The sequence below is a fragment of the Carica papaya genome, chromosome 9, assembly GCF_054855325.1.
Source record: "Carica papaya isolate Zhongbai chromosome 9, ASM5485532v1, whole genome shotgun sequence".
NCBI classification, from domain to species: Eukaryota; Viridiplantae; Streptophyta; class Magnoliopsida; order Brassicales; family Caricaceae; genus Carica; species Carica papaya.
Genome location: NC_142317.1, coordinates 24,029,922 through 24,093,786, shown reverse-complemented (window position 1 = coordinate 24,093,786; position 63,865 = coordinate 24,029,922). Strand labels below are relative to the sequence as shown.

General features: G+C 34.0%; 1 protein-coding gene and 1 non-coding gene across 3 annotated transcripts; both read left to right on the top strand.

Moving 5' to 3' along the window:
* Positions 1 to 11,845: 11,845 nt before the first annotated feature.
* LOC110816834 (AP-1 complex subunit mu-2-like) lies at positions 11,846 to 28,027 on the top strand. 2 transcript variants are annotated; one of them, XM_088210734.1, is made up of 11 exons: positions 11,846 to 12,229; positions 12,680 to 12,826; positions 12,951 to 13,013; positions 18,473 to 18,649; positions 18,722 to 18,825; positions 19,638 to 19,745; positions 20,577 to 20,673; positions 20,814 to 20,911; positions 22,257 to 22,398; positions 22,524 to 22,646; positions 27,736 to 28,027. In XM_088210734.1, exons 1-11 carry the CDS (start codon positions 12,101 to 12,103, stop codon positions 27,832 to 27,834), a joined length of 1,287 nt encoding a protein of 428 aa, XP_088066860.1. In that variant the 5' UTR covers positions 11,846 to 12,100; the 3' UTR covers positions 27,835 to 28,027. The 2 variants fall into 2 exon arrangements, with proteins under 2 accessions (XP_088066860.1, XP_088066861.1); XM_088210735.1 differs by lacking the exon at positions 12,951 to 13,013.
* A 23,304-nt stretch (positions 28,028 to 51,331) lies between these two features.
* On the top strand, positions 51,332 to 51,437 carry LOC148240208 (small nucleolar RNA R71). The gene has a single exon (XR_015816632.1). It is a non-coding gene; the product is annotated as a small nucleolar RNA R71 (small nucleolar RNA).
* Positions 51,438 to 63,865: the final 12,428 nt, after the last annotated feature.

The window sequence follows — 63,865 nt, the reverse complement described above, 5'->3', positions numbered from 1 at the left end:
CTATATTTAAAAACTGGTAATAGACTTAAAGATGTATTTGGTCCTATGTGTCTGTGTGAGTTATGTAAATCTATTGAATATGGTATTCAACATCATTGACAATTGAATGAGTTAATGTAAACACATTGAATATGGCATTAAGTGCCTAGTGACAGTTGCGTTGTTATTGTAAATATTGTATAGTATGGACTTATGGTTTTATTAATTTAATTTTACATTAAGGAAATGTTTTCAAACATATTTGTGTGGCTTTAATATTACTTATCTTAATGAGTATTGAAACTCACCAAAATCTAACCCCTCACAAATGTATATTCTAATGAGTACATTGATGAGCCTTGCTTAAATTCCTTTCAGGAGGATTAGTTATGGGAGTAGACTATGTATTTTATTGAACTTTTGGAGGCTAGTATATTTTTGTACAGGTTATCTCTTTATTTGTATATAAGTGTATATAATCTAATGCCTCAGTATACAACTTTTATATTTTGTATTGGAATGTACAGTTCTGCTGCTATGTATATATTTTTCTTTATGTCTGCTTTATTGGATATTGATGTTGTGACACCCCACACCTTTGTGTTTCATGTGGTATTAAGGCTCCATTTTATTAAGGTATTTTGTCATTAAATTTTTGTGATGTAATATTTTTTTTAGTTTTATTTTATTTTGAATTTCTGCTTTTTTTTTTTTCTAATTTATCAAATTTTATTTTATTATTATTATAATATTTTATAAATTTTTTGAGGATTTCAATTAAAAGAGGGAAGAAAAGAAAATTTGAAAAAAAAAACTGCCACGGGAAAAGCCCAGCCTGTGCGCGGTGCGCAGCTCCACGTGCGCCTATGTGACACGACCATGCAGGATGAGCTGTGCGTGCATGGGCCTAGCCTACCGAGCGAGTCAGTGTACCATCCGAGTTAATAGACAACTGCGCGAGCGCACCAGGCCTAGCATGCTGCGTGCAGTAGAGTTGGACAATGAGCAACGCCTTGAGCCCCGCACCACTGTCACCACCACCTCACGCTGCCGTCGCTACCTCTTTATGCCGTAGTCGCTGCTACTCTATGCCACTACCGCCTTGAGCCCTGCATTGCCACCGCCGCCTTAGGAGCCGTGCCTTCCCTTGACCTATTGACACCGATGACGTCATGATAACGTCATTATTTTCTCTCTCCTCACGAATTTGTGACACTTGTCAATAATCTGATGGTTCTTTTCCTTTATAAATAAGACCACTTACACCACTTTTCCTCACTCATTTCCATCCTCAGAGATTGAAATTCTAGAGAGAGGAAGTTAGAGAGAGAAATGAGGAAAAATTTAAAGTGAAATGGGGAGTAGTTTATAAAGAGTCATTAGTATCAACAAGGGATTTAATATTTTCTTGCACATTTTAATATGCATTTTTAGAAAAATAAAGAAATGAACATTGATTTTATTGCATGATTGTGACATGATTTTTAAAGAAAAGAATGTTGATTTTATTGCATGAAGCATGATTTTAAGGGTGTGATGAGTTATTAATTATGACGATTGTTTTAATTATACATGCATCATGTAAAGTCTTGTTTGTTATTTCATGAATGAAGTTGAAATGCAATTGATAAGAGAAGAAATTACATGAAATTGTTGACATAGCATGAAAGATATGAATAGATATATAAAACATGAATTAATCTATTAGACTATTTTATTTACTTTTGTTGTCTCCAGCATATCTGGAAAGATGTAAGATGATCGTTCCCTGTGGATGACGACGTGAAAGCATGTAGAATGTCCTAGGAAAACTGTGGCAAAGTACGGTTGTGGTCATAGCCTTTAGGACCACAGTGGTTGGCACGACCGTAGTCATAAGTCGTGTTATAGTTTGGCGAGCTGCAAACTAGTCATGGTGTAGTAAGCCACAAATTTGCTATAATTGAGCAAACCGTAAATTTTCGTTAGTGTCACCATAATGGTAGTTAGGAGTTCGTATTAGACAGTAGATAAAAATTTATAACAGGTTCCATGCGAAGTATGGTAAAGGACTTAATAACAGTTATTGTATGATTTATTTGATTTTCTCACTTAATGAATTATCTTTATGTTATTTGATGATCATGATATTAAACGTTTTTTTTTACATCAATGAATTGTTGAAAATAGTACACAGAAAAAGTATTTTTTAAACACTTTTAATTTTATAAAATTTCTTAATTATCTCAATTTAATATTGTATGTCTTACTCAGTTTATAGAACTCACATTTTATATGTTGGGCCCTCCTAAATGACCTCGAAGAGAATGTTTACGATGAAATTTCTGTCGAATTACCCCTTGAAGCTTGCCAGGATCTCGTGGATTCATGATCGTTGATGAGTGCATATCTTGTTTCACACTCTGATGAGTCCATTTATATAATGATAGAAGTGGTCATCTTTTGTATTTTGTCACCAGTTCTGGCATCAATTGTATATGTAATTAGGAATTCATATATTTTATAAGGAATTTTGTATTTAAAAATTTTCGTTACATATATTCTATTTAATGCACTCGTATTCTGTATTAGTGTCTAGCACCCTTATGTTATAATTAGTAATGGAGATGTCACAAGTGGTTTAGAGCAGAATCCGCAGAAAAATCCCTTACATTGAGGCCAATCTAGAGTTAGGAAAAAAAACTAAGCGTATAAGAAACTTCTTCTAAGAAACTTTATTTAGAAACTTCTTTAAAATCCTTATTGATTGTCTCCCTTTTCATTTTATAGGAAATGACATGAGGGATACCATTGGTAGAAAGAACCAAAGTCCAGGACATACCGATTAGGGCCGAATTTATCGAGCTATTTTGAGCCATTCGGGGCTTGATAGCAGTTGTCATGCATGATCAGACTAATAATTATCAACCTCCTCCACCTCTTGAGTGTCATCCTCTTCACCGTCTTATCTCCCAACACATAACAGAATTTAAAAGACTGAACCCTCATCACTTCGACGGCAGTCCGAATCCCATGGTGACTGAAGTTTGGACCCAAGAAATGGATAAGTTCTTCAAAGTATTAGATGTGATTAAAGAGTAGAAGGTTTCCTTGGCTACTTTTATGTTTACTGGAGAAGTGGGTCATTGGTGGCGAGTGAAAAAGGATTTACTATTGACTCCCACCACATGGGAAATATTTATCGACGTCTTCTCTGAGAACTTCTTCCCAACTTATGTGCAAGATAAGAAGAAAGAAGATTTTATAGAACTCTAACAAGGAAATTTGATAGTTAATCAGTATGAGGCTAAGTTTATTCAATTGTCAAGATTCGTTCCACTTTTGGTGTCCACCGAAGCTCGCAAGACCCGGAAGTTCGCCTAGATATCTTTGATCGAGTCGCCATGTCTAAACACAGTTCTTACAGTGAGGTGTTGAAGAATGCTCAGTTGGCCGAAGACCTTATCTTGGCCTATAACCAACGCATCACCCATTTCTACAGTCAGCACCAACAACACTAGAAGAGAAAATTTCTTGACTCTGGCCTTGATTACTCAGATAAGAGACCCCATGTTATCCCAGCCCCTACTGCTTTGCTCCTGCAACATTTATGGACATAATGAATAGAGTTTTTCGGCATGCACTAGATTAATATATTATCGTCTTTATTGATGACATTCTAGTGTACTCAAATAGTCTGGAGGAATATGCCGATCACTTGACCTGTATCATGATCACCCTTCGTGAACACCACCTTTATACCAAGTTTAATAAGTGTTTTTTTATTGAACCAAGTATCTTTTCTTGGCCATGATATTTTCAGTGCTTGAGTTTCCATCGACCCCTCTAAAGTCGATGCAGTTGTGACCTGGAACCAGCCAACCAATGTCGTTGAGAGCTGTAATTTCTTTGGTCTGGCCGACTATGACCAACGTTTTATTAAAGGCTTTTATAAGATTACAGCCCTTTTGACTGTCTCACCAAGAATGGAGTAGTCTTCTATTACGATGAGGAATGTAAAGAATATTTTATGAATTGAAGCGTTGACTCTGCACTGCTCCAGTGTTGATCCTCCCCAATAACACAAGAAGATTTTAGATATTATGTGATGCCTTTCATGTTGGTTTGGGTTGTGTCCTTATGCAACATGGACAGATAGTTGCATATGGTTCTAAACATCTCAAAATTCACGAGCACAACTACTCCACTCATGACCTTGAGTTAGCGACCATTGTGCATATCTTGAAGATTTGACGTCTTTACATCTATGGTCAAACCTTCAAGATCTACACTGACCACAAGAGTCTAAATATGAGGACAATGCGCTGGATTGATGTGTTGAAGGATTATGACAGCAAAATCTTTTATTATTACAGTAAATGCTGATACTCTGAGTTGGAAGGAATTAACCATGTTAGCTTAGATAATGATATCCAGTAGGAAGTTAATAGACTTAACGTAGTCACTCTGTCTAAATCACTATGGTAATGGTACTTACCTTACCAAGATCTAAGCCTACGAGATCTTTTCATGAAGATTTGGGAAGCCCAGTCTACTAATTCCGAACTAGTGCAAAACCTCAGTAAATTCATCTCGGATGATTTCCTTAATTACAGGATGTCTGACGATGGCCTATATCGGTTCCAAAATCGTGTTTGGGTTCCTTCTATTTTCAGGGATGATGTTCTTCAAACAGCTCATGCATCTAAGCTATCTATCCATCTAGGAAGCACTAAAATATACCATGATTTAAAGCGTTAATACTGGTGGCCAGAAATGAAGAGGGATATTGTGAATTACGTCTCTCCGTGCCTCACTTGTCAGAGAGATAAAGTTAAACATCAGGGTTGTTGCATAACCTTCCCATTCTGGAATGAAAGTAGGAACATGTGACCATGAACTTCATCACTAGTCTACTAAGGACCACTAATGGTTGCGATGTAATTTGGGTCATTATGGACAGATTAACCAAGACAGTCAATTTCTATGCCATCAAAACCATTGATCCTATGAGTAAGTTAACCTATATGTATATTGACCAAATTGTTTGACTTCATGGTGTACCCTCCTCTATTGTGTTGAATAGAGATCCCTAATTTACTTCTCGTTTCTGGAGTAGTTTTCAGAAGGCGCTAGGAACTAACTTGCATTTCAGCACTGCCTATCATCCCCAAACCAATGGATAATCAGAACGCACCATTCAAATACTAAAATATATGTTACGTACCTGTATTCTGGATTTTGAGAGTAATTAGAGTAAAAACTTCCCTCTTTACGAGTTTGCCTACAACAACGGTTATCCTTCAGCATCTGTATGGCTTTATTTGAAGCTCTTTATGGTAGGTCATGCCAATCCCCTATATGCTGGAATGAGATTGGAAACCGATAGTATACAGAAACAGATTCATCCAAGAGACCATTAACCAAGTGGATCTTATCCTAATGGACCTCCTCACTACCCAAAGTCGCCAGAAGAGTTATACTGACAACTGTAGGAGGCCTTTGGAATTTGTTGTTGGCAACTAGATACTCGTTAAGGTCTTCTCCTTCAAAGGAGTGATGAAGTTTAAGAAGAAAATGAAGCCGAGTCCTTGATATATTGGCCCTATAGAGATTTTGGAATGTGTTAGCCCTATGACATACAGTTTTGCTCTACCCGAGAGTTCGCCGGTGTACATGACGTCTTATATGTGTCCATGTCGAAAAAGTACCACCCTAACCCTTATTAAATTGTCCCAATTCAGGAGACTCCCATCAGTTCTAACCTGGCGTATGCGGAGTACCCGATAGAGATATTAGGATGGACTGATAAGGTACTACGCAACAAGAGGATCCCAACGATGAAGGTTCAATGGCAGCATCACACCCCGGAGGAGGCTACGTGGGAATTGGAAGATGAAATGTATAAGAAATTTTCGTACCTATTCATAACAATTTTGGAGGACCAAAATTTTTAAAGGTTGAGGGAATGTGATATCCCGTACTTTTGTGCTTCATGTGGTATTAAGACCCTATTTTATTCGGACCTTTGACCATTAAATTTTTGCGACATAATATTTTTTATTTCATTTTATTTTATTTTATATTTATATTGTATTTTTCTAATTTATCAAAAAAAAATTTTATTATTATGATATTTTATATTGTTTTGTTTTAAATTTTTTTGAGGATTTCAATTAAAAGAGGGAAGAAAAGAAAATTTAAAAAAAAATTGTCATGGGAAAATTTATTTCTGTTGTGTTATGGTGTGGTAAGTTGCAAATCAACAGTGGTGTGGCGAGCTGTAAATCAGTTATGGTATAGCGAGCCGCAAATCTGTTGTGGTTGAACAAGCCGTAAATTGTTGTTAGTGTCACTACAATGGTAGTTGAGGATCCATATTAGCCAGTAGATAAAGAGTCATAACGAGTTTTGCGCAAAGTATGGGAAAAGACTTAATAACAATTATTATATGATTTGTTTGATTTTCTCACTTGATGAATTATCTTTATGTTATTTAATGATCTTGATATTAAACTTTTTTCTTACATCAATGGATCATTGGAAATGGTAAGCAGAAAAATATATTTTTTTAAACGCTTTTAATTTTATAAAATTTCTTAGTTATGTCAATTTAATATTGTATGTCTTACTGAGTTTCATAGAACTTACCATTTCAATGCTGAATCCACCTAGGTGACGTCAAAAAAGATGTTTATGATAAGTTGTCTATCGAGTTACCCTTGAAGCTTGCCTGGATCCCATGGATCCATGATTGTTGACGAGTTCATGTCTTGCTCTACACTCTGATGAGTCCATTTACATAATGATAGAGTGGTCCTCTTTTATATTTTGTTATTTTATTTTTTATCACCACTTTTGGCTTCAGTTGTATGTATAATTGAGTACTCATTTATTTTGTAAGAGATTTTGTATTAAAAAATTTTCATTGCATATATTATATTTAATGCACTCATATTCTGTATTGGTATCTAACACCTTTATGCTATAATTAGTAATGGGGATCTTACAGATGCTCTTATTGGCATTAGGACGTCACGTTTTTCTCTCTTAAAGACAAATTTTTTTTAACTTTTTTCTTTTCTTTTCTCATGAATTTCTCTTTTTTTTTTGTTTGCTGATGGCTTCTCCTCTCAATCCCATCCTATTTATAGGAACAAAGATCGATAAACCTCATGCCAAGTGGTAGGCAAGGTGGTGAAATGTCCATCACGAATTTTCTTTTTTAATTGGCAATCTCTTCTTTCTCTTCATTATTCTTCTTCCAACTTTTTTCCTTATGAATCGTCTCTCATTATCTCCTCTACTATAACCACACAATGGCACCTTGAATCCCACTCAATCCACTTGCATTTCATGACCACAAAAGTGCCATAATTTTGGGCCTTTAACCGCCATTTCACAATTCCAGTTTCTTACTTACTTCGCTAAGCTCTTTTCTTTTTAATTTTACTCTAATTCCATTCAATTTCATGCAACATATATATATACTTTATAGATGGAGGTGTATGTATACATGTATAAGCGACCACAAAATCCCCCACGTGTGACACCTAGTATTCCACCTTCTCTCCTTATTTCATGGCCATGGCTCCTCTTTTAATTTTTTTATAATGACTTTTGTGTCCAAATTTATGCAGTTTACATATTTATTTTTATGTATACGTGTGTATATATATATATAGACACGTATAAAATGACCACAATCTTTCAAACTTTTGTCCCATTATCCATGGTTAGATACCACTATGACTTCCACTTCATATTTTTCATACTCGAAGCCACTCTTCATCTTTCTTTTATTATTGTTATTTTTTATTTATTTTTCTCTTTTTTGTTACTAATTAATTATTAATTAAGGTCCCAATAGATTTAGAACACATAGCAAGGGAGTAAAATAGAAGGGAAAAACAAAATTGAGGGGTTGGGATTTCTTTCCCTTGCTCGGTGGATTTTTCTCTCTAAAGCTAATTTCTCCTTCATTTTCTTCGCTAAATTTCTAATTTTATAAAATTTGTACATACAATCTTCGTATTATATACAAATAGGGAAATTAGGGAATTTAGGGATATTACAACTTTCTTGTATGCAATCAATCAATGGCGTCGGTAATTAAAAGGAATTCCTTTTGTCATTCTGACAAATCAGCGTCGCCTTAAGTACTTATTAGATTAAACGATCTTATGTGGTCTTATAAAAGAGAATTTTAAAATTATTAGGGTTAAATTATCTCATCTAACATAAGTAAGGGATCATAAATATAATTGCATACCTCATCTAAAAGGGAACACGAGGGTAATTCAACATCCTTTACACTATCGTCATTACCACCCTTGCTTGGGTATGTGAGGTATCCAAAAGTTATGAAGGGGACTCAAACATACAATAACTTATCATAGAACTTTTAATTTCTCCACAAGGCAAGCCACCTTTCCACATCTCTAATGGACTCATATGATACAAAAAAAGGCTAGTCATTGGCAGCAGTGAAGGTCTATGATATCAGCTCTTTCATCAATGCCACAATTCTACCATGGGAGGACATTCGAGGATCAAGGCCATATATGAACGAGTTAAATAACACTTTTATAACCATTACTTGTACCATCCCAAGCTTGGACTCACATATCGAAGGAGTTCATTGAACAACTGCCCAAGTCCGAAAATAAAGATACAATTTTGCTAATAGTAGATTGGTTCAAAAAGTATAGTCACTTTATTTTTTTATGACATGTTTTTTCGGCCCAAGGGGTAGCCTGATCTTTTATAAAGACTGAGTCACATGGAGTGTCACCAATCATAATATCAGACCAAGATCCCTTATTCACAAGTCTCTTTTAGAAGGGAATTATGAAAGTAGTTAGAACTAGTCTTCTTCATTTTGAAATTGCATACCATCCTAAAATATATGGTTATAACGAATAACTTAATCAATGTTTGAATATATATTTGAGCTTTATGGCTCATGATCAAGCAAAAATATGGGCAAAATGGTTATCTACTGCTGAGTGGTGGTATAAGACAACCTACCACATAAGTCTTAGTATGTCCCCTCCCCCTCGAAGCTCTCTATGGGTACACACCTCCTCATTTTTTAGATACTACTAACTTTTCATTAGTTCCACTATCAAGAGAAGAGTTATTGACAAAAAAAAAGAAGATGTTAAGTAAAGAATTAGACAAAAATTCTTGAAGGTTCAATCCCAAAGAAAGTAAATAGAGATGAAAATCGTTATGAAAAAAGTTTTAAAGAATAAAACTAGGTGTTGTTCAAACTACAACCATATAATTAAGTATTGTAAGGTAAGTAAAAAGATCTAAGTTATCATCGCGCTTCTAAAAACTATTTCAAATAATATAAAAGATTGTATTAGTAGCTTACAAGCTTAAGCTACCCCTTGACTTTCGAATCCATCCAGTGTTTCACGTATCACAACTAAAAAATTTATTGAATGAGGAAACAAGGTGATAAAGAAATTTACCAGTTAATATAAGAGATGATGAACTTAGTTTTTAACCGAAATTAATGTTACAACATCAAGTCATCATGTGAGAACCTCTATTTGTGAAAAAGTGTTGATATAATGGGAAGATGCTATAATATAAGAATTTATTTCGGAAGACTATGAATATATATAACAACAATTTTCCACATCTCAACCTTGATGACAAGGTTGATGCTCAATGGTAGGGTATTGTTAAGAAGTTGCCTCTTATGGTTTACTACAAAAGGAAGAGTATAAAAGAAAATTCACATGAACGGATTAGGGATAGGTCTGATTGACCAAATCAACTAAAGAGGATGACATCAAAATCCCTTTCTCATCGTGGTCACCTCAATATCTAGGCAACTCCTGTATCTCTTTATTGCTATTTTCCTCGTCTTATAGCTTATAAATAGGTTTCTCCTCTATGAATGTAAATTACAAAAAAATAAAGTAAATTACCTCAATAAAATGTCTCTTTTTTCTATGTTCTTTCTCTCTGTCTTTCTCTTAAACCCAAAGCCATGAGTAAGGCTTCTGACAAAAGACTAGTACATGGGTGGTTGTTGTGACCATCTTTAGTCACATACACTTGCATTTAGACACAAAAAAGGTTGAGAAAAATCCAATAGAATTGGTATAGGATGATTGTTGTGGTTATTTTTAGTTTCTTAAAAGTTATTTTTGACTCCTCATTCTAATGAAACATATTCTTCTTTAAAAGATCTATGAAGAATCAATTAATAGACTAATAATAACTTATTAGTTTGATAAAACCTCTTTTGGCTTTAACATCATTAATAGATTGTGGCCACATTATCATTGCCTCTATCTTGACAAGGTCTGCGTACGCCTCTTTTTCCATAATAAGGTGCCACAAACACTCAACCCTTTTTTAAACTAAAACAACATTTGGACATCTTTGCAAATAATTGATGTTGATGCAAAATTTTAAACATTGTTTCTAAATGCTCTAGGAGAAGGTCAAGCGTGGTTGTATATGCTAGAATATCATGAAAAAAAGATACTAATATAAATTGTTTTAAAACAAAACTTAAAAATATAATTTATAAAAGATTAAAATGTAGTTGAAATATTTGTGAGACTAAAGAACATCACTTTGAATTCAATATGTTCATATTATATTTTAAAACGGTCTTATAGATGTATTTTGGTTTTACTAAAAAAAAAGAATTGTTGCCCCATATTGCTCATTCAACAAATCATCAACTATAGGTATTGAAAATTTCTTTTTGATGGTGATGACATTTATGTATTAGTAGTAATCATATATTTACTCTTGCTAATAATTTAACATATTCTTTCTTATTATTATGGAATCCTAAAGTAAGAAGAATTTTACTTATTGGTGTAAATTAGTTAGTTTGTGAATTATCATTGCTCTGCATTGTGCTTTCTAATTAATCCACACAAAACTCCAATTTTTGTCATTGTTCTTGATGAAGTTACCTACAATGCAACCTTAAATTCTAACGAATTTAATTTTTGAACATTTTTTAAAACTCTAAATAGAATAATTATATGTCTGTCATAAAAATTTTCTAAACTAAATTATTAATTTATTATTAATGCAAACTTAATTTATTATTGAACATTTTAATTTGTTAGTTCTCGGCTTCTTGATTAAAAAAATATATGTTTTTAAACTAATCTAATTTAAAAATTTAATTAAACTTTTATTAGAAGATGAAAAAGATATTATGATATGTCTTCAAAACTAGACAATGATATGGACCATGTATAAAATGCAAATAGTATTAGTATAATTTATCGTACATAATTAATTAAACAATTAAATGATTTCATGAGAGAAGTTTTTTCTTTTTTTAAGAAAAAAAATTAAAAAAATTTATATCGATAACATTTTGGATTTAAATTTGCTTAATCGAATATAATGAAATATGACTTTTTTTTTATAGTTAAAGTATTGATTTAGGTTAGAAAAAAATTGGATTAGATTAGGTCATGTTTGATATTTGAAAATGTGTTCAAATCCGATCCATTATGTATACATATTTAATTTTTTTTTTATTATAAATATGTTTATATTTATATAAATAAATAAAATATATTATAATAATAAATGTAATAATATTTATGTTGATAGATATAATTAGTAAACATTATTTTTATTAATAAATATATATTTAATTTTATTATAATTATATTTATATTAATATAATAGGATTATCAGATTGATTTGGAATCAAATAACTAGTAAATGGGGCCTAAAAAAATAAACAAAATAAAACTTACTCTAGCATCCGAACCTGTCCCATGAAATATCCGAAAAATTTCATATATTTTTATTTTATATTTTTATATTTTGTATAGATATTACAGAATATAAATTATAAATTATAAATTATAGAGAGAGCTCGTAGATTTTTTCCATTGTGAAAAGGAAAATTTCCATGAAAGCCCCTCAAGTGATTCTAATTTTATAATCCTTACTCCTTGAAGCTACCGGTTACAAAAGTATAACAAAACAGTGAAAAAGATGATCCGTTTACTGGCTTCTAAGAATCAATTAGATCGCCGTGTTTGATCGTAAGAGCTGAGCAGGATTCATTTATATGGAATTTGGATTGGATCTGTTTGTTGTCGGTTTTTGATCATCGTGCAAATCTAACAAAATGGCCGGCTCCGCCTCGGCTCTATTCCTTCTCGACATCAAGGGTCACGTCTTGATTTGGCGCGATTACCGGGGCGACGTCTCCTCTGCCCAAGCCGAGCGATTCTTTACGAAGCTCATCGAGAAAGAGGTCTCGAGTTCTCTTTATATCTCTCTGTAATCCGTATGGTTATGAAGTATACGCATATATAAATGTGTCGTCTATAGATTTATAAGTTTATATAGACGAAGCCAAAGGCAAATCTCTGTTGCTTTGGATGAGCTATTGATTTGTCATGGTTTTAAATGTTAATTAGCTGTTTGCTTGTTTGTTATCTGTATAAGCTAAATACTAGAACATTTATCATAAAGTTACAGCTCCTTAATTTTTTTTTTTTTTTGATCATTTTTATGGTTATAGTTAATTTTTTACGAGTCAGTGTTAATCTGTAATAGTTATTTAGAGTTCGCAGTAGAGAGTTTAACTCAGTGACCTTTAGTTGGTTTATTTGTCTTTCTCTCCTTTTTTTGGTGTATACGAATAAATGATTCTTTGTTGAATTTAAATTGTGGGACTAAATTTCATTTGATTTTGATTCAGATGGATCCACAGTCTCAAAATCCAGTCATCTGTGATGATGGTGTAACTTACCTGTTTATACAACACAACAATATTTACTTGATGACTGCGTGTAGGCAGAACTGTAATGCTGCCAGTCTGTTGCTTTTTCTTCACCGTGTAGTTGATGTAAGTGCATTCCTTTATTTACATAACTCTGTTTTGGTTTAGTTCTAATAAAGTTAAGCTTGCTCTTAAATTATGAGGGTTTTCAGTACTTGGACCTTTATTTTCATGAATGCTGGCAATGCAGGTATTTAAGCATTATTTTGAAGAATTAGAAGAGGAATCACTGAGAGACAATTTTGTTGTTGTGGTAAGAGATTGTTGGATCTTACATGAATAGGAATATTTGTCAATTAATAAATTCTCAATTGAGTTGGATGTATATGTGTGTGTATATATAAGATAACTCGTAGTCTCTCCTGTTATTTTAAACTGAACTCCTCACGTTAGAGAGAGAAAAGCGGCTTCGTGCTAAGGCTTGGCCTTGTGCCTTGCGGCTCGCGGCCGCCCCTGGGGCCTTAATGGCTCCCTAGAATGGCCAAAAATATTTGTACGTCGAGAATAAATTTTTCGACTTGATTAGTGAGAGGAGGGGGATGGATGGAATGAGGGTTTATGAGAATGGGAGAGGGTTTCGAACGTCGATCTATTTCGAAAAAGCGGAAGTCGACTGGCTCCTCAATGCCCTGGGGGACTTCTACTAGAATAAGAACGGTTTGAGTTGGGCAAGACACCATGTGGGGCATAAAAGAGATCTATGGATTTTGTTCGGGCGAAACAGGAGAGGTCCTTACTTAGTCTTGTCGGAAGTGGGGGAAAAGAATGCGAGAAGAATCTTTATCCCAGCCGATGTGGAGGGACAAAGATGGTGGTTGTTTATGGTGGCGGCTTTTGAGTTGGCTGACAGGAAGGTTGTTAATCCAAGCTCCTTAAACAGGAAGACAAAGAAGGAAGGAGAGGTTGAAAAAGGTAGAATGAATCAGAAGGGTTCCTGGTGGCCATGTATTAATTGCCCACACTGTGCGATGGCGATTCATTTCTCAGAGGATGGTGGGGTGAACCGTAACTACGCGGTGGCGCTCAATGCCTCTGAATATCAGTACAGTCGGGTAGGGCAGAAGGATCCAGTGAACTGTGTGGGTTGGGGGAGGCAGGCGACCTGACTCGCTCAAAAGCTGTTTAGGCCTGGTGGGTTAATGAAAAATCAAGGCCTATCTAGGTTGAACTTGTCCAGACCCAATGGGGAGCGTAGATTCACACGTGAAGAGAAAGCTAAATGGGTGGTGGACCTAGATGGTTTTAGAAGCAGATCGAATGGAAGAGGCCCACGCAGGAAATATGATTGGAGGCCCGTTGGGAGTATATTCCTACTTATGGTTAGCCTTCGGGTGTGAAAGTGATTAGCTGCTCTCCACCTAAGTGTGGTCCAGAAGAGAGTGAAAATATTGATGTGAGGGTGGTGGCCGATGAGGATGCGGGAAGAGAAGAGGATAGCAGCAACGGGAAGGAACTGATTCCTGCTGGAACGTTCGACGAAAACGCAACTGAGATGAGAGATGACCTTTACGGAGGAGAGAAGGAAGTGGAAGCAAATGGGTATACAGATAGTGAGGCAGGCGGGTTTTCTCTACTGTTAGCTCCCAAACTTTGGTTCAGATTGAGGAGGACGTCCAAACTTTAGATGCGGTGATGTTAACTGAGTAGGGAGAGCAGGTTCGTTCCATACCCAGGGAGAGGAAGTGGACTATGATGTGGATGATGGATGTACTTTGTGGGTTCTTCAAAATATTAAAAAATTCAGTAAGATGATGGGAGTGTCCCTAGATGGTATGGAAAACCAAATACTCCTTTTCTTTATTGAAAGAAGGCGAACGACGAAGAAAAAGAAGGGAGAGAATGTCCCTAAAGGGAGGAAGTCTGGTGGGTCAGTTATGTCGAGAGAACTGAAAAGACTGGAGTCGTTGATCAACTATGAGGGAAGGAAGAAATTGAAGGAAGGAGGGGGAGATAAGGAGATGAATACTGTGTAATGATAGACAAGATTATTTCGTGGAATGTGAGGGGGGTTAATGACCGGAATAAGAGGACTGTCATCAAGGGATGCTTGGGGAGATGGAAGGCGGATCTCGTGTGTCTTCAGGAATCCAAAGTGGATGCATGTGATATGTCATTGGTGAAAAGTCTGTGGAAAACGCAGAATATTGGGTACCACTTCTTGCCTGCTAGAATTACTGCTGGGGGAATTGTAAAGATGTGGAATGAGGATCGATTGCAGTGCATGGACGTGTAGTATGGGGAAACTTGTATTTCGGGGAAGTTCAAGTGCACTAGGGGAGGGGAAGAGTGGGTTTTTTCTGGGGTGTACTGCAGGGGAAATAATGGTGAGAGGGATTTACTATGGAATGAGTCTTAGCTTGTAAAATGAAGTGGAGTGGGAATTGGATTGGGGGGGGGGACTTTAACATGGTTATGGGGAGGGATGAAAGAAATGGAGGAAACTTTAATACGGTGGTAGCTGAGGAATTCAGAGAGGCTATGGAGGAGTTAGAGCTTGCCGATCTCCCATTGATTGGGGGCTCTTGGACATGGACAAACCAGAGGATTAATCCATCGCGTTCTAGGATTGATCATTTTCTCATCTCACCTGATTTCTTGTTACAGCTTGCAGGGGTGACTCAATGTTTACTTCAGCGCCCCATCTCTGATCATTTTCCCATCAGTTTGACCTTCGGTGGAATCCATTGGGGGCCGGTTCCTTTCCGACTGGATAATAGGTGGTTGAAGGAGTTGAAGTTCAAACAATTGGTTGAGGAAAAATGGTTCTCTTCCAGCTTCGATGGGACAGCTTCTTTCAGAGTTGCAAGCAAACTAAAATTGCTAAAAAATGAAATTAAAGCTTGGACCAAGGAGGAAATCAGAAAGGAGGGTGAAGAGATGGATTGTTGGGTTAGTGAATTGGTGTTGCTGGATGATATGGAGGGCAGAGAGGAGTTGGGGTTGCTGATCAGCTTCGAAGGGATGAGATCAAGTTGTTGATGGCCAGAAAATCGAAGATGGAGGAAGTGAATTAGAAACAGAGGTCAAGAAAGAAGTGGCTATTGGAGGGTGATAGAAATACTAAGTATTTTCATGCTTTAGCAAGTCACAAGAGGAGATGTAATTATATTGAAGAGTTGGGGGTGAATGGAGTGATTTATAGAGGCAATGACCGGATGAGGGAAGCTGCCAGGAGTTATTTTAAGGATGTGTACATAGAGGAATTTAGGCTGAGACCGAAACTGGATGGCTTAGACTTTAGAAGAATCAGCAGAATAAGCAGACAGAATTTGGTAGCGGTGTTTACTGAGGGGGAAGTGCATGCTGTGTTGATGTCCTGTAATGGAGATAAAGCCCTGAACCGGACGGTTTCAATATGAGATTCCTCCAAGACTTTTGGTATGTGATCAAAGATGATGTGATGGAGTTATTTCATGATTTGCATAATAATGGTAAGTTTGCGCGGGAACTTAATTCTACTTTCATCATATTGATTGCAAAGAAGAATGGTGCAAAGAACATACAAGACTTCCGACCTATTAGCTTAGTTGGGTGCATATACAAACTTATTGCAAAGGTGATGACAACGAGATTTACTAGAGTTTTGGGAAGGAGGGCGAATGTCAACATGCTTTTGTGGAGGGAAAACAAATCCAAGATGCTATACTTGTGGTTAATGAGGTTGTGGATGATTTGGTGCACAATGGAAATGGAGGATTGATTTATAAACTTGACACGGAAAAGGCTTATGATCATGTTAGTTGGGATTTTGTGGATTACATATTATATAGAATGGGTTTTGGGATGAAATGGAGATTATGGATGAAAGTGTGTTTGATTACTACTTCTTTCGCTGTTCTAGTCAATGGCCTTCTACATTTTTCAAGGGATCTAGGGGGCTGAGACAAGAGGATCAATTTTCCCCGTTATTGTTTATTGTTGTGATGGAAACTTTGAATGGCTTGATGGAGAGGGCTAAAGAACTGCAGCTGGTTGGCGGGGTGTAGGTGGGCAGATGTGATAATTCCGTTGAGGTATCTCACTTATTCTTTGCGGATGACACGTTATTTTTGCAGCCAAAAAAACAATACTTACTGCATCTTAAGTCATCCTTCTTTGCTTCCAAGGCATTTCGGGACTCAACGTTAACTTATCTAAATCGGAATTAGTAAGGATGGGAAGTGTGGGTGATGATAGCAGTTTGGCTAAGATACTTGGTTGTAGAACTTCGCAGCTCCCCATAAAATATTTGGGGATGCCGTTAGGGGCGAGATACAAAAATAAACAAACATGGGAACCGGTGGTTGAAATGTTTGAAAACCGGCTTGCTACTTGGAAGAGGAATTTCTTATCAAAAGGTAGAAGATACACTCTAATCAAAGTACACTTGCTAATCTGCCAATATACTATCTTATTACCCTAACTATACCGGTTAGCATTGCAAAAAGATTGGAATCAATTCAATGTCGCTTCTTATGGGGGAACGGTATTGAGAAAAAGAAAGTATCACTTGGTGAGATGGTCGGAAGTTAAAAAACCTCATATCATGGGCAGTTTGAATATTAGATCTTTGGTTCATACGAATAGGGCTCTTCAAGGCAAGTGGCTGTGGATATTTTTTAAGGAAGAGGGTAGATTTTGGAGAAAGGTTATTGTTGCTAAATGGGGCAGGCTTGATTTTGCTGAGGAGGGTTTCCATGACTGCAGGGGCCATGGCCTGGCTTTATGGAAGCATATCAAACAGGACTGGCCGAGATTTAAAGAGTGCATCAATTGGAAACTGGGTAGGGGAAACTGTATTAGGTTTTGGCATGATGAGTGGCTGGATGGGGGTTGCTTGAAAACCAGATTCCCTAGAATATATGCCATTGCACAATCTAAAAACATGAGAGTTGAGGAGGCGTATGCAACGGAAAATGGAGGTTTGTCTTGGACAGTGAACGTCTCTAGAAATTTAAATGATTGGGAGGTTTTTGATTATGAAGAGGTCTTGAGATTGGTCTCACAATGTCAAATTAGTGGTGAAGCAGACTTGATTCTTTGGAAACCATCCAAAAAAAGTGAATTCACGGTTGATTCGCTTTATCGGCAGCTGGTGGGGACTGAGCAGGAAAACATTCCCCTTTTCACTTCAAGACAGATTTGGAATTCCAGGGGCCCGCCTAGAATTGCTCTTTTGGCGTGGGAGGCTTGTAGAGGAAGTATTTTGACACTTGATAAGCTGAAGACTAGAGGCCAGATTGTGATTAATGGGTGTTTTATGTGCAAGAAGGCTGAGGAATCCTGCTGCCACTTAGTTCTTCACTGCGAGGTGGTTCACGAGTTATGGTGCCAGATTTATAGACTGATTGGAATCAATTGGGTCATCTCTGGTTCGGTTTTTGATGAGATGTGGGCTTGGAGTGGGATTGACCTGAAAAAGAATATTGTTAAAATTATCCCTTTAACCTTTTTTGAGTCATTTGGAAAGAAAGAAATAAGAGGGCGTTTGATGGTATTGAGAGGAATATTAGTAGACTAAGAGAAGTATGGTTTAATTATTTTGGTAACATTGTGTTGGGTTCTGAGATCATTAGAGATGAAGATTTTGAAGATGTTATTGACACTCTAACAACTTTGTAAATTTGTATATGGGTGGTACCCCATTGGTACCCTATTTATATATATTTACACTTTTTATATGTGTGTATATATATAATGCTTCTAACACCTAGAGCCTTTTCTTTTTGCCAGTACGAGTTACTTGATGAAATTATGGACTTTGGTTTCCCTCAGTACACTGAAGCAAAGATCCTTAGCGAGTTTATAAAGACTGATGCATATAGGATGGAAGTTGCTCAACGTCCTCCCATGGCTGTTACAAATGCAGTGTCATGGCGTAGTGAAGGCATACGCTATAAAAAGAATGAGGTAGGTTGTTATGCGTCTTATCTTTATAGTTTATAAGCTAAATGTTATGAAGCTTTCTTTATGTTTAATCAGGTTTTTTTGGATGTGGTGGAAAGTGTCAATATTCTTGTCAACAGCAATGGGCAAATAATTCGTTCAGATGTTGTTGGAGCTCTAAAGATGAGAACATATTTGAGGTGCATGGCTTATTTCCTGTTGGTAACTTTATCTTGTTAACAATCTTTGGAAATGGCATTTGGAAAAATTAGTTGCTCTTGATGCAATTATGCCATATCTGTTTCGACATAACAGCTATACCGTTTTGTTCTTAGGTGTATAAATTTAGCTGCCAAATAAAAGCCCATTGAGCTCTTAGGTGCTAATTGGTAGAATCTGTTACATACTGAAAATGTTATAGCTTACTTAATGGAATAAATTGGCTGATAATTTGAAATAACTCAAATCTTTTATTGATTTCTATAGTGATCCTCATATGCTTTGAAGTGGCATTCTTAATAGGGTATCTTGAGTTGAGCCTTTTTTACTTTCCATTCACTATGAATGGAGAATGGCTCTGATCTCTGCGTTCTGCCTGAAAAACTCTGTTCACTTCATCGTTTGTGAAAAAGAAACAGTGAAACACATCAATAATCATATAAAACCTATTTAACTTATATACTCTTTCAAGTAGAAGCTTCGTAAGTATCCAGTCAGGATGAGGAATGAAATTTTTGGTGGAGTGAGGGCATAGAACAAGAGAAAATAGACTTTTTAAAAAATTGTATACTCCTGAGATATCAGTTCCTTTGGTATTAGTTATTGGTTGGTAACATTATTGATAAGTAGTAGCAATTGGCTTGCATAAAGAGTTCTTTCCTTAGTGAAAATTTTGCATGTGGTTGTTCTTCTTATGATTTACACTTCTTATAACAGTTTGTTTTCATGTTTGTTCTTCATACACTTATACATCTTATAATAGATCCTACTAACCATACTTCATTTCTTACAGTGGTATGCCTGAGTGTAAGCTTGGCCTAAATGATAGACTACTATTGGAAGCCCAAGGTCGGGCAACAAAGGGGAAAGCCATTGACTTAGATGATATCAAGTTTCACCAGTAAGCTGCTTTCTTTTTGCTAATCTCCGAATCTTTGCTTCACTGTGCTTTATCTTTTAGGAGTTGTGTATTTCATGGATTTGACAATGCCCTACTGGCATCACTTATTTGGGTATCTCTTTCTTGGTAAGAGATTCTCACCACAGGGATAAGTGAATTTATTCTGAGCATAAAGGCTCGGTATCCAAATACCTAACTTTAGTTCGGATGTAATTATTCATGGGTGTTCTAACAATTAACTTTATTGCCTACTATAAATCTTTGAATGGTTATGCTTCAAATAAATTCAATATTATGCTACTAAAAAGCTTTTATACAATTGTAGTTTACTAGATAGTTACTTTACTATCTATCTTCACAAATAAAACATAAAGAAAAAAAAATATTTTCATCCCAAAAGAGAACAGAAATGGGGATTCTTTTGCTTTGTTAATATAAAAAAAGTTTCTACTTTTTTGCAATTACTCAAAACAGTAAGGTGTTCATCTCTTTTAGTATAAAAAAGTAAGGATATTTTGAGGTAAAAAATTTGAAGATACTTCGGAATGCAAGATTGCCACCTCTTATGGTGGGTTTGAGATTCTCCAGGCATTTGGTAATCTAATATTTGATAATCAAGGAATCTTAGGCATCTTTGAAGTAGATATTGATTTTTTGTGCTTCCACAGGCATGAGATATTCTCTGAAATATCCATGGAAGTAAACAAAGTAGACACACCGTTAATTATTCTTCTTCTATTTCATGAATGTGGTAATTTCTTTTTTGGTTAATATTGAAATATGGTTCTGCTGCTTGATATTCTTGTACCAAATGTTATTTTTTTGTTCCAGGTGTGTACGGCTGGCTCGTTTTGAAAATGATAGGACAATCTCTTTCATACCTCCTGATGGATCATTTGATCTTATGACATACAGACTCACTGCTCAGGTTGAAAAACATTTTATCATTTTGCAGTTCTTTCTTTTCTCCAATGATGTATAAGATCTTTTTAAATGCAACTTGTAACTTACCTTATCTTAGACTTCCTTATATACAATTTAAGTGAGCTTGATTTTGTGAAATTTTAGGTGAAACCACTAATATGGGTGGAAGCTCAGGTTGAAAAGCATTCTAGAAGTCGTATTGAAATCATGGTAAAAGCTCGTAGTCAATTTAAAGAACGCAGGTAACAATCTTTTCATTTTCATTCAAGAATTTCAAGTCTTCTTTTTTCCTTGGGTTCTTTTCTGGGGCTGGGGGATTGGGATTGTCACAATCGAATTATCCTTGAGAATAAAATATATAATTTACAACTAAAGATTTTTAAGGTTCTAGTTGCTACATGAAAACATTTTCCAGTTTTCATTTCCTAAATTTGTGTTTATTTGTGAAAACCCATATGGTAATGTGTTTGGAGTAATCAAATATAGATAAAAAAGCTTTGTCCTAGAAAAAGTAACAAACAGTTTTTTAACTTGCATGTTTGCTTTTTTATGCAAGCATATATGAATTTAGAAAGTAGAAACTAAAAAATATTTTCATGAAGTAAATGAACCCCAAGTTTCTTCTTTTTCTCACGTCTCTTCCAATTAAGGGATAAAAAAATTGTTTTTAAGAAAAAGTGAGAGGTGCTAACCATTCCTTTTTTTTTTTGCTTTACTAGTTTTTTATTTTTTATCAAAACAAGTGAAAGAATGGTGAACATTCCATCCTTTCCTTTTTCTCTTTTTCCCAAACCGAAGATGGTATAAATGATTAATGAAATGACAAGTTTGAATAATTGGCAACTGAAACCTACACTGAATTTTGGGAGAGGTTTACTTTTTGGCTACCCTATGGGCCAAATCACATGGTCATTTCCATTTCATTAGCATCTCATTCTTCAAAGAACTTAGGATGTTTTCATTGAAAGCACATAATGTTGTTATCTGTTTGTCTTTCTTTCTCGTTTCCTGTCTCGCTTTGGGTTTGGGTTTCCTCTGTATCTTTTGGAAGATGTCTTATTCTCCTATACTGTAATTTTCTCTCTCTTTCTCAATACAATCTTCTTCTATTATCAAAAATAAGAAAAAGAAAAATAACACCGATATTTCTGAGAGATAACAATTTCTGATCCCAACTGTAATTGGGAGACTATCATCTTTTCTCATTATGTTGTGTTAATGTTTTATATGGGTTGACACCCCCTTAGTGCTTGTATTTTGATGGCATATACCATATTTTTATCTTTAAAAAATGTTGTCTTAATGTTTTCTCTTTTTTCTCATTGATATCCTTAGGAGGACGTCTAATTCTTTTTCTATCAAAAGCCCTAGAAAGCTTGAAGCAAGGACTTGCATTTTTTTTTTTTTAAAAAAAAAACTCTGAAACTAGAATGTTGGGTCAAAAAGCTATATCCATAGTGTTTATTCCACTGATTTTGGTTGCACATTTTTCAAGTGCTGACCTAATTATCCTAGCATCTTTGGTTTGATTCATCTAGGAGGACTATTTTACAAATTTCTTATGCCCTTAACTGCTTTCTGGTTCAGCACTGCGACAAATGTTGAAATTGAGTTGCCTGTGCCATCTGACGCTACAAATCCCAATATCCGTTCATCCATGGGATCTGCTACATATGCTCCCGAAAATGATGCTTTGGTCTGGAAAATTAAATCGTTTCCTGGTAATAAGGTAAGATTTCATCTAAATTCTTGTAGAATGACAAGCTTGAAAATTGGTTGTGCAGATCGAAGTTTTTGTTACTCATAGCGAAAAGAATCAACTGTGGTCCTTGACAATTGTAATTAACTATACAGGAGTACATGTTGAGGGCAGAGTTTAGACTTCCAAGTATAACTGCTGAAGAAGCAGTTCCTGAGAGAAAGGCTCCTATCCGTGTGAAGTTTGAAATACCATATTTTACTGTCTCAGGGATACAGGTATGGCTCTCTCTGTTGCTAGCTCCTCTATACGTTCTTTAAAATTCATTGATACTTCTGCATTTCTGCTGATGTAACAGATCATGACTCCTTTTTTCTTTCTAATATATTTGACCTGATTGTTGTTTAAGGTCTAGCCTATTCCAGATACTATTTCTTGGGAAAAAAGGAACAGTTGATATTGGGTCCACATTTTCCACAAATCTGGATTTGTCTTTATGCAAAAGCATGACATGCATGGCAATCTTTTGTTTTTCCAAGTTCTTTTACTGTTGGGCTATGTGCATGGTGTGGTTTGGGTTTCTTTTTCCTTTTTACTCTTGGAAAAGAAAAAAGGAATAACTTTAATGAGGACCAACGGGGTGCCACTTAGAAACAAAAAAGTACAAAGTGTATAAATCTTAAACTAGTCAAGATGTCAACGAAGTTCCTTAATTCTTCTGATCAACTACTGTTTAGTTGAATGGTTGATGTATTTTTTTATTTATAAAAAATTGTGAATTCGAATTGATAGTGTTTCTGTATATGTCATTATTTTTTTTTAAAAAAGAAAAAGAATTCCCTAATTCTTCTGCTGAATTGAGCCGTTGACTCTTGAACAAATGAAAGAAAAACAAGTGCAGTAAGGCTCTTATTCTTTTTTCATTCCAAATGATGCACAAAGTAGCCAAAGGGATAAATGAAATAAGCTTCTTATTCCTCTTTTCCCACGGGTACCTTGCCAAGGCCACAACTCGTCAACACGAAAGTCAGCCAGCTCATTGGACTTTGAGAAAGTCCAAAACCGGAGACGAGACTAAGAGAAAGGACATCATAACAAATGATGATCTGAGGTCTTAGCATCATTGTTGCAAGTAACAACCATTCACCGTGATTTTGCCTTTCTTGATAAGGTAGTAAATACTCAGGATCTGCCAACAGGAAGCTTTGTGGGAAAAAAGAGCTTTTCAAAGCATTTTTCCCGAGTCTACTTCCAAGAGAACAAAGAAGTTCCAGTGGAGGGATGGGTTATGTGAAGATAAAACCATTTTATTGAAACAGTCCCTTTAGAAGAAAATCTCAGGTAGGCATATCCTAACTTTAACTTACAGACCTGTGTGGATTCAAGTCTCTGGAGCAGCTGAATGTACTCTCCCCCTTTTCATTCACTTAAATTCCTATCAACCTCCATCTCCTACACTGTTTAGCCATTAAATACTGGAAAATAGTCTTCCAGTAGAGCATGTTTCCTTCTTGCCAAGGAAAACAAAGACAGAATTGGTTATAAAAAGAGGAATATCCACATCAGATTTCTTCCCAGAAACAATGCAATGAAAAATTATCTTAGTTGGTAAGTTAAATACAGGTCTTTGAATTTTGGATATATTTACAGCTAGATTTGCAGTAAGAGTCTAACCGAACAAAGAGTGTGTACAGGAAGTTTGGTTCCACAGTTGGTTGATTTGGGTAAAACTGAAATCATGAGTGGCTTTAACGATGGAGGATAAGGTTCTGTTTCAGATTCCTTGATTTTTTCTTTTAGTTGGCCGGTTTTATTTCCGGCAACTTGGAATTTTTTTTTTTCAATTTATGTGCATTATTTTCAAGTGGAAGAGAGATTTTTTTTTTTAAATATCCACGTGGTTTTATTTGTGCCATGTGGTATGCCACATGATTTTATTAGGCTATGTGATGTCACGTGGTGAAATGTTTAGTACTTATAAGAGAGTTAATGAAACGTTTAATTGGGTGAAATTAGATACTGTTAGGTACTCAATTACATAAACTAAAAGATTAGGAACTTACGTTAATTGGATCAGGTGAAATCTTTTATGCATATCTTGCTCAATTTGCCTTGTCCACAGTATCTTTTCCTTTGTAGTTTATTTGGAAGCATAATACATCTTCTAAACTGTCTTCTTTGCTTGGGAGGCAGTGAGAGGGTGTATTTTCATAATGGACGATCTTCAGAAGTAAGGGATGATTCTTGTAAACAGGTGCTAGTTGTGCATGAGGGTAGGAGAGACCCAGAACCACCTTTTTTTCTTATATCTTTTCTCCTTCAGCCTTTGGTGCACAACCTTTGGTTTCCTTGGTTTGAGGTTGGTGACGAAAGGTTTTGTGGCTGTCAAGACTCAGATGTAGCATGGCAGCCAGGGAGGAAATAGCTCATCTCTCTTATCCCCTTGTTTACCTTGTGGATCATTTGGAAAGAGTAGAAAGAAGGGTTTTTCTGGGTGTAATTGATAATTAGTTCCATTTAGATTAGCCATGACTTAGGATTGCAAACCTGAAAAAAGAATTCAGTTCGGCTTTGTGGTTAAGTTTTTTATATTGTAGGAACCTTCCCAATGAGTATTCTGTTCTTTCCTTCTAAAAAGCTCTTTTTCTCTCCTCTGAAACTGGAAGAAAAGACAGAAAAAGGCTAGTAATCTATAATTTTTTGTTGTACAATATGTATTTGATCCTCAAATAGTTATTTTTTGAATAAATAATAATTAAAAATATGTCATATTTTATCATTTCGATTCCTTTGTATGCTAAATCATATAAAGTACTACACATCATTTTTCTTTTGCTTTCTTTCCTTAACTTTATGTTTGAATAAAACAATTGTCAACAGGAAAAGAGAGGAAAAATAAGAAAGGAAATGTGAGATTTTTGAAATGAAATTCGATAAAGATAATTATATAGTCAACTTTATAGTTTTAAGGAGAAGAAGAGTGTCTGAAGGAAATTAAGACTCTTTCTGGTACACAAAGTTTTCTACTTTCTATTTTTAAATGAATATTTAGATCATTCACAAAAATATGCAAGTTGCTCTACAATAAACAGAACAATAATGAAAATAATAATGAAATTAGAAAATTTTTAGAATGTTGTTTTTAATGTTTTATAGAAAACTATTTTGTTTTTTCTTTGAGTATTCTACAAGTATGCAAACTTTTAAACTTCTATGGATAACGACATGCATAGACACCTACGAATTTAGAAAATGAAAACAAGAAAAGTAACTTGATATATCAATAGGAGTTTTTTCTTTTTGATAGATGGAAATTATTTAGAAAAGATAGTACAGATGAATGAATAAAGAAAACTAATACTTTTTTTTTGGTATTTGGGACTTTTGTTAGGAAAGAGGATACAGGAGTGAATAAAGAGTTTTATTGTTGGCTTGAATCCATATCTAAGGAAAGTAAGGAATAGGCAATAGAGGTAAAGTTTGGGGGACATAGTAAGGGTGCAAGTTAAGGATTCATAGGATTTAAAGATTTAATGGGTTCTGTAAACACTACTATTTGAAGCATTTTCGAAGAAGCAAAGGAATGATCTAAAACACCTGAAATTTGGTGCAGGTGGCGTATTTTCTTATCACTTTCTAAGGAGTTAATAGTTTGAACCCTGGCTACTCCCTCCTTCCATTGGGCATAAGGGGTTTTAAATTTTTTTTTTTTTTTTTTTTTTTACAATTATTTTTAAAAGGAAGTGGATCTTTAAAAGTGATTGCTGATTTTCATTTTTTTTAAAAAAAAGTGGATTGCTGATTTGTGGTGCTACTTCTCTGAGAAAGAGAAAGGCAAAAGGCCAAGTTCCCTAAAACATGCCAACATTATGAAAATAGCATGCAGGGGAAGGTCGGGTCAATCGGATTAGAAGAAGGATAATACTAACTTGATTGATTTGTCCCTTAGTTTTGATTTGATCTCTTATATCGAGCAATGGAAGAGTTGGGGACTTTAAGATGGTGGTCGTTTCCAAGTGCTGTGAATTTGCCCTGCGTGGTCATGCCAAGAGAGAGGCTGTTCATTTCTGGCCTATTGAGCAATAATTGTCTGTTTGAAGGCCATGTTTTGCACTTGTAGAATAGGATATGTAGAATAGTTGGGTAGGATACAGTCAGTTAGTAAATGAGCAAAGTAAGAATTTAGTTTATGTTTGGATAATTCACTAAGGAGATGGGTAAAATAACACAAATGACTATTATTTGTTTGTTCGTACATTTAAAAAAATTAATGATTAATGTAAAAATTAAAACATAGGTAATTAATGTAAATATATAAATATACTAATAAGTTAACATAAAAATGAAATAATGTTAAATTTATAAATACAATTTTATTTTAAAATAGAAAATATATTCTTAAACTAAAAAAGAAAAAACCTGCCTGGCTCTGGATCAGGCTAGACAGGTTTTAGTAGTGGCTGTGATTTGTGGCTGTCTGGCCGGGAATCACAACGAGATGAATATTTTTCAAACCTTTGTTGAGCCCTTCTGGTGAGCTTTTGCAATTTCCAGTGATGGAAGGAAATTCATGGCAGTATCAGGTAAGGTTCGTGATGGTGCGTGGTGGTGGTGCTGGTATTTTTTAATGGATAACTGTGAAGGAAAATATTTAGACCTTTTAAGTATTATCCATACTATTCAACCAGTGACTATCCAGCCTGTAGTCTTTAGTGAATTACCCTACCCAAAAATTCTTACTTTCCAATTATAGGTAGGATGGGAGAAGGCCCCCTTAACTTATCCTTCTTTCAAAAGTAAATGTGGCTCAATCGTGTTGAACTTACAATTTATTTGAATGCTTATGATAATTTTGTATGATTATGTAGAACTATCTTATCCTCAACCTGTTGCTACCCGAATACAACTTTACTATGTACCACAACAGGAGAAAATGAAGGAATTAAACCTATCCCCTTGGACTTACAATTAACTAAGTAGTGTGAGTCAAACACAATTTTACACTGTACCACGACCTGAAACAATGAAGCAATTAATCCCAGTCCCTTGTACTCACAATTAGCTAAATATCAAGTAGTGTAACTTATTCCTGCTCCAGTACCATTACCCTAAGTTTACTATAGTTTTGGTAATTATAGTGAGGAAATTTTACCAGTCTTCCATTTTTTTTTTTTTTTTTTTCCTTTTCTGAAAAATAAGTTTAGACAGATGAAAAGATAGCGATATTTTATTGACTCTTTCTTTTCATTTTCTTCAACCCAAACGTGGTGTAAATAATTCTTATTCATACACAGTTATTGTCTCAAAGTTATATTTGAAGCTCCGCAGTTTTCACTAATGCTCCCTTATGATATTGGTATTCTGTAGGTCCGATATCTAAAGATCATTGAGAAAAGTGGATATCAGGCTCTTCCGTGGGTGAGATACATTACGATGGCTGGTGAATATGAATTAAGACTAATGTAACTAAACTATGTTGTGTGATTCAATCAAGTAAATATAAAATATGGCTTGGACACCCTGAAGATTGATGATGTTCCTTTTGAATTCGTTCTTCCCTATTTTAGAGGTTTTGGTCTTACAGGCAAGGTTATTGTTTTCCCAAAAACTGCATAGGTTTTGCTTAAATGGGACAATTTTCTCGAGTAAGTTTATTCAATTACATTTATTTTTCCATGGGAAATAATAAAATTTTGTTGTGAAATTAAAAAGCAGAGGATTCATTTAATTGTTTCCTTGCTTATATATTCTCGCATGACAATTCGAATGGTTGTTGAGAAGGCGCACCATGTAAGAGGAATAAAGTGAGAGGGTTTTCAGTTCCCCCAATTTTGTATTCGTTTTGTTATTTGATAGTGGATAAATTAATATAGTTTTTCTTCCTACAAAAATAAAGTATTTGAGTTATACAAATTTATAAGTTGTACTAGTTAATTACATGTTTCACAAATATATAAATTATAAATTGTTAGTTTTGAAAAGTAATTTTGTTATTTTTAAAATAAATTATAATGTAATTTTTCATTTATATTTTTAGATAATTAATATAAAAAGAAGAGTAGTACAATATTAATTTTTCAATTATTCTATTTTATTTTATGTTAATATTTAATTACTATATTTCACTTAATTATTATGCTAATTATAATTTGAAAATTATACTGTAAAAAATGTTCATTAATTGAGGAGCTTATACCGAAAAATTTAAAGTAATAGAAAAAGATTAAGATAGGAATATGAATTGTAATCTACAAAAATGTAGAATTAGGAATGACCGTAGGTTAGATTCTCCGGTCGGTTTTGTGAAAGGTCAAATATAATTTGATTACAAAAGAAAGAAACTTAGAATTTACATCAAGTTTATATAAATTCATAAAATATCATTCGTGTCACTATTTTATTATAAAATCAGAATATTAAGAAACGAAAACTTATTTTATTAGACTACTCTTCGTTTACTCATAAGAGAAAAAGAACAAGCAAAATCATAGCCTTTGGTTTTTTTTCTTCATTTGCGCACGAAAAATAAAAATTGAGGGAGGAGACTGCAGAAATAGGAAAGGATGAGGTTATAGTTGGGGTCTTAAAGTTTAAACTACATATATTTTATATTTTTAATTAAAACTTTTAAAATGTATAATATTATATATAAAATCCTTTAAAATATATACTATTAACATTCAACAATAACAATAATTATTATATAAAATTTAACTGTTAGTGCAACAAAACAATTACGTTGAATAACAAAGGAATGTTTAATAGAAAAAAACTATCACTTGTATGTACGTGCATGATAACCATTATGGTGATCCATCGGTGTTCTACATAAGTGATTAACAATAATGATTGACGTTTTGTAAAATAATATGTTATTGATTTTAACAAAATAATTTCATTAAAAAATAGCTGTTAGTAGTAATATAGTTGCATTTATGACATCAACATTCTATAATACTAATCCATTTTACAATTACGATTAACTATATTTTTTATACAAAATATAAATATTTTATAATTTTTATACTAATCAAATAGAGTAAGTTATAAACATTGTAGTTAATATGTTAATACATTTAGACTTTTTTTTTTTTAGTATACACTTATGTTAAGGTGCATGTATGTTTTGATTGGCACATGAATTTTAAGGTGCTTGTAAGTACATATATATATATATATATATTGTTTACCATATACATGTATATATTGTATTTTCAACACAATATAATAAGAAAAAGTTAAGTTTATATCTATATTTTCTTTTTTCTAAATATATCTATCAAACAGACATTATTTTTGAGGGATTTATGAGATTACAATCTTGAATGTTTATAAAAAAAAGAAATAAAACACTTCGAGAACAATAAAAATATGTCTGCAAATAATTTTATGAAGACCTGATCTCTATTGTTTAATGGATAAAACTATGAATTGTGGGTGATCAAAATGAAAACCTACTTAAAAGCCTCGAATTTGTAGGAAGTAGTAAAAAATGGTGGAGAACCAATAATACTTGAGGATGATCCAACTATTGCACAACTTGGAAAACTATGAAGAGCAAAAAGGCCAAGAAGCAAAGAGCTTTAACTTTTCTATACTCAGCCTTGTAAGAAACTATTTTCTTAAATGTAATAACTTGTGAAACTCCAAAACAAATTTTTGGAAAAGTTGGAGTAGTAGCATGAAGGCAGTGATAGGGTGAAAAGTGTCGAACTTAAACTGAAAAGGGAGTCTAAGATGCATAAAATGAAGGAAGGTAAGATTGTCAAGGAGTATGCTGGAAAGTTATTTGAGATTATAAGTAAAATAAAGTTATTTGGAGAGCTATTTCCAGACAACAAAGTAGTTGAAAAAATGATGATAAGTTGACCAGCAAGGTTCAAACCAAAGATTTCAGCAACTGAGGACTGATGTGATCTAACAAAGCTCAAGGTGCGGAACTTGATAAGACTGTTGAAGATGCATTCTAAACCAGCCAAAAAGGGAGGTATTATGGGAAGGGTAATAATGCACGTAGACTATGTTAGGTCCCCCAGTTAGAGCAAGGGGTCAAATCAAATGAGTTTTTCTGCTTTGGGTGAGAAAATTACCGCTCGTTTTCTGGAATAAACTTCATATCCCTTTTCATTAATTTTTCATGCTTTAAATACAGAAAATACTAACTGCTACTTCCTACTTCTAAGGCAATTAAAAACAAAATGGGATAGTGGGAGATACTGTGCAGACGGAAAATAAGGGATATGGGATACATTGGTTGACCACTTCACAGCTGCTTAGTTTATGCATCTATCGTACTCTAGTATATTCATAATCTCTAAACTCTCAACAAATTCATCTTACTAATTTATATTTAACACGTGAATGTCAACTAAACTAGTTAGGATGGTGATTTGAATTGATTAAATACCATAAGATGAAATCTTGATAAGTGAAATTAATTCAAGAGGGATTGATAAGACGACACAAGAACTTATTTTGATAAGTTGAATTAATTTCCACTCAATAAGAAGGTTGACAAAAATTTCACTAGTTAAAAATTAAAATTTTATAATTTTATTATTATTAAATTTGAATGAATATAACTGTAAATTAATAATTTATTTATAATGTCGGCCATATAAATAATAAGAAAAATAATCTCTTAAATTAATCGCAAAATTATATAGAAAAATAAATTTATAATAGAATAAAAAACTTACAACAATTAAAATGATTGCTTTCTAAAATAGGACATATATTATCTCTATTTTTTAAATAGAGAGGATTTTAATTAATTTTGAAGATAATTGAGTGAATAATTAAGAAAGATTATGACCAGTTTTGAAAAGGATTAATTGTTCCCATAATCTTCCTAAAATTCATGAGATTCAATCTTCCATTAAGGCATGAGATTTATTTTTCACTTTCTCTTGATTTCACCCCTTGGTTACTTTTTCCCTTGTGAATAAATTATTTTTTCTTTCCTTGCTCATATCAGGTAAAGCTGCAGACACAAAAAAATTTGGAAGAAGAAAAAAATTTCCTCCTCGTAACGTATGTCAAAGAATAGATCACTTAGAAAAAATTGTAAATTTAAGGATAAACCTAAGGTAGAAGGCATGTATTGAAAAAAGTTAGGACATAGAAAAAGATTGACGAGCCAAGAAAAATCAAACAAAGGAGAAAAAAGAGCAAACACAGCTTGTTAATTATACAAATGAATAAGAGGATCAAGAAACTAGATTTTTCATGGCTTCTCAGCTTAGTCACAACTCAAGTAAGCATATATGGTACATAACCAATAGTTGTACCAATCACATGGCATATGATTAAGGCTTGTTCAGCAACCTAAACGTGTTTATCAATGTTATACTTAGGTTTACAAATGCTTAAGGTAGAAGCACAAGGAAAGGGCTCAGTTACTGTTCACTCTAAGAAAGATATCAAGAATATTCATAATGAATTGTATGTATATCTAGCTCAAAACTTGTACATCTTATTTCAAATGGTTATTTTTTAACATTTAAAGATCAAAGCTGCAACATATATGACTCAAACCAACATCTGGTTACACATGTTCTTATCATTGATAAATCTTTCACTTTAAATTGGAATTCAGCAAGTGATAGTGTTTTTTATGGCAAATATGAGGATTCATTATTGTGACATAGAATATATGGTCGCTTTGATCTTGTTTCTTTGAAGCAAATGCACTCTTGAGGCTTGATAAGAGATATACAAATCTTAATAGAAGAAAATCATGTATGTAGCATCTGTGAATTAGGAGAGTTTCATAGGCAACAATTCTCATCAAAGCTAACTTGGAGAATAAAAGAAATTTGAGTTAGTGAACACAGATGTATATCGCCCCAGGAACATTAAACCTTTCAACAAAAATAAATGCACGAATAACTTGGGTTTATTTCTTGAAAAATAAAACATAAGTTCTTAATATTTTTAAAAGATTCAAGAATATGATTGAAGTGCAAAGTGGATGTAAATTAAAGGCTATAAGGTGAGAAAATGGCAAGAAATACACTTTTAGGAATTTCAGAAGATAAATTGATCTTGACACTCTATGATGTGGAACCCTAAGACCCTTGTTTGAATCTTAGAACTATTCAATCGGTATAGAACATAATTTAGATCTCAAGTAAAAAGGAAGTAAATTTGTTCAATCATCCAAATGGTAGAAGTTAAATAGAACCCAAGAAAGATAAATGATATCCCTTGAATCCAATCCAAACAAGCACTAAAAATAGTTGAAATAGGAAATCAAAATTGAAATACAAGTGATAACAATTGTATTCCAAATCAACACATTGTGCATAAAGTGAAAAGAAAGTCAAAACGCTCTCAACTCAATTTTGAAATATTTGATTACAACTCTTGATGTCTATAAAGAAGAGTTCCTTTTATTTATAGTCAAAAAAATCAATGATAAGTTACAATACAATAACTACAATTGTAACTCTCACAATAACTAGGCTAATTATGTAATAATTACAATTGTAACTTCAACAATAACTAGGCTAATTATAGACATGTAATTGTTATATAATTCCTTATAACTCCAATCTTCTTAACCAACACCACTAATTGTTTGTGGCACCATATAGTTATAGATTCATTCTTGTAATAACATTAAGACAAGACTTAAGCCCAAAATGAGTTACATTTGACTATATGAGCTTAATTAACTCAAACTAAAATAAAACAATCCAAAATACTTAAAATAACTCAATTAATCCAGCCCATACACAAGACTTATTTACCCATTACCAATAAGACTCAAACAAGCCCAAATTATCCTAAATCATTTAAACCCAATTAAAGTTACGAATTTGAGCTGTTCAAAAAGCTCATATTTGAACTTTCCACGATTGGTCAGCTCATCATCCACATGTTTTTGAATGAAAACTTGGAGCAACTTGTTAAGCTTTTTTTGTCTTTGATCTTGTTACTGGTCTGCTGAAACTTTCCAGGTTTGGAACTCTATTTGTGTTTATATCATTTGAAAATTGTTTCAAGTCACCTTTTGATGCTCTTTGAGTATCTTGAGTATTTTTAGCCTTGTTTCCATCATTCCCCCTCCTCTCAAAAGGATTCGTCCTCGAATCAATTCCTGCATCAATTTTAAAAGGAGATAAATCAGATATGTTAAATGTAGTCGAAACACTATACTCACCTGGTAGGTCCACTTTGTAGGCATTTTCATTGATTTTGGCTATGATTTGAAATGGCTCATCCCCACAAGCATCCAACTTAGATTTTCGTTTTGATGAAAATCGTTCCTTGCACATATGAACCCACACCCAATCTCTGGGTTCAAATAAAATCTTGCGTCTTCCTTTATTGACATGGGGATGCTACTTGTTTATTTTTCTTTTCAATGTTCTGCCTTGCTTTTTATGAACTGCTTTAACCATTTTTGCTTTCTTATGTCCATCCAAATTAGAAATGTCACTTATAGGAATAGACAACAAATCAAGTAGAGTTAAGGGATTAAAACCATACACAATTTCAAAAGAAAAAAACCAGTAGAAGAATGTATACTCCGATTATAAGAAAATTCAACATATGGTAGTATATCTTCCCAAGTTTTAATATTCCTTCCAATTAAAGTACATAATAATGTACCAAGTGTTCTATTTACTACTTCAATTTGACCATCCGTTTGTGGATGTGAAGTAGTAGAAAGTAAAAGTTTGGTCCCAAGTTTGGACCACAAAACTCGCCAAAAGTGGCTTAAAAACTTAACATCCTCTCGGACACAATGGTTTTAGGAATGCCCTACATTCTAACAACTTCGCATAAAAACAAATCCGATATGTGTGTGGCATCATCTGTTTTGTGACATGATATAAAGTGTGCCATTTTGGAAAAACAATCAACAACAACAAATATTGAGTCTCGGCCTTTTCTACTCCTAGGCAAACCCAACAAAAAGTGCATAAAAATATCAACCCAAGGATGTGTAGGAATGGGTAATGGCATATATAATCCATGTGGTTGAACTCTAGATTTAGCTTGCCTACATGAGATGCACTGCACACAAATTTTCTCAACATGTTTGTGCAACTTTAGGCCAAAAGAAATGTTCATGTAAAATATTCAAAGTTTTGCCAATTCCAAAATGTCCTGTTAAACCACCACTATGTGCTTCACGAACAAGCAACTCCCTAATATAACTATTAGGCACACACAATTTTTTCTTTTTAAATAGAAAATCATCATGCTTATAAAAGTCTTGAAATACCTCATGTTCACAAGCCACATAAACATTTGATAAATCACTATCATGCACATACAATTCTTTGAAATGCTCAAATCCCAACAACTTTGTAGAAAGAGTAGAGATAAGACTGTACCTTCTTGAAAGCTCATCAGCTATATTGGATCACATATGGGAAGGACTCTATGAATTTCACCCATTTTGCATGTCGTTTATTAAACTTGCCTTGCCCTTTTAAATACCTCAAAGATTCATGATTGGTGTGAATCACAAATTCTTTTGGTAACAAATAATGCTGCTATATCTTTAATGCTCTTACCAAAGCATAAAACTCTTTGTCATAGGTGGAATAATTCACTTGTGCACCATTAAGCTTCTCACTGAAGTAAGCAATGGGTCTTTTATCCTGCATAAGAATAGCACCTATCCCAAGCCCAGAGGCATCACATTCAATTTCAAAAGTTGAATCAAAATTAGGCAATCTTAATAAAGATGCATTACATAACTTTTTTTTCAATAAAAAAAATGAATGTTCTTGTTTTTTTCCCCAAACAAACTCCTTATCTTTTTTCATGATTTCAGTTAAAGGGGCAGTAATGGTACTAAAATCTTTTATAAATTTCCTATAGAAACTCGCCAAACTATGAAAACTACGCACCTCACTTATACTTTTAGGTGTCGGCCACTCTTGAATAGCCTTTACCTTTTCACTATCTACCTCGATTCCTTTTGCACTCACAACATATCCTAAGAAAATGATGCGATCAATGCAAAATGTACATTTCTTCATGTTAGCATATAGTTGAAATTTGTGTAATGTGTCAAACACTTGACTCAAATGCATGACATGCTCATCAATAGATTTGCTATACACAAGAATGTAATCGAAGTAGACAACCACAAACTTTCCAATAAATTTATATAAAACATGGTTCATTAAACGCATGAAAGTACTTGGCGCATTAGTTAAGCCAAATGGCATAATCAACCACTCATATAACCCTTGTTTTGTTTAAAAGCAGTTTTTCATTCATCTCTTGGTTTCATTCTTATTTGGTGATAACCACTTTTAAGTCAATTTTAGAAAATACACAAGCCCCATGCAACTCATATAACATATCATCAAGTCGAGGTATTGGGTGTTGATATTTTACCGTTATTTTGTTGACGGCTCTACAATCAACACACATACGCCAACTACCATCTTTTTTGGGTATTAATAAGACAGGACTGTGCATGGGCTTAAACTTTCTCGAATGTGCCCCTTTTATAAGAGCTCCTCCACTTGCCTTTGAAGCTCTTTGGTCTCCTCGGGATTGTTCCTATAGGATGGTCTATTTGGTATGACAGCCCCGGGAATGAAGTCAATTTGATGCTCAATCTCTCTCAAAGGTGGTAAACCTTGAGGTAGATCATCGAGAAAGACATCACTAAATTCCTGCAAAACTTCAACCACAACACTTGGCAAAGAAGGGTCAAGTTCGTTAGTTGAGAAACAAGCTTCCTTGTACATGAGTATAATAATTGGCTTGTTAGAAAATAAAGCTTTTCTCACATCTCTCATTTTAGTATAAAAGCTCATTCTCTTTCCCTAGTTCTTTTCTATGGTCGAATGCACCTCTCTTTCTTTTTCCTTTTGATTTTCATTTTTCCACTCTAATTTTCTCTCACTCTCTTTTCTTTTCTCTTTTTCTTTTTCTTTTTTTTTTCTTAGCCTCTCTTTGTGCGAATTCATCATGGGACTTTTTAAGTTGCATTTGGTCTTCAAAAATTTGTTTAGGGGTTAAAAGAAGAAGAGTATACTTTTTACCCTCTTTTTCTACTATGTACCTTTTGAGATACCCATCATGCATCACTCTCCTATCCCATTGCCATGGTCTACCCAATAAAATATGACTAACTTGCATAGGAACTACATCACATGTCACCTCATCACTATACTTTCTAATAGTAAAAGGCACCCTCACTTGCTTATTAACTCTCACCCTCCCCACTATTGTTAAGCTATTGTAGTTTATAGGGTTTATGATGTTTTGTAGTTTCTAAACCCAGTTTATCAACAAACAAGGTACTAGCCACATTTACACAACTATCCCCATCACTAATCATGCTATACAATTTTTCATTCACTAGATATCTAGAATGAAATTTTTTTTCTCTTTGCAACTTAACCCCCTCATCATCATTCCTTACTTGCGTATTCAAAGCATGCCTAGAAACCAACAATCTATCTTCCATAGGTGTTTTCCTATCACTACAATCCTCCAAAGGAGGCATTTCATCCTCCACATCACTCTCATCATCCGTTTCAACACCATCACCATGCATCACCATTACCCTTTTATTTGGGCATTGGGATGCAATATGACCAAAACCCAAACATCTAAAACACTTGATATCTCTATTTCTAGGAGTTTTGGAGTTAGAAATATCTTTTTTTATTATTATTAGCATCTTTTGGCTTGATTTTGTCATCTCTTTTGAATTGGACAGCCTTGTTATCTCCCCTCCAACTTGGCCTCTAATTGGAATTTTGGGCCAAATAAGTGTTGGCTTGCCTTGTGTTCCCCTTTCACTTTAATTGTCTTTCAATCTTTATAGCCATGTGCACCATATCATCAATCTCGACATAATGTTGAAGATCTATAATGTTGGCTATGTCTTTGTTAAAACCATTTAAGAACCTTGACATAGTAGCTTCCCTATCCTCTTCAATATTAGCCCTTATCATGGCTATCTCTATCTCTTTGTAGTAGTCTTCTATACTCTTGTTCCCTTGTTTAAGGCTTTGCAATTTTTGATGTAAGTCCCAATAGTAGTGAGTAGGAACAAAGCACCTTCTCATGATAGCCTTCATTTCGGCCTAAGTGGAAATAAGTCTCTCTCAATTTCTCTTTTTACGTGTGATGAGTTGATCCCACCACACAATGGTATACTCTCCAAACTCCACGGCCGCAAGCTTTATCTTTTTCTCCTCCAAATAATTATGGCACTCAAAAATAAGCTCCACCTTGCGCTTCCATTCAAGATAAGCATTCAAATCATTCTTGTCTAGAAACGATGGGATTTTCATTTTGATGCTCTTAATGTTTTTATCAAGATAATTTCGACCATAATTTCGACCTTTATTGACCAAAGTAGCTTGGTAATCAAATTTTTCCTCCACTTCCTCATCAAAAGGTGGTGTTGAAAGTCTTCTTGCCCTTGGTTTTAACTCACATTGTTGTTTCTCTAGTTTCTCATTCATGTTGCCAATAGCTAGTTGAATCCTCTCAAATTGTTATTCCGTTGCTTTGAGGATGAATTCTTGATCTTTTGATGTTCTTTCACTCCCTTGTGGCTCCATCTTCAAAATCTGAAATTTTAATGACAAACAAAATAGATTGCAACTTCACAAATCACTCCCTCACATGTTTACTCTTGTAGTATGGGCACTCGTGTTTCACTCAATTTTGGTTTTTACCCTCTTTTGAGCTCGCACTCTCTTACTTTTTACCACTCAAGCAATCTTTTATAACTTTATACAAAAGGGCCAATTTAGAAAATAATTAATTATCATTATGTACTCAATTTTAATTAGAGATAATAAAGAATTATTAAAGAAACAAGATACACGAATTTAACTATAGAAGCAAACTAGAATAATCTAAAAAATGAAGAGCACACACTTGATATAGAGATAAGTGTATGATGATTTTTATGTTAATTAGGCAACAACGAATCAATATCATTACCTCAAGATGTAATAAGAAGCAAATGGGCAGAAATATTAAATAAAAACTAAAGATGCAAGAAGAAGAAAAATGGTAAATCTGAAATTTAATGCATGAAACTTGTAATTCTCTAATAGAACCATAAATTATCACTCAAAACACTCAAATCAAGTGAAACAAATAGTTTTGGATAAAAACAAACTCAATTGAGATGAGTTGTTTCCAAACAGCCCCAAAAATTACACAAACAATCTCAACCAAATAAATAGTCTTGAAACGAGTTTTTCTTTTAAATTTTAAATGTATTGGAATGTTATATGAGATAAATAAAAGAAAAATAACAGTAGGTGTTTCAATTACACAAGGTAGAATTGGTTGAAGTGTGTTTTGCACAATTAAGCAAATTAGGCTAATTTGATTTTTTTTTTTGCTGAATGCAAATTTATCATTTTTTTTTTGCAAGAAATAATGAAAATAAAGACAATAAAATAAGGATAGACTAATTTACTTGGTGAACCTAGCTCTGATACCAAATGATGTGGAACTCCAAGACCCTTGCTTGAATCTTAGAATTCTTCAATCGGTCTAGAACAGAATTTAGATCTTAAGTAAAAAGGAAGCAAATTTGTTCAATCATTCAGATGGTAGAAGTTAAATAGAACCCAACAAAGATAAATGTTATCCCTTGAACCCAATCCAAACAAGCACCAAGAATAATTAAAATAAGAAATCAGAATTGAAATACAAGTGATAACAATTGTATTCCAAATCAACACCTTGTGCATAAAGTGAAAAGAAATCCAAAATGCTCTCAACTCAATTTTAAAATATTTGATTACAGCTCTTGATGTCCACAAAGAAGAGTTCCTTTGGTATTTATAGCCAAAGAAATCAATAATAAGTTATAATACAATAACTACAATTGTAACTCTTACAATAACTAGACTAATTATGTGATAATTGCAATTGTAACTCCAACAATAATTAGGTTAATTATAGGCATATAATTGTTATGTAACTTGTTGAAACTCCAATCTTCTTAACCAACACCACTAATTGTTTGTGGTACCATATAGTTATGGGCTCATTATTGTAATAACACTAAGACAAGACTTAAGCCTGAAATGAGTTACACTTGACTATATGGGCTTAATTAACTCAAACTAAAATAAAACAATCCAAAATACTTAAAACAACTCAACTAATCCAGCTCATACATAAGGCTTATTCATCTATTACCAATAAGACTCAAACAAGCCCAAATTATCCCAAATCATTTAAACCCAATTAAAGTTACGAATTTGGGCTGTTCAAAAAGCTCATATTTGAACTTTCCATAATAGGCCAACCCATCATCCACATGTTTTTGAGTGAAAATTTGGAGCAACTTGTTAAGCTTTTTTGCCTTTGATCTTGTTACTGGTCTGCTGAAACTTTCCAGGCTTGGAACTCTATTTGTGTTTACATCATTTAAAATTTGCTCCAAGTCACCTTTTGATGCTCTTTGAGTATCTTGAGTGTTTTTAGCTTTGTTTGCATCACTCTACTTGAAGAGAATACTGATGCACTTTTATATACCTCAACTGAATCACCTGTACCCAAAACAAAATCCTTATATGAAATCTATGAAACACACAACTTTATGAAGAGACAGTAAAATATAAAGAATGGAAGCATGCTATACAGGATTAGATTTCTATGATCGAAAATAATGACACCTGGAGTTCAGTAAACGAACCAGATCTAGAAAATGTCATAGATATAAAGTGGGTTTTGAAGACCAAATTAAATTATGATGGAATCATTTACAAACATGAAGCAAGTTCTATAGTCAAAGGGTATTCTTAGTGACCTAGTGTAGAATTTGAAGATACCTTTGTCCCTGTGACAATACATGAAATTATAAAACTACTATAGGTACTTGTAACTCACAAAGATGACAAGTATTTCATATTGATGTAAAGTCAGAAGTTTTGAATAAAAATTGTAGGAAGAATTGTATGTTAAATAGAGGGTAATAAGAATTATGTGTACAACATTCATAAGGCCTTATATGGCATTTAACAAGTCCTAAGAGCATGGTACAATAAAGTGGATACTCATCTTATCAATTGTGACTTTGTTAGAAGCGAAAATAAGTCTATTCTATATGTTAAAACTATATAAGTTGAAAAACTTATTGTTCTTTCTATCTATGTTGATATTTGCTGATTACAGGGAGTTGTGAGAAACTTGTTGCAGATTTTAAACATGAAATGTAAGTCATGCTTGAAATGTCAGATTTAGGACTCATGACATACTTCTTAAGAATGGAATTACTCAATCCTCATATGGTATTTTTGTTTCTCATGAGAAATATGCAAAAGAATTACTAAAGAATTTTAAAAAGGAAAATAACAAATCAATAACTACTTTATTAGTTAAAAATTAAAAGTTGTCAAAAGAAAACAAACGAAGATGTTGATTCAAAGTTGTATAGAAACTTGGTGGGAAGCCTACTTTATCTAACAACTGCAATTCCTAATTTATTGTTTGCTACAAGTTTTCTATTGAGATCATGCAAGATCTAGCTTAAAAGCAACCTGTTGTAGTAAAAAAAGTGTTGAGATATGTGATGGACAAATTCATAAGTGCACAAAACTGTTCAAGTAATAAAGTGATAACTAGAGTATCATCCTATATAGATTGCATATTAAGTACCAAAAATGTATTGAATTCTATTATTATTTAGAAATTGAAATTCAAACTTTTTTTAAAAAAAAAGTCAAAACAACTTAATCAAAGCAAACTAATTAAAATTAAGAAAACTATTAATAGAGATGCATCAGAGTAATTGATTTCACCTAAATCTTGGGTACATTTGTATTTTAATTTCACAATCGATTTAATATAGTCTGTAATGGTCAAAGTATCCTAATATATTTTTAGTTTCTCCCTTAATATTCTCTAAGTCTATCAATTAACAACTACTAACCTTTTATAGTAATTATTAATTTGATTTAATTAAATCTGCGATACTTCAATTTCTCATGACAACTTGATTATGTTACTCCCATTCATGTCTTAATTAATGTTTAACAATGTATATCTAATTAATAAAATTTAATTAGATATATATTATTAATTAATCATAATATAGATATGAGTTAATGATGTCTCATAATTGAATTAAGTTCAATACTGCTAAATTGTAATTAGAAGAAAGTTAAAAATTAAACAACAAATTTACCTCTGATTTAGGCTAGATCAATCACTCTAGCGAAGAAAATTTAGTCGAACATGATGGATTCAGTAACAATAGTTTTAATTGAGAAAAATATAATCATGTAATAGTTAAAGATGAATTAATGAAAAATTCCAAACACTAAGATTTAGTTTTTATCATAAAGAAAATCTCAAAAAATTTCTACCCAAAAGTATGCTGATTGAACCTTAAATAAATATTACATTATTAATTTTTTTCTGCTTCTCTCCTTTTCACCACGTCTACTTTCTACTTTCCACTAGATCTGCTGACTTACCGCTTTGCTTCTGCTTGTCTGCTTCTCTACAATTATACTTGGATTTACTCTTCATCATTGCTCTGGTCTTCCTCTCGCATTTGTTGTGTTCTCCAACGAAGCTCACACTTCGTTTCTCAATCTCCAAACTTTGTAAATCTTGTTTCTACTTATCCTCTCTAACTTTAGTCTCTCCCTTCTGCTATTTTCTTTTGTCAGATCTCCTCCTCTTACTCTCTACTTCTGGTCACGCCTTTTGTAGGCAGCAGGAAGTAGGTCAGATTTCCCGCACGCCTCCTGCCTCTCCTTTTTCGATGAGCATTTCCCTTTCTAGTCGTCTTTTTTCCTCTTATGCTTTCTACATTTTTTTTTTCATTCTTCAAAACAGCATCATTTTGTGATCTGTATGGGAGTAGTAGAGCTTGACAACTCTCAAACAATTAGTAATTGAAAATAAAGAGAATTTTTATCTTTAAAGAAGATAAGATAACTTTCATTCTTCTTTACTTTAATTCTTACAATGAAATCCTCTTATCTTTGAGGAGCTTACAAAAATAGCACATATAATAAAATAAGTAAATCCTAAAAATAACATATAAATTAATATTCACTCATTTGTTTCAGTAAATTAATTAAAACCATTAAGCTATTTTTTAATCTTATATAAAAATAAAAAAGGATAATAATAATAATAATAAAAGATCATCCTTGATCATTACTCCCCTTTCTTTTAAAGGAATCCAACTCCTGTTGGATCTTAAAATTTGAGATTGAAAAATGTAAATTCTCTTATTTCTCTAGTGAACCACTTTGATGCATTATATTTTTCTCTTTTCTTTCTAATATGAAATGCTTCTCTTGTTCTCTTACGAGTTTCTATGACTTTCTTTTCAAGGATAGTATCTTCCACTGAATTCATAACTTCTCCAGGTTCATCATATAACATTGATGGTTCGAAAGGTTTTAGATTTTCAACATTGATCACATAGTATATTTTCATGTAGCTAGGTAACTCTTGTTTGACATGCGTTATCACCAATCTTTTTAAGGATCTCAAAAGGACAATAATAAATAGCCTTTAACTTATTGCCTTCTCTTTTTAACCTCTCTTTTCCTAAGTTTAGCCATACTATATCTCCCATTTGGGATTCGCCTTTTACTCTATGTCGATCATGTCTAGCTTTATATTTTTACTGAGCTTTCTGCAATTGCTTTTCTACTTCACCATGGACCTGTCGAATGCATTTTAAGAACTTTTGAGCCTTCTCGGGACCATTCTTGTCTTGCATTTCCTTTAATGATGACTCAAGTATAAACTCAATATCAAACATATTTTATGGTAAGTAGCCAAGACAAACTTCAAATGGTGACTTATTAGTGGAGTTATGAATAACTTTGTTAAAGGCAAATTACAGATATGGTAAACTCTTGTCCCAACTCTTAGGGTATCGAACATTATAACCGCTCAGAAGATGTACAATGGTTTGATTGATAACTTCAATTTGACCATCAATTTGTGGATGAAAAATTATACTTCTATTCAACTTCGTATCCATCATAGACCACAATAATCTCTAGAACTTCTAAGACAATGACTATCACGATCTGAAATAATAGAGCTTGGTAACCTAAAATGTGTCCAAACATTCTTGAAGAAAAAATTTCTTATTTTGTAACACCCCGCTCATCACTGTGCTTAAATAATTTGGAAACACTATTTATTCAGGCATTTAACCATGTTAAACTTAATTAATTTACTCTACTTAATATTTATTATGATTCGTAAATCTGGTTAATTTTTATTTAATTTGCTTTATTTAAGTATATTTAAAATCTATTTAATTTTAGATTTTATTATTTAATTTTGCGTTTAACTCATTTAAATTAATTATAAAAAAACTAAGAGAAATCGAAAAAATGGTGAATTAGGAAAAAAATCCTGCGGGGGGACAGGTTGCCTGCGCGGGTGCTAGGCACTGTGCACGCATGCACAGGACGTGTGTATAGCACGCACGTCCCATCCATGCACATGCACGCATGGGACATGCGCACAGTACGCACATCCCTTTTGCGCGCACAACGCGGTGTTAGGACCTGTGCTCGTCTTGTCACGTACAGGCGGGACGTTCACGTCTCATCTCGCGCGTGGACAGGCGCTGCAAACTGTGTGCACGCCATCCGTGAAGCAAGCCTGCACGAATAGGCCTTGTGCGTTTGGGGCTTGTGTGCAGTAGGCCTGCGCACAACGCCCAGTGCGTCTAGGCCCTACGCGCACAGTAGGAGGCCTGTGTGCCTGCTGGCTAGCCTACAACGCGCTGGCCTGAGCACTACCACCTCAGACAGTGCGTCATCGTTGTCGCCTTAGGCGGCGCACTACCACTGTTGATGGAGGAGACCTTCATCCCTCGTTTTTCATGCCAAACATCTTTTTCTCCTATCTGTTCATTGGATTTTGCCACTTGGCACGAATCCATCGGGTCCAAAATTTTATAAATTGCCCTTCCCCTTCCATTTCTCACCACACTTCCATTCTTCCATTTTTTAATATTTAGAGAGAGAGAGATAGTAGTCTAGTGAGAGATGAAGAGAAAGAAAATGAGAACGGTGAAGGTGAAAATATCAAAGTTTCAATAAGAAATCTAGTATCTTTTTCGATGTCTTAAGGAGTATTTTTAGAAAAACTAATTTTATATGATTGTAATTTTGCTTGTTTTGTATGCCTCTATATTCTAATGAGTTGAATTATTCTTATTTTCAAGCATGCTATATGAATTGCAGATACTTGATAAATTGCATGTAATAAATATAATATGTAATTGCTAAAATTAAAAAGTGTAAAAAAAAAAAAAAGAGAAAAGTGAAATAAAGTCTGTATGGTCCGAAGTGTATCTGTATTGACATGCATATTGTATCGAGTGTTTCATTAGACTTTTTATCTTTAAGGAGTATCTGTTCTCCTTACCCTGCATGGTATCTATTTCTCGCTCTCCTATCTAGTATGGAAAGATGTAAAAGGACCACTCCCAGTGGATGACAGCATACCCTCTGACGAGAGTGGTATTGCACTATCTGTAGGGGTCACTCGTGGCTAAATAATGTCGTGACTATAGATATCTGTTAGGGCCACTATGACTGGTATGACTATGGTCATAGATCGTACCATAATTTGGCCAGCCGAAAATGGGTCTGAGCAAATTGTTGTATTTGTATCTGATATGGTCATTCCACTTAGGTAGTTAGAAGTCAATCTGACTTTAGAGATGGAAATTGTAACGACTTCGCTAAGCATGATACGAAAATTTGAGCATTTCATGATTTATTTGATTTTTTCTATTATCTAACATGATGTATGTTGGTTGTCTGTATTAATGTACTATTTTTTTAACAAATAAATGATTTTCATAATGTGAGATAGGTAAATGAGGAGGTTAAATGGTAAGCTCTTAAGTCAAAGTAATTAACTTTTGAAATCTTATGATGTTAATTTAATACTGTTTTACTTACTGAGTATATGGAACTCACTCTTTTCATGCCCCTCGAGATGAGAAAGAAAGTGAGGAACCACATGCTAACCTACCATTAGAAGTCTATGAGGATCCTGTGGATCCACAAGTCTGAGTGCATGACTGTTCCCGCACTTTTGATGAGTCTAATAACATAATGAAAGGAGTGGCCCTTATGTTTGTTTTGTATTTTGTAGCCACTTCTGGCCTCAGTATATGTATGTATTAGAACTCATATGTATTTGTAAGAGATTTATAATAAATTTATTTCACTGTATAAATTTTATCATACGCTCGTTATTCTGTATCTGTATCTGACACCCATTTGTCTTAATCAACACTTTAGATGTCACATGTTTCTTCTCCCATGATGGTCTTCTTGCATGGTATAAGTATTATCATTTTGGAAAATCTATCTATTAAGTAATTATATCCTTGTTTAGTAGTTGGTAGACCTCTCATGAAATCCATAAAAATGCTTTTTCATGGTCTACTTGGAACTGGTAATGGTGTATAAAGCTCAATTTTTCTATTTGATGGCTTTGAAGTGCTACATAGCACACACGCTCTAACAAGATGTGTTACATATTGTTGCATCCGGGGCCAGTAGACATAGCGTTGAAGATTTTATATCGTTTTGTTTACTCCAAAGTGCCCTACTACTTTTAAAGTATGAGATTCTCGCATCCACTGTATATGATTTGCTTTTCTAGGAACACATAGTTGTGATCCTTTATATAGTAGTCCATCTCTTAATGTAAACTTTAATGGTTTCTCCATTTTCACCATAGTTATTATATCTCCAAAATCTGAATTATGGTAATACATGTTGACATATTCTTCATGTACACTTAGCTGAATCTCTATCACAACAGACAAGCACAGTGTTGCTATCGGTGGTCGAGATAACATATCAACCAATTTATTCTGAACTCTTTTTTGTATTTGATGACCAAGTTAAATTGTTGAAGGTAGGTTATCCATTTCATGTGACAGACTTGTTGTGATTTAGACTGTGTTTAATGGTATTGGAGGGGTTTATGATCAGTGTAAACTACCATTTCTTTAAATAAAAGATACACATGCCAATGTTTTACAGCTTGGTGTAGGGTAAACAACTTTTTATCATAAGTTGGGTAGTCCTTTTGAGACCTTTGAAATAATTTAGAGTAGTAGGCAATAATTCTTCCTTCTTGCATCAGAACAGCACTAATTGCATATCCAGATGCATCAGCCTCAAGTTCAAAAGGCTTTTGTAGATTTGGTAGAACTAAAACAGGCGCCTCGTATATCTTTTTTTTTTTAGAAGCTAAAATGTGTCCTCATGTTTCTAATTCCACTCAAACAGTAGATTTGTCTTTGTTAGGTCATGTAAGGAAGCAATTATCATAAAGAAATTCTAAATAAATTTTCTAACATACTGACAAGCTCCCATAAAACTTTGAACTTCAGTGACATTTGTTGGTCAAGGCCACTCTTGAATAACCTTCACTTTTTCCGTATCAATTTGCAATTCACCATTACCCACGATGAATCCAAGGTATAATAATGATCTCTGCCCAAACTCATACTTCTTTTTATTAAGGCAGTGTTCATATTTTTGTAGCAATTCGAATGCTTTTCTCAAATGATCTAAGTGTTCCTGCCAAGTATGGCTGTAGATGAGAATGTCATCAAGATAAAAAATGACAAATTGATCAATGAAAAGTCACAAGACATCATTCATCAATCACATAAATATAGCTAGAGCATTACAAAGTCTTAATGGCATGACTAGCCACTCAAACAAGCCTTGTCTTGTCTTAAAAACTATTTTCCAAAAATCTTCTTTTTGGATTCGTACTTAATGGTAACCAGATTTCAAACCCAACTTTGTGAAATAATATGCATGCTTCAATTGATTTAAAAGATCATTTATTCTCGAAAGAGGGTATCAGTTCTTCATTGTGATTTTGTTCAAGGCACGGTAGTCAATACACATATGCCAACCACCATCGTTTTTAGGAATAAGAACCACTAGTGATCCACAAGGTGAATTGCTTAGTTTTATAACACCACTCTCAAGCAAATCAGACACTTTCTTTTTTATTTCTTAATTCTCTACTATAGAATACCGATACATGCTTAAATTTGGAAGTGATGAATTTAAGATGAGTTAAATCTCGTAGTTTACTTCTCGCTTTGGTGGTAAACATCCGCTTGGCTTGACATGCAGTGATCAAATCAACAATTTGTTTCATCTTTTTACCAGAAAAAAGATATTTCCTTCATTCTTTGTTAAACTGAATTCTTTGAGCTCACCGATAATAGATGACATCTTGGTCCCATAAATAAGGACTTCCAAGTATTACCTAGCATATATCAAGGGGGACTACATCACAGGTCACTTCATCGATAAACTGACTGGTAACAGCAAATCGAAAAGTACATTATCGATTAACTTAAAGCCCCACATCTATATGAATCCAACCTAATGGGTATGGCTTAGGGTGAGGGATTATGGACAATTCTAACTTTTGCACCAATTGCTCAAAGATGAGATTTCTTTGGCTTCCATTATCAACCACGACAGTAATCACCTCTTGCTTTACTTAAATTTTTAGGACAAATAACTCTTCTCGTTTGTCATGTTTGGTAAGTGACTCTAAATCCATAACTTTTGGTATTGTGATTAGAGATAAGTTTGGATATGCTATTTGAACATGATAAACTATTGTAGGTTTATTATTATAGGTTGTTGCCACAATCTTACCTTTTGGTCTTTTCTTTGGATGCAACTCTAGGCACAACTTCCAACATTTCTCCTTTGTATGACCATCAATCTTACAGTGGCCACAATACCTTCTAACACTTGACGTTAATGATGAGGACGATAAGGCTGAAGTAGCCTTCTTAAACTTTTTCTCTTTTGAGGAGCTTGATCTTGAGCCTTCAAAGGATTGCTTGTTATAACTATTTTTCTTTTCAATGGTCATAGTTATCATACTTGCACTAGACACATCGTTTGGTTTATAAATTAAGATCTCAGTATTTATACGTGGCAATAATCCTGAGGTATATTTCATTAACATCTTGGTGAATCCATCAAAATTCCTAATGCCACAGCTAGACGTCTAAACTCAATGGTATATTCTTACACTGACTGGTCTCACCTTTGGCATAGGTTGTGCCATCGCCTCCATTAATCTTCTTGGTAGCCCATTGGATAAAATTCTTTTTGGATGAGATCTAGGAAATTATCCCAAGTAATTTCTTCACCATCATGAGTTTGTATATATGAATTCTACCATGCTAAGACATTACTTATCATTTTTAGTCTTACAAATGAGACCTTGTCTTCACTACTATACCTATATAAGATAAAGTAAGTCTCCAACTGATTGATCTAAGAATTTAACTTCTCAACATCAACTGAACTGTCATGCGATGGAATATCGATTTTTGTCTCCACCTCAAAAGGTCTTGGCATCCTCTATTTTTCCTTTTCTTGAGGAGACTGATCTTTTTTCTTTTTTATTAAACTCAGACTGGGACTTTTAATTGTCTCAATGGAGTTTTTATTACAATTATCAGGAGATTGATCCTCTATCCAAGACATAAATTTTACCATATGTTCAGACAAACTAGTAATTTGCTTGACTAAATTGACTACAATAGAGTTTTGTGCCATTATAACAGACTTCAAATTTGTGGTTCTTCTTGAGGGTCTTCGGTGAACGTTGAGAATAGAAAACAGGTTCTCCTATCTCCTTGTAACCACTTCTAGTCTTAATCATATACAGGTAGAATCAAAATGCTCTAATATCAATATGATCCATATGGAAGTGATAGACCTTGATAACTCTCAAACATATATTAATTGAAAATAGAGATAAGGTTTATCTTTGAAAAAGATAAGGTAACTTTCATTATTCTTTACTTTAATTCTTACAATGAAATCCTTTTATATAGCTTTGAGGAGCTTACAAAAATAGCACATATACTAAAATAAGTAAATCCTAAAAATAACATACAAATTAATAACATCTCATTTTTTAGTAAATTAATTAAAACCATTAAGCTATATTTTAACCTTAGATAAAAATGGAAAAGGATAAAAATAATAATAATAATAATAAAAGATCATCCTCAACATTTTGGTGTTTGGTTCCCAGACTCAAAAAGACATCGTTTTGGAAAACAAGAACTAGGTTTGAATGGATCTGGGCTTGGGTGCTCTAAATCTAGGTTTTTGGGTTTCTTATTCTTTTCTTCTTCTATTTTTCAACCTCTTTTTCCTTGTTTCTTCAACAATGTCACATGCATTCTAATTTTTCTTATGACTTGAATTTTTAACTCAAAATGCATTCTAATGTATTACAAATTTAAGTAATAAGAGCATAAAAAATATGATAAAAATATAGTATATAAAAAACTCTCGAACCTAAATTTTTATTTGTTCTCAAGCAAAAGACTGAAAAGAAATACTTAAAAGCACAATTTTCTACCACATTCATCTGTTCCTCTTGCTAGTATTGAAATTATGTTCTTTTTTTGCAGTTGTTAGTCAGTTACAAATTCAAAAAGAATGTTACAAAATATAAATAGACTATTGGCTCTTATATCCCTCAATAAAATTTGCATAATTTCAACAAATAAGTTGCATCTCTAGGTCTCTACCCTTATTTAATAAATTATGTCTGTTTAATCTTGCCTCTTTGTTATTTCAACCAAGTTAGTGAACTTAACATTATTTACTATTTTTTTCTTCTTACAATTTCTTTCTTTGTGAGTGCGTTTTACACTCTATCCACTAATTGGATGACATTGTTGTAGGCTTCACTCGTCATACTTATCTTTTTAAATACAGAAAAAAAAAATTAAGTTAATACTAACACCAAGATCACAAAGAACATTTTTAAAATAAGTATTGCCAATATTACATGGTATATTAAAGGTCCCTAAATGTTTCACTTTAGGCGACAGCTTATCTTTAATGATACACTGCACTCATCAGCGAGCATAACAATCTCATGATCTTCCAAACTCATCTTCTTTACTAGAATCTTCTTAAAAAAAACTTTGCATAAATTGGCTTTTGAGTAAGAGCTACTGCAAAGAGAATGTTAATGTGAAGTTTTTTAAATATATTAAGAAATTTAAGGAAAATCTTATCTTTATTATGCTTTTTGAAGCATTGTGGAAATGAAACGGGTGGCCCACAATGCTTAAGCACAACTTGTTTTTTCTCTTCTTCTTACTCCATTTTCTCTTTTTCAACATTTTTCTCTTTGGTTCCTTCATCCACTTTTGCTTATACCAACTGCTTCCTGCTTCTCAAGGTGATTACCATAACATGTTCCTTTGGATTCGTATCAGTGTTACTGGGCAAGGTACCTTGAGCTCTACCATTGATCATGCTTGCCAACTGTCATATTTAGATTTTCAGGTTCTTGATCGATGCTTGCTAGTTTTGTAACATTAATTGTTGATTCGGAATGATTGCTTTAGTTTTCATTGAAAACTCTGTTATGTTCTTATGAATGGCTGTGATCATGTCTTCAAATGAAGTTTCTTTTCTTGAGGTTGAAATCTTGAGAAAGGCTTGACCACATTTTGCTGATTCCTCCATGAAAAATTTTAATGATTTCTCATCCCATAACTGTATGTATTGAAGTATGGATTGTATGATGACATGCCCTGCCCAGCTATCAAAATCACTTGTTTTCCCTCATATGTTTGAAAAAGATCTTCAAATAAACCCTACACATGAGAATTAACAACATTAACAATCTTTTGATCAATTTTCTTTAATAAAGAGTCAAGTTTTGATTAAGTGGTGTTAAAGCATTAATCTCATATAATCTAGTATTTTTCTTAGGTTGAAGTCTTTTTGTTGGCCATTGATAGTTGTTCATGGTCATCTTTTCCAATAGCTCATAAACATTATCCATAGACTTCCCCATCAAAGCACCTCTAGCAGCTACGTCACTTATGATCATGGTTTGTTAGCTCAATCCATTGTAAAAGGTTTCGATCAACAACCACTTAAGTAACTCGTGATGAGAACATCTTCTAATCAACTCCTTAAATCACTCACATGCCTCATACAACATCTCTCTATCCATATGATAGAAATTTTAATATCATTTCTCATCCTCCCATATTGATTGATAGAAAAAACGTAGCAAAAATTTTTTAAGTTAAGCCTTCTTATGTTGTAATTGTACCTATAAGAAGAGAATGCAACCAACTTTATCTCTTAAAAAAAAGGAAATTTCATAAAATTTCAAACACTAGCATTCAGTTTTTATAAAAAAAAGTCTCAGAAAATTTCTACCCAAAAGAATGTTGATTAAACATTAAATAAATATTATCTAATTAATTTTTTTTGTTTCTCTCCCTTTCACCATGGTTGTTTTCTGTTTTCCACTAGATCCACTAACTTACCACTCTGCTTCTACTTGTCTACTTCTCTACAATCAGATCTGAATCTTCTCTTCGTCAACACTCTAGTCTTCCTCTCGCGTTCATCATGTTCTTTGATAAAGGTTGCACTCTATCTCTCAATCTCCAAGCTTTACATATCTTGTTTCTACTTTCTCTCTCTCAATCCTGTCTCTCTTTTTTATTATTTTTTTCTATCAAATCTCCTCCTCTAGTTCTTTGTTTCTTACTGTGCCTTTTGCAAGCGATGGGGGATACGTTAGGTTTCCCCCATGCCTTTTGCCTTTACTTTTTTTGGAGAGCATTTCCTTTTCCAACTGTGTCTTTTCCTCTTATGCTTTTTACTTTTTTTTTTCATTCTTCAAAACGGTGCTGTTTTGGTGTCTAGTTTCCAAACTCAAAACAATGTCATTTTGGAAAGTAGGAACTAGGTTTGAATGGATCTAGGCCTGGGTTGTGACACCCCAAACTTTTATGATAGATCAAGAGGTCCAACTATGTAAGTTTAGGGTCCTATTAGTCAATTAAATTATGTTATTATTTAAATCTCCCAGTATTTTGAATTACGTTAATTTAAATTAATTTTATTTTTTATTTTCCAAAAGCTTAATTTCAAATAATAACATTTTCAGAAAAAATGAGGGAATTAGAAATTTGGCATAGTGAAAAGTGGGTAAAATCCCCGCAATCCCCAACCCGCAGCCCTGCGTGTGGTCAGTCTGCACTGGTGTGGCCACGCGCGCACATTGCACACTGAACGCGACAGTGCCTGTAGTATGCACACATAGTGCATAACATGGTCATGCCAGCGAGCAGCAAGATGCATGCGCACACTGTGCGAACATAACACACGATATGGCAACAGCGTTGGTTGCTAACAGCAAGCTTGTTGCCAACCACTCTGATGTGACCGACTGTCACGATGGACGACCTCCCTTGTCGTATGGGGCCCACAGCCAGCTCCACATGGCTTCTCCAATTTCAGTCAAGTGGCACGAATTCGGCCCTCAATCTCTCTTTAAAAAGCCTATCTTCCCCTCTTCATTCTTCACCATTTTTCCTTCTTTAAATTTTATCAAATTAGAGAGATAAAGATAAGAGATTCTTACAGAGAGAAATAAGCAAGAAAGAAGGAGAAAAGTAGGAGTTTTGCAATCTCGTTCAAAGATGGAAGTTCTTCCCTTCACTTCCAAGATGCTAAGACGACTTGGTTTTGATAAAGGACTCTTAGTATTGTTACCTACATTTCTAAGCGCTCTTTTTAGTTAAATAATTGGGCAAAATTGATAAATTGTTGAAGTGGAATTTCCTATTTGTTTTGGTGGTTTATTTTGATTCATACTTGTTTGGTGATTTATTTATATCTACAAAACTGTTGTTCTTGATAAAAATGATAAAATGACAATTTGTGATATAAGTGGGGTTGAACATTTGTCCTACCAGTTAGGAATATAATTATTATGTCAAGATCCAATTATTCTTGTAATTTATTGAATACATTTTATTTAACAAATTTATTTTAATATGTAGCAATAATATTTTTATTATCATATTTATTATCTTATTGTTTAATTTATATGATAAATTTCTTGATTAAATTTAGAGACCTTACATCAAGATGGGAGATCTTGATAATGAGAGTAAAACTTTTATAATTTAATTTAAAATATTCTTAGTTGTTAAATCACTAAAATATGATATTAATGATTCGGTAAGACTAATATATATGTGATGGTCTCTATAAGATAAAGATTAGTTGATATTATTAACTAAATCACATATATAGATAATGCATATAGAGATATAATCATTGAACCAAACCAATTAAGAATTCATAATGGTTAGTATTATTTTAAACTGTGAATAAATTATTCTCTTAAAATGATGAGATATAATAATTAATGTAATTCAAAATATATCTCATCATTTTAAGGTAATACTCATAATAACTAAGAATTTATCTTATTTTGATTTTGGACACCTATTGTCATAGAACTATAGTTGAAAGGATATTGGGTGTGATTAAATATTTGTAAAATTAGTGATTGATTAAGATAAAATTTGCCAAGTTTTGTAATAAATTTAAGCTCTATGTTATCATTTATTATAACGACTATATTAATATTTTGGTTTGGCAATTGAATAAAAGAATAAAAGAGTTTCTTATGTCATTCATTAGACAGTTATAATTGACATGAAACATATTTGGTTACCTATCGGGATTTGACAGTTAAACCATATCATAAGATTAACTCGGAGTAATAATGATAGAAGTAAATATTATATCATTCTTTAATAGGTTCTTGATAATAATTGTATGCTTAATACTATCTGATCATTAAAGAGTGTTGATAGACGTCAATCTTAATTAATAGATTGATTAAACCAATTTGTTACCTGTGACATCCCAAGTGCTAATTAAAACAAATGGGTGTCAGATATAGATTCAGAATGACGAGTGCATGATAAAATTTATGCAGCAGAGTCAAACCATAACAAATCCTTTATAAATATATATAATGTTCCAAAAACATACATAAATTGAGGCTAAAAGTGGCTACAAAATACAAAACATAAGGCCACTTCTTTCACTATGCTATTGGATTCATCAGAGTGCGGGAACAATCATACATTCAAACTTGTGGATCCAAATGATCCTCATAGAGTTCCAAGGATAGGTCTGCCTGCGGTTCATCATTTTCTTCCTCATCTAGGGGAGGGGGCATGGAAAGAGTGAGTTCTATATGTTCAGTTAGGAAAACAGTATTAAATTAATATCATAAGATTTCAAAAGTTTATTATTTTATTTTACCATTTAACTTCCTCGTTTACCTATCTCACCATGAAAACTATTTATTTGTTAAGTAAATGATACATTAGCACAGAAAATCAAATATAGATCATGCCAAATAATAGAAAAAATCAAATAAATCATGAAATGCACAGATTTTTTGTGTCATGCTTTGCGAAGTCATTACAAACTTCCATCTCTGAGGGTAGATACAGATTTTCAACTACCCAAGTGGGATGACCATATCAGATACAGATATGGCAATTTGCTCATGTCCACTTTCAGTTGGTCAAACCATGGTACGATCTATGACCATGGTTGTACCAACCATAATGGTCCTAACAGATATCTATAATCATGATATTACTTAGCCACAGGTAACCTCTACAGATAGTGCGATACCACTATCGTCAAAGGGCACGCCATCATCCAATCGGAGCATCCTCTTATGTTTTTCCAGATCAGATAGAGAGAGGAAAAAAGATACCCCGAAGGATAAGGGGAACAGATACCCCTCAGAGATAGAAAGCCTAACGAGATATTTAATGCAATATGCATATCAATACAGATACACTTCGGACCATACAGGCTTCATTTCACTTTTTTTTCTTTTATACTTTTTACTATTACCGATTACATATTGTATTTATTACATGCAAATTCATCAAGTGTCTGCAATTCACATGCCATGTTTGAAAATCAAAACAATTTTACTCATCTGAACACAGAGGCATACAAAATAGGAAAAATAAAAATCATATTAAATTCATTTATCTAAAAATAATCCTTAAGATATCGAAAATAATACTAGATTTCTTACCAAAATCTCGATGATTTCCTCTTTACCATTTTCCTTTCTTTCTCTTCTTCTCTCACTAATCTACTATATATCTCTCTCTCTAAACCTCTAAAAAATGAAAGAAATAGAAGTGTAGAGAGGAAGGGATGGGGGATCGCAACTTATAAAATTTCAAAATTGTTCAATTCGCAACAAGTGGTGAATCCGATGAAGAGAGAAGAGAAAAAGATGATTGACACAAAAAATGAGAGAGGATGACCTCCTCTGCCGTCATTGGTGGCACACTATTCAAGGCAACGGTGGCTACAGTTTGAGGTGGCAATGTTCGAAAGACGCGCTGCAGGCTAGCCTGCAAGTGCACAGGCCTACTGCCATGCGCGCAAGGGGTAGCATGCGTGCGTTCAGGCCCCAAGCTCACAAGGGCTATCCGCACAGGCCGACTGTGCCGACGACGCGCTTATAGTGTGCGGTGCTTATCCATGCGTGAGATGATGTGCGAACGGCCTGCTTGCATGCGACAGGACATGCGCGCAGGTCCTGACCCCACTCCATGCGCCAATGGGACGTGCGTGTTGTGCACACATTCCGTGCGTGCATAAAAATGGAGGGGACGTGCGCACTGTGTGCACGTCCCGTGTGTGCTGGCATGCAGATGGGCGTCCGTGTTATGCGCACGCCTGTGGCTACTGTGCACGTATGCACGCACACACAGTTCCCAAAATCCGCGCGGGCAAACCACCCTCGCGCGAGATTTTTCCCACGGGAAATTTTTCCTATTTTGACTTTTTTCGATTTTTTTCTAAATTTTCCTTTTAATTTAAAATAAAATAATTTAAATAAAAATTAATAAAAATAAATATGAATCAAAATTACGAATAAGGAGAAATATTAACATCATAAATTAATTAAGTTTAAGGCAGCTAAAGGCCCGAATAAATAAAGTTTCTAAATCATTTTAGTACAGTAATGGGCGGGGTGTTACATCCCTCCCATCTTAAAAAAATTTGGTCCCTAAATTTTTCTCGAATGAGTCTGAATACTTTTTCCTCATTTCCTCCTACAATTCCCATGTCACTTCTTCTAAAGTATGATGCTGTCATCGTACCTTCACTATGGGGATCGTCTTGTTACGTAAGACTTTATCGGTCCACCTAAGAATTTCTATGGAAACCTCCTCATAGGTCATATCGGCTTGTACTTGCATCTCATCGCGAGGATTAACATGAGAAGGATTAGGGTTGTACCTCTTGAGCATCGAGACATGAAAGACATCATGCAAACCTACGAACTCTCGGGATAGAGTGAGGCAGTATATTATGGGTCCAATGCGCTTGATGATCGAAAAAGGTCCCATATAACGATGGATTAGCTTCCCTCTCTTCCCAAATCACATCTTGCCTTTATAGGGGTAGACTTTTAGGAAAACTTAATCTCCCACAGCAAATTCCAAGGGTCACCTACGATTATTGGCATAGCTCTTTTGGCAGTTTTGGGCAATTGCCAAATTCTTACGGATGATTGCGATCTTCGCTATGGTATCCTGAATGAAGTCTGGTCCTAAGTGACACTGGTTCCCGACTTCACTCCAGCAAGTAGGGCAACGACAAGGCCTTCCATATAAAACTTCATACAGGACCATACCAGTACTGGAATGATAACTGTTATTATAAACGAATTTACAAAGAGAAAAATACCCATACCAGTTATCACTAAAGTCGAGAACGCAAGCATGTAACATGTTTTCTAATGTCTGGATCGTACACTCTAACTGACCATCCGTATGGGGATGATAAGCGAAGTTGAAGTACAACTCAGACCCCAGAGCTTCTTGGAAGTTGTCCCAAAAGTGAGAAGTGAACCAGGGGTTGTGGTCGGATATAATGGATGAGGAAACTTCATGAAGTCAAACAATTTCATCAACATATAGGTGGGTTAACTTACTGGTGAAGTCCATGGTTCGAATAAGCAGGAAATGGGAAGTCTTGGTCAGCCTATCCACAATGATCCAAATAGTATTTCAACTAGAACAAGTCTTGGGCAATCTGGTGATAAAATTCATTATCATGTACTCTCATTTCAATTCAGGAATTGGAAGACCCTGTAGCAAGCCACCAAGTCTTTGATGTTTTGCCTTTATAAGTAAGGCATCAAAAATGTAGTCAACTATATCCTTCTTCATTCGGCCACCGATATTGTCGTTTCAAATCTCGGTATATTTGGGTACTCCTGAGATGAATGAATAACTTAGAAGTATGGGTGGTCTTATGTACATTTGTACGTACAACAATGGGGACCCAAATTTAGTTTTAGAATCTGAACAATCCATCATTAGAGATCTTGAAATTAGGATATTCGTCATAAGTGAACTTCCCCAGATTCTTGATGAGTTTTGTGTCCGTGGCCTGTGCTTCCCAAATATTCATAAAGAGATCTGGTATGGTTCGGATATGGGTGAGATAGGTGCCTTTACTATAATACCTAAGGCAGAGTAATTGTATAGTGTCTCTCATCTTCTAACTAGAGGCCATAGTTTGAGCCAACACAACAGGCTCCTTTCGACTTAGGGCATCGGCGACTATATTCCCTCTCTCGGGGTGTTAAATAATCTAGCAATTATAATTCTTCAAGAGATCCATCAGTGTCTTTGCTCATGTTTAACTCATGTTGAGAAAAGATGTACTTGAGACTCTTATGGTCAATGTAGATTTCAAAAGTCTGACCGTATAGGTAATGTCACCATATCTTTAGGGCGAAGATAATGGCTACCAACTATAGGTTGTGGCTAAGATAGTTCATCTCATAAACTTTGAACTGTCGAGATCCAAAGGCGACTACTCTACTATGCTACATCAAGACACACCCCAAACCAATATGAGATACATCATAGTAAATTTAGAATCTCCCAAGACCGTCTGGGAGGATTAACGCAGGAGTAGAGGTGAGATGATGCTTTAGTTCCATGAAGCTTTCACCGCACTCATAATTCCAAACAAAGGGTACTCCCTTTTTGGTTAGACGAGTCATAGAGGCAGCAATCCGGTAGTAGCCTGCTAAATTGAGGAAACTACGTACCTCGACCATATTGGTGGGTAGAGTTTAGCTTATCGCCAATTCCACCTTGGACGGGTCTATAGAAACTCCTTCACTTGAGATTACATGACCGAGAAAAAAAACTCGATCCAACCAAAAGGAGCACTTGCTTAGTTTCACATACAGTTTGTTTTGGTAGAGAGTTTCCAACACTTCAATCAAATGCACAATGTGTTCCTTATAGCTTTTGGAATACACTAGAACGTCATCAATAAAAAAAATGATTTACCGATCTAGTGCATGCTAAAAAACTCGATTCATTAGGTTCATGAAGGCTGCTGGGGCATTGGTCAATCCAAACTTCATCACCTTAAACTCATATAAACTATATCTGCATCGGAAGACAGTTTTTAAAATATCTTCTTCTTTAACTCTCAACTGGTGATACCCAGTCCTGAGATCGATCTTAGAAAAGATCGTGACTCCTTGCAGTTAATCGAAGAGATCATCAATCCAGGGTAAGGGGTATTTACTTTTAATGGTCACTCGGTTGAGTTTCCTGTAATTCACATAGAGTCGAAGGGTACCATCCTTCTTCTTTATGAACAACACCAGAGTGCCCCAAGGGGAATGGCTAGGGCGAATGAATTTCCAAGAGATAAGATAAAAAAGCTGACGTTCTAGCTTTGTTAGTTCAGTGCAACCCACGCGATACGCGGGCTTCGAGATCAGCTGAGTTCCAGGCAATAATTCAATCCTACAAAATCTAATAGTATCATATTTATATGACCTCTATCCCTGAAGGTTTTATCCTACAATCCTTATATACACAATGAGTCTCAGTAGTCATTTAGAGGGAGTTTCCACCACTAGCGTTTTTTCTAAAGCTTCTGGCCTAAATTCTAGGTTACAAGCAAATGCATAAGAAACAAAAGAGTGATTTGCACCAGTATCAATCAAAGCTTTGATAGAAGTATTTTGAATAGAAAGCATATACTGGATGAGGACAAGAGCAGGAAGGACATCAGATTCATCTAAGTGGTACATCCGACCTTGTGCTACGGATCGGGCTACATCCTTTAGTCGCTAAGAGCAGTCTTTTATAAGGTGTCGGGTGCTTCCGCACTGATAGCAGGCGTTATTGATATGTCGACAGGGTAGGTCACCATACGAGCGACCACAATATTGACAAGGTTAGTTGGCTCGAACAAGTGGAGCTCTAGGTGGGGGTAAGGGAGGAGGAAGGACAATTCTGGTTCATTTGTCTGAAGGGTTACTTACTGGGTTAGGCAATCTTTTCTAAGTTGTTGGAGTTATTGTTAGGCACAAACTCGGGCAAAACATTGGTGCTTAGCCGAGATAAGATCTTCGGCCAACTGAGCATGTTTTAGCATCCCCGCATACAATCTGGGTCTCAGCATCACGACCTGGTCATAAATATCAACACCAAGGCCTTTAAGAAACTTCCTAACTTTTTGACTTTTGGGTGTGACCATCAAAGGGGCAAACCTAGACAATTGAACAAAAACGGCCTGCATATTGTGCTACAGATAAGCTTCTTAGGTGGAGGTCCTAGAATTCTTTCTCTTTCTTTTCCCGAACATAAACAGGGAAGAAGTTATTAAAGAAAGCATTCATGAAAACTTCCCAGGTAATAGGGGTAGGCAAGACTTCTTTCTTAAGTCCTCACCAGTGTTCGGCTTCACCGTTTAACTTAAAAGTTGCAAGAGGGACTTTTTGTTCTTTGGTCAGGTCCAGTACAGAGAAGAACTTCTCTATTTGTAGGATTCAGGCTTCAATTACTAAAGGATCAGGACCACCTTTAAAGTGTAGGGGGTTAAGTTTCATAAACTCCATTATATTATGGAAGATAGACCAATTTGTGTTTCCAAATTAAGGGGTTGGGGGTTGACAAGGGTTAGCCTGATTCTATCTTATGGCTGCAGTTAATCTTAGAATGGCTAAGAAAAGTTTTACAAATTCAGCCCTGGTCGGATGATATGGGGCTTCACATCGTTCAGTATGCTCTATGGATAGTCTTTCCTGTATCATTCCTACAAAATAAAGGAAGACGCGAGTTGGAGGTTTAATCTTTAAAAAGAGGACATATTTTTTTCCTAGGTACTCTAAGAGGTTTATCTACCCTAGGCCTCAGTGTAAGGGATTTATTTTGCGAAAATTCTGCTCTGATATCATCTATGACATCTCAAATGTTAATTAAGACAAATGAGTGTCAAATACAAATTCAGAATAACAAGTGCATGATAAAATTTATGCAGTGAAGTCAAATCATAATAAATCCCTTACAGATATATATATAATGTTCTAAATATATACATAAACTGATGCTAGAAGTGGCTACAAAATATAAAACATAAGGGCAACTTCTTTCACTATGTTTTTGGATTCATCAAAGTACAGAAACAGTAATGCACTCAGACTTGTGGATCCATAGGATCCTTAGAGACTTCTAAAGATAGGTCTACCTGCGGTTCCTCATTTTCTTCCTCATCTGAGGAGCATGGAAAAAGTGAGTTCCATATGCTCAGTAAGAAAAATAATATTAAATTAACATCGTAAGATTTCAAAAGTTTACTATTTTATCTTACTGTTTAACTTTCTCGTTTACCTATCTCATCATTATGAAAACTATTTATTTGTTAAGAAAATGATATGTTAGCATAGAAAATTAAATATACATCATGCTAGATAATAGAGAAAATTAAATAAATCATTAAATGTACATATTTTTAGCATCATATTTCACGAAATCATTACAAACTTTCATTTCTGATGGTAGATACAGATTTGTAACTACCCAAGTGGAATGACTAGATCAAATATAGATACGACAATTTGCTCAGGCCCACTTCCGGTTGCCCAAAGCATGGTACGATCTATGACTACGATCGTACCAACCATAATGGTCTTAACAGATATCTATAGTCACAACATTACTTAGTCATGGGTGACCTTTATATATAGTGCGATACTACTCTCATCAGAGGCCACGTCGTCATCCACCAAGAGCGATCCTCTTATGTCTTTCCAGACTAGATAAGGGAGGGAGAAATAGATACCCTGAATGGCAAGGGGAACAGATACCCCTCAGAGATAAAAAGCATAACGAGATACTTGATGCAATATGTATGTCAATACAGATACACTTCGGACCATACAAACTTCATTATACGTTTTTTTTTCTTTTATATGTTTTACAGTTACCGATTACATATTATATTTATTACATACAAATAATCAAGTGTCTATAATTCACATAACATGCTTGAAAACCATAACAATTCGAGTCATCCGAACATAAAGGCATACAAAACAGACAAAATAACAATCATATTAAATTTGTTTATCTAAAAATACTCCTTAAGATGTCAACATTAATATTAGATTTCTTACCGAAATCTCAATGATTTCCTCTTTACTCTTTTTCTTTCTTTCTCTTCTTCTCTACTAATCTATTGTCTCTCTCTCTCTCTAAACCTTTAAAAAATTGAAGAAATGGAAGTGTGGAGAGGAAGGGAAGGGGGAGGGCAATTTATAAAATTTCAGAATCATTGGATTCGCGACAAGCAAAAAAATTCGATAAAAAATAGGAAAAAAAGATGTTTGGCAGGAAAATGAGGTAGGAGGACCTCCTTCGTCAGCAGTAGCGGCACACCGCCCAAGGTAGCAGTGGTGCATTGTCTGAGGTGGTAGTGCCCAGCTAGCAGGTTGCAGGCTAGCCTGCAAGCGCATGGACCTATTGTCGTGAGCGCATGGACTAGCCTGTATGCGCGCAGGGCCTTGGCGCATTGGGCACTGCGTGCACAAGCCTACTGCACACAGGTCCCAAGTGCACAGGGCCTATCCGCACACGCTGCTACGCAGATGGCGCGCGTTCAGTGTACGGGACCTGTCCGCATGCGAGGTGACGCGCGAACGACCCGCCTCCACACGACAGGACGTGTGCGCACGTCCTGACCCCGCGTTATGCGCGCGGAGGGGACGTACGTGCTGTGCGCACGTCTCGTGCGGGCGTGTGTGCGGAGGGGACGTGCGCGCTTTGCGTATACCCCGCGGCCATTGTGCGTGCACAGTTCCTAGTACCTGCGCGGGCAAACCACTCTCTTGCGGGATTTTTTCCGTGGGCAATTTTTTCCGTTTCATCGTTTTTCAATATTTTTTCTAAATTTTTCTTTTAATTTAAAATAAAATAAAAGTTAAATAAAAATTAATAAAAATAAAATAAAATAAATCAAAATCACAAATCACAAAAAATATTCAACAACGTAAATTAATTAAGTTTAAAGTGGCCAAAAACCTAAATAAATAGAGTTTTTAAATTATTTTAGCTCATTAATAGAGAGGGTGTTACACTACCAATTTAGTATTGAATTTATGAATTCATATACCAACAAGTATTCTAATTTTTATTAAATTAATTAATTATTTTAATTTAATCAAATATATATATTTTTATCTAAATAGAATATTATTATATTTTTTATTAGTATAGATGATATAATTAATATTAAAGATAAATTAATTTTTTTTATTTTAGAAATAAAAAATTAATGTTTATATTTTTTATTATTATATTATTGATATAATAATATAATATATGTAATTATTATAATAATAGAGATTATTATAAAATTTAATTTAAAATTAGATTGATTTATAAAATTCTTTTTATTAAATAATAACAATAAAAGGCAACATATATATATATATATGTATGATATATATACATAATTGGGTGTTGAAAAAAAAAAAAGAGAATCCAAATTGGTTTGGACGAGCACAGGAAGAGGTTGGATTTTATATATCATCTATATATATATATATATAATTGGGTAAAAAGTCCAAAAAGGATTTGACAACTACCCATGCCACCTATATATGTGATATATATATATATATATATATATATACAAGAAGGTGATTGCTAAAATCTAAGAAGGGAAAAAGAAAACCCTGTAGCAGCACGCACGCCAAAATTGGAAGAAAAATTGAGTGAATTTTTCTTCTAATTCAATTTATTTACCTGTTGATAAAAGAATTGATTAACAAAAATCAGTGTAAATATCCATAGTTTTCGTATTTTTAAATAATTTCAATTTAAAAATTCATTGTTAAATATATTTTAAATTTAATTTTTAATTTATAATATAATTTTAAAGTATGAATTAATTATATTTTTTACTATATATTACAATTTTTTAATGGTATTAGAATTATAATTTTTTTTGTGTTTAAATTATATTATTAAATTTTAATTTTTAATATTATATATCAAATATTTAAAGAGTTCAAATATAGAAATTATTATTTGACTATTTTATTTTATTTTGAATATTTTTTTTATTCATGTGATGAATTAAAAAGAAAAAAAAATTAATTGCCGCCAGCATATATATATATATATATATGAGATATATATATTAATTTGGCTATTGCAAAAATTGGGGCACCTGCACAATATATATATATATATATATGAGATATATATAGACATAATTTT

Bases quoted from the DNA above. Each gene is read 5' to 3' on its own strand.
- LOC110816834 (XM_088210734.1), top strand. From the start codon at position 12,101: ATGGCCGGCTCCGCCTCGGCTCTATTCCTTCTCGACATCAAGGGTCAC. The intron at 18,826-19,637 runs GTGCATGGCTTA...CATTTCTTACAG, and splicing joins AAGATGAGAACATATTTGAG to TGGTATGCCTGAGTGTAAGC. The intron at 20,674-20,813 runs GTTGAAAAACAT...GTGAAATTTTAG, and splicing joins CATACAGACTCACTGCTCAG to GTGAAACCACTAATATGGGT.